Raw genomic sequence first — 72,089 nt, 5'->3', positions numbered from 1 at the left:
GTACATATATGGATGTGACTGAAGATTGGCGTTATGAAGGATGCCACAGAATTTGACACACTTTCACATTGCAACCGAAACAGTTATTTTAGCATACAAAGATACAGTATTGTATTCATATTTTTTCTATCTATGGTATAAAATACCTTTTGGAACACTCAGTTCCAACAATCTTTGTTGAATCTGCAATTCTTTAAAAATTATAATTGTTGACAATTTTAAAGAAAAACAATTAAATCTCTGTTAGGAATTTTGATTGAACATGGCTCCGAAAATTACCTTTGCTTGTAAAGTAGTCCTGTTAAAATGTAGTATTTAATGAAAAATCACATTCTATAAGATTATTTGTCCTTTAGTTTTTCTGAGATTTTTATTTTTCTCAACAATTTTCTTCCCACCTCTTCAGAAGGTATTCACTCATATGTGAGCCTTGCACCAGTGTCAGCAGGCTCCTTGGCCATGGGAGCCCCATCCTGTTCTCACCCAGTGTCCACGCACCTACACTTTCAGCAGGATCACTAGGTTTAAGACTTGCAATTTGTGCATGCTACCATAACACAATGCAATTTCAATATAGAAATAGAGTACAGGAAGCATTTGAAGCCCCCTTTTCATAGAATCATAGAATGATACATCACAGAAGCTGTTCCAGTACAGCTACAACACTGGCATCTACCCGACAATGTGGAAAATTGCCCAGGTATGTCCTGTCCACAAAAAGCAGGACAAATCCAATCCGGCCAATTACCGCTCCATCAGTCTACTCTCAATCATCAGCAAAATGATGGAAGGTGTCATCGACAGTGCTATCAAGCGACACTTACTCACCAATAACCTGCTCACCGATGCTCAGTTTGGGTTCCGCCAGGACCACTCGGCTCCAGACCTCATCACAGCCTTGGTCCAAACATGGACAAAAGAGCTGAATTCCAGAGGTGAGGTGAGAGTGACTGCCCTTAACATCAAGGCAGCATTTGACCGAGTGTGGCACCAAGGAGCCCTAGTAAAATTGAAGTCAATAGGAATCAGGGGGAAAACTCTCCAGTGGCTGGAGTCATACCGAGCACAAAGGAAGATGGTAGTGGTTGTTGGAGGCCAATTATCTCAGCCCCAGGACATTGCTGCAGGAGTTCCTCAGGGCAGTGTCCGAGGCCCAACCATCTTCAGCTGCTTCATCAATGACCTTCCCCCCATCTTAAGGTCAGAAATGGGGATGTTCGCTGATGATTGCACAGTGTTCAGTTCCGTTCACAACCCCTCAGATAATGAAGCAATCCATGCCAGAAATATCAAGACCTGGATAACATCCAGGCTTGGGCTGATAAGTGGCAAGTAACATTTGGGCCAGACAAGTGCCAGGCAATGACCATCTCCAACAAGAGAGAGTCTAACCACCTCCCCTTGACATCACCGAATCCCCCACCATCAACATCCTGGGGGTCACCAATGACCAGAAACTTACCTGGACCAGCCATATAAATACTGTGGCTACAAGAGCAGGTCAGAGGCTGGATATTCTGCGGTGAGTGACTCACCTCCTGACTCCCCAAAGCCTTTCCACCATCTACAAGGAACAAGTCAGGAGTGTGATGGAATACTCTCCACTTGCCTGGATGAGTGCAGCTCCAACAACACTCAAGAAGCTCGACACCATCCAGGACAAAGCAGCCCGCTTGATTGTCACCCCATCCACCACCCTAAACAAACATTCACTCCCTTCACCACCGGCGCACTGTGGCTGCAGTGTGTACCATCCACAGGATGTACTGCAGCAACTCGCCAAGGCTTCTTCGACAGCACCTCCCAAACCCACGACCTCTACCACCTAGAAGGACAAGGGCAGCAGGCACATGGGAATAACACCACCTGCACGTTCCCCTCCAAGTCACACACCAGTCCGACTTGGAAATATATCGCCGTTCCTTCATCGTCGCTGGGTCAAAATCCTGGAACTCCCTTCTTAACAGCACTGTGGGAGAACCTTCACCGCACGGACTGCAGCGGTTCAAAAAGGCGGCTCACCACCACCTTCTCAAGGGCAATTAGGGATGGGCAATAAATGCTGGCCTCACCAGCGATGCCCACATCCCATGAACAAATAAAAAGAAAGGAGGCCATTCAGCCCATCATGCCTGTGCCGGCTCTTTAAGAACATAAGAACATATGAACGTAAGAAATAGGATCATCCGGCCCCTCGAGCCTGCTCCGCCATTCAACAAGGTCATGGCTGATCTTCTACCTCAACGCCATTTTCCTGCACCATCCCCATATCCCTTGATGCCTTTAATATGTAGAAATTTATCGTTCTCTGTTTTCAATGTACTCAATGACTGAGCCTCCACAGCTCTCTGGGGTAGAGAATTCCAAAGATTCCTCTGAGTGAAGAAATTTCTCCCCATCTCAGTCCTAAATGGCCTACCCTTTATTCTGAGACTGTGTCCCCTGGTTCTATACTCCCCAGCCAGGGGAAACATCCTCCCTGCATCTACCCTGTCGAGCCCTGTAAGAATTTTGTATGTTTCAATGTGATCACCTCTCAATCTTCTAAACTCTACAGAATACAGGCCTCGTCTACTCAAACTCTCTTCATTCGACAATCCCGCCATCCCAGGAATCAGTCTGGTGAACCTTCGTTGCACTCCCTCTATGGCAAGTATATCCTCTCTTAGGTAAGGAGACCAAAACTGTACACAATACTCCATGTGCGGTCTAACCAAGGCCCTATATAATTGCAGTAAGACATCTTTACTCCTGTACTCAAACACTCTTGTAATAAAGGCCAACATACCATTTGCCTTCCTAATTGCTTGCTACACCTGCATGTTAGCTTTCAGTGACTCATGTACAAGGACACTCAGGTCCCTTTGAACATCAACATTTCCCAATCTCTCACCATTTAAAAAATACTCTGCATTTCTGTTTTTCCTACCAAAGTGAACAACTTCACTTTTTTCCACATTATATTCCATCTGCCCACTCACTTAGCCTGTCTATATCCCCTTGAAGCCTCTTAGCATCCTCCGTCTCAGTCTCAGGATATGGGGTAGGACAATTAGGACTGAGATGAGGAGAAATTTCTTCACTCAGAGGGTGGGAACCTGTGCAATTCTCTACCACAGAAGGCTGTGGAGGCCAAGTCACTGAATATATTTAAGAAGGAGATAAATACATTTCTAGACACAAAAGGCATCAAGGGGTATGGGGAGAGAGCGGGAATATGGTATTGAGATAGAGGATCAGCCATGATCATATTGAATGGCGGAGCAGGCTTGAAGGGCTGAATGGCCTACTCCTGCTCCTATTTTCTATGTTTCTCTGTTTCCTCACAACTCACATTCGCACCAGTTTTGTGTCATCAGCAAACTTGGAAATATTACATTTGGTCCCCTCATCCAAATCATTGATATAGATTGTGACTAGCTGGGGCCCAAGCACCGATCCCTGCGGTACCCCACTAGTCACAGTCTGCCAACCTGAAAAAGACCCGTTTATTCCTACTCTCTGTTTTCTGTCTGTGAACCAATTCTCAATCCATGCCATTGTATTACCCCCAATTCCATTGCTCTAACTTTGTTCACCAGCCTCCTGTGTTGGACCTTATCGAAAGCCTTCTGAAAATCCATTGAAAGAGTTATCCAATTAGTTCCACTCCCCTGTTCTTTCCCCATAACCTGCAAAGTGTTCCCCTTCAAGTATTTATCCAATTCCCTTTTGAAAGTTACCATTGAATTTACTTCCATCACCCTTTCAGGCAGTGCATTCCAGATCATAATAACTCGCAGCATAAATTTTTTTTTCCTCATGTTGCTTCTGGTTCTTTTGCAAATTACCTTAAATCTGTGTCCTCTGGTTACTGACTCTTCTGTCACTGGAAACAGTTTCTCCTTATTTATTCTATCAAAACCACTCATGATTTTGAACACCTCTATCAAATCTCCTCTTCACGTTCTCTTCTCTAAGGAGAACAATGCCAGAATCTCTAGTCTCTCCACATAACTGAAGTCTTTCATTCCTGGTACCATTCTATAAATGTACTCCGCACCCATCCTAAGGCTGTGACATCCTTCCTAAAGTGTGGTACTCAGAATTGGACACAATATTCCAGCTGGGGCCGTACCAGTGTTTTATAAAGGTTGAGCATAACTTCCTTGCTTTTGTACTCTATGGGCAGTATTTTAAATGGGAAAAACTGGTGGGTTGGGGGTAGGGGGACATTGAAAATTGCAACAATTTCAGACCCGCCTCTAACGCACCCATTTCCGCTTTTCACCGGGACGTGACGAGGGGTGGGCAACCGAGTGGTCCTGGCGGAACACAAACTGAGCATCGGTGAGCAGGTTATTGGTGAGTAAGTGCCGCTTGATAGCACTGTCGACGACACCTTCCATCACTTTGCTGATGATTGAGAGTAGACTGATGGGGCGGTAATTGGCCGGATTGGATTTGTCCTGCTTTTTGTGGACCGGACATACCTGGGCAATTTTCCACATTGTCGGCTAGATGCCAGTGTTGTAGCTGTACTGGAACAGCTTGGCTAGAGGCGCGGCTAGTTCTGGAGCACAAGTCTTCAGCACTACAGCTGGGATGTTGTCAGGGCCCATAGCCTTTGTTGTATCCAGTGCACTCAGCCATTTCTTGATATCACGTGGAATGAATTGAATTGGCTGATGACTGGCTTCTGTGATGGTGGGGATATCAGGAGGAGGCCGAGATGGATCATCCACTCAGCACTTCTGGCTGAAGATGGATGCAAATGCATCAGCACTCACATGCTGGACCCTGCCGTTAATAAGTTGGGGATGCTCATGGAGCCTCCTCTCTCGTTAGTTGTTTAATTGCCCACCACCATTCACGACTGGATGTGGCAGGACTTTTTTTTATTCGTTCATGGGATGTGGGCGTTGCTGGCGAGGCCGGCATTTATTGCGCATCCCTAATTGCCCTTGAGAAGGTGGTGGTGAGCTGCCTTCTTGAACCGCTGCAGTCTGTGTGGTGACGGTTCTCCCACAGTGCTGTTAGGAAGGGAGTTCCAGGATTTTGACCCAGCGACGATGAAGGAACGGCGATATATTTCCAAGTCGGGATGGTGTGTGACTTGCAGGGGAACGTGCAGGTGTTGTTGTTCCCATGTGCCTGCTGCTCTTGTCCTTCTAGGTGGTAAAGGACGCGGGTTTGGGAGGTGCTGTCGAAGAAGCCTTGGCGAGTTGCTGCAGTGCATCCTGTGGATGGTACACACTGCAGCCACAGTGCACCGGTGGTGAAGGGAGTGAATGTTTAGGATGGTGGATGGGGTGCCAATCAAGTGGGCTGCTTTGTCCTGGATGGTGTTGAGCTTCTTGAGTGTTGTTGGAGCTGCACTCATCCAGGCAAGTGGAGAGTATTCCGTCACACTCCTGACTTGTGCCTTGTAGATGGTGGAAAGGCTTTGGGGAGTCAGGAGGTGAGTCACTCGCCGCAGAATACCCAGCCTCTGACCTGCTCTTATAGCAACAGTATTTATATGGCTGGTCCAATTAAGTTTCTGGTCAATGGTGACCCCCAGGATGTTGATGGTGGGGGATTCGGCGATGGTCATGCCGTTGAATGTCAAGGGGAGGTGGTTAGACTCTCTCTTGTTGGAGATGGTCATTGCCTGGCACTTGTCTGGCCCAAATGTTACTTGCCACTTATTAGTCCAAGCCTGGATGTTGTCCAGGTCTTGCTGCATGCGGGCTCGGAATGCTTCATTATTTGAGGGGTTGCGAATGGAACTGAACACTGTGCAATCATCAGTGAACATCCCCATTTTTGACCTTATGATGGAGGGAAGGTCATTGATGAAGCAGCTGAAGAAGGTTGGGCCTAGGACACTGCCCTGAGAAACTCCTACAGCAATGCCCTGGGGCTGAGATAATTGGCCTCCAACAACCACTACCATCTTCCTTTGTGCTAGGTATGACTCCAGCCACTGGAGAGTTTTCCCCCTGATTCCCATTGACTTCAATTTTACTAGGGCTCCTTGGTGCCACACTCAGTCAAATGCTGCCTTGATGTTAAGGGCAGTCACTCTCACTTCACCTCTGGAATTCAGCTCTTTTGTCCATGTTTGGACCAGGCCTGTAATGAGGTCTGGAGCCGAGTGGACCTGGCGGAACACAAACTGAGCATCAGTGAGCAGGTTATTGGTGAGTAAGTGCCGCTTGATAGCACTGTCGACGACACCTTCCATCACTTTGCTGATGATTGAGAGTAGGCTGATGGGGCAGTAATTGGCCAGATTGGATTTGTCCTGCTTTTTGTGGACAGGACATACCTGGGCAATTTTCCACATTGTCGGGTAGATGCCAGTTTTGTAGCTGTATTGGAACAGCTTGGCTAGAGGCGCAGCTAGTTCTGGAGCACAAGTCTTCAGCACTACAGCCGGGATGTTGTCGGGGCCCATAGCTTTTGCTGTATCCAGTGCACTCAGCCGTTTCTTGATATCACGTGGAGTGAATCGAATTGGCTGAAGACTGGCTTCTGTGATGGTGGGGATATCGGGAGGAGGCCGAGATGGATCATCCATTCGGCACTTCTGGCTGAAGATGGTTGCAAACGCTTCAGCCTTGTCTTTGAACTTTGATCTGATCCGTTGGTTGTGTAATCGCTTAGCTCTGTCTATAGCATATTGCTTCCGCTGTTTAGCTTGCATGTAGTCCTGTGTTGTAGCTTCACCTGGTGCTGCTCCTGGCATGCTCTTCTACACTCCTTGTTGAACCAGGGTTGATCCCCTGGTTTGTAGGTAATGGCAGAGTGAGGAATATGCCGGGCTGTGAGGTTACAGATTGTGGTCGAATACAATCAGCTGCTACTGATGGCCCTCAGCGCCTCATGGATGCCCAGCTTTGAGCTGCTAGATCTGTTCTGAATCTATCCCATTTAGCACGGTGGTAATGTCACACAACATGTTGGATCATGTTCTCAGTGTGGCTTGCTAGGCCATTTCAGAGGGCGATTAAGAATCAACCACATGAGTCTGGAGTCACATATAGGCCAGACCGGGTCTTCACTTCCACAAGGACGGTCCAATGGTCACTCCTACCAATATTGTCATGGACAGATGCATCTGTGACAGGTAGTTTGGTGAGGACGAGGTCAAGTCGGTTTTTCCTTCGTGTTGGTTTGCTCACCACCTGCCACAGGCCAAGTCTGCCAGTTATGTCCTTCAGGACTCGGCCAGCTCGGTCGGTAGTGTTGCTACCAAGCCACTCTTGGTGATGGACATTGAAGTCGCCCACCCAGAGTAAATTCTGTGCCCTTGCTACCCTCAGTGCTTCCTCCAAGTGGTGCTCAACATGGAGGAAGACTGATTCATCAGCTGAGGGAGGGCGATAGGTAGTAATCAGCAGGAGGTTTCCTTGCCCATGTTTGACCTGATGCCATGAGATTTCATGGGGTCCTGAGTCAATGTTGTGGACTCCAGGGCCACTCCCTCCTGACTGTATATCACTGTTCCACCACCTCTGGTGGGTCTGTCCTGGTGGGACAGGACATACCCAGGGATGGTGATGGAAGAGTCTGGGACATTGGCTGAAAGGTATGATTCTGTGAGTATGGCTATGTCAGGCTGTTGCTTGACTAGTTTGTGGGACAGCTCTCCCAATTTTGGCACAAGTCCCCAGATGTTAGTGAGGAGGACTTTGCAGGATCAACTGGGCTTGGTTTGTCTTTCTTTTGACGATGCCTCGTGGTCCAATGCCGGGTGGTCCGTCCGGTTTTATTATTATTATTATGACTTTTTTTAGCGAGATTGTACAACTGAGTGGCTTGCTAGGCCATTTCAGAGGGCGATTAAGAATCAAACACATTGCTATGAGTCTGGAGTCACATATAGGCCAGACCGGGTAAGGACAGCAGGTTTCCTTCCCTAAAGGGCATTAGTGAACCAGATGGGTTTTTACAACAATCCAGTAATTTCATGGCCACCATTACTGATACCAGTTTTTTTTTATTCCACATTTTTATTTAATTAATTGAATTTAAATTCCCCAGCTTTATTTCATGTTTCAAAAACATGAAATAAATAAGGATGTGTCTCGTGATAATAACGTTGTCAATTGTGGTTTCTACCACTAACGCCTAAACCTAACCCCAGGCCAACGTTAACTACTAGCCCCAATCACTCATCCTAACCAAAACCCACTAACCCTAAATCATGCAGTGTCAATAGCGCGATGCAGGATCGTGTTATGGTGTCCATAGTTATTGCCATGTTGCCGTTGATGCAGGTCGGCTATGTTGTCAATAGCCACTGCGAACGGGAAAAAGGGTCACCCAAAGAAACCTTGAAAAAAGCCAGAAGGGAGATACTTTATTCGAACAGTAAAGGTTACAGAGTAAAGCACACAGATTAACACGGGAAGGAAGGGTTCCACTTTTCCCCTCTTCTTACAGTTTTCCTCCCCACTATGGAGGACCCGGAGTCAATGCTTACAAGGTGTGTGCAGCAGAGAGTGTTATGTGCTTGTGGATTATAATCATTATGGCAGCCAGTTGTATAACAGATTAAGAGTATAGGAAGCCAAACAAGACAGGTGTATTCCTGACCAGAAAGATAGGTGGCTCAGTCTCTGGCCCATTCTGAATTTGTGCCCTTTCTGTTCGGGCTCATCCTTTTCATATTCAACACATATCACAGGGCGATATGATAGAAATGTTTAAAATTATGAAAGATGGGATGGGGTAGATAGAAGCAGGTTACTTCCAGTGGTTGAGGGGCCAAGGCGAGGACCCATATATACAAGATTAAATGCAAGAGATTTAGAACAGTGATCGAGAGAAACTTCTTTACACAAAGAATTGTGAGGCTGTGGAATTCATTTCCTGGTTAGTGGTTGCGGCACAGAGTTTTGTAGTGACAACTGGTCCTCATGTTTTTATCCAAGACTGGCCTCAGCCCAGTCATTTGCTACAAATGTTAATGCAATGGTTCAAGCTATGAAGTGCCAGGTATCAGGGAGCAGCAGTAGCAGTAAATAAAATCTAAATGTAAATAAGTTCCAATATAGTTTACCTTCATCTATTTCTATTTTAATAACTTTTGCTGAATGTGGTCCACGCCAAGTGCCAGGACATCAAATCAAGCCCACCATCGAAAATGAGTTTGACACCCCTGTGCTTGAGGCTCTAATCCAAGGAGTGAGGGAATGGCAGGTTACCACCTATGGGACACAGGGTGACCCCGCAAGCGTGGGAAGAAATCATTGAGTTAATCAATGCTCTGTCGCAAACCCGATGGGCCTGGAATAATGTCCGGAAGATGGCTGACCTTAAGAAATACACTAAGGTAGGCGTGAAATATAAAAGAAGGATATGCATTTATATAGCACCTTATCATGTCTCAGAAACATCTTTAAGCATTTCATATACATTTTATTACTTTGAATTGCAGTGACAGCTGATCTGTAGGTGAATGCAGCAGCCATTTTTTTCCACACAAAATCCCACAGTCATTGATAAAATGAATGACCAGTTAAGCTATTTTTGGCAATGTTGATTGAGGGAGGAATATTGGCTAAGACGCAGCAAGAGTCCCTCCTCATCTTCGGATATTACTTTGGGGTCTTTAATATCCACCCCACAAACTGGAACAGGCAGACATGGCATTAGATTAACTTCTCATTTAAAGAATGGCTTCTCCAACACTGTTGCACTCCCTCAGTATGGTGGTGCAGTGGCAAGAGCTTGAGCCCACAACTCTCTGACTCAAAGACAAGAGTACTACCAAATGAGCCAGGCTACTCATAAATTAACATATATGACATGTACCTGCCAAAAAGGGATATGAAAGGAAATCAACCCTGACAAACTGCCCATCCTGAACTGCTTCTCCATGAAAGCCAAATGAGGAAATTAACCAGTGCAGGAATTAATGATTTGAATGAATGAAAACGTACAGAAAAGATGCAATTGTGAAGCAACTGAGTCGGTTATCGTGTTAATCTCCTGCAGTTTGTAAGCACAGCAAGAATTCCAAAAGCTAGTTTACATAGTGAATACTTCACTACTTCATTTCACTAAAAATATCCGTTATGTCACATAAAGTGTGCTGATCCTGGATACTCGTGGTGCTTTATGTATTTTCAATGCATTCTATTTGCAGGACAAAGTGATCTTCAACTGACATTAAGGCTCCTGTGCTTGAAATGGACCCACAGAGTATGGATTTCTTACCCTATTTGACAGGGTCAAATTGGAAATCATTTGCAGGAAAAGAATGGAGGCTGGCAAAGCTGGAGGCAATCCTAGATGATAGCTAGTACCTAATGTTTATGTCATGTAACATTATCCTACTGAAGAACAGACAACCAGACACACGTTTAAGCAATGTCATTGAGAATACCATGCAGTAATAATGGTTCTTCAGTCTGCTGAATTGGGCCCTCTACTCTTTTTGTAGAAATGGAAGATCTGCCAGAAAATGCCTGCAACCAAGTCCACACCTCATGGCACCTTATGCCATAAGTACCAGCTCATCCAAGCATCATCACAGCTATGCATTCTAGAGGATGTTGATAATGACTTAGAAGATGAAGCACGGTTGATTCACAGTTTACAGCTGAGAAAAATAAATTGGCACTGACCACACAAGGCCGTGCACCTGCTGTGGGGAGATCCAGCCTGGTTACTGTAACACCTGGAGTTTTAGACTCCAGAGAGCCTTCCTACAAGTGGAGATTCCTGTCTGAGCGGGATTGTTCCTTCAGGTAGAAATTCATAAACCTCAGGTACCCAATGTTCTGCTCTCAGACAAACCAGTGGACATGTTGAGAGTGTGTCCTCCAGTAAGGATATGCATGTAATATTGAAGCATTGGCCAGTTGGTTCTCATGATGACCCCATAACCTGGCTATCAAAACCTCTGAGGAAGTCATATTAGATGTGCCAGAAACTATTATGACCAGGCAAGCAAAACAGTACTGGACACGACTGACTCACATGCAGGGCCTTCTGGGCTCTTAGCACATGGATGGATCCCTCGTTCCACCCACAATTCAAGAAGGCCAGCAGTGAAATCATTCAGCCAGCCAGCATACCTACTCCTTCCGTTAGGGAATCACAGAGGAGCAATAGTAAGCTACGTGTCCCAGATCACATTCATAAGAGAGGCACAAGAGCAAAGCACCATTGCAAATCAAATTGCCAACATCTATTAGGCACAAAATAGTAAAACTAAAAAGACAAAACTTGAAATGTATTGCATAAAGTATTTATATTTCAGTGCTCAGGAGAAATAGACCACAGAAAAAGGTGGGAATAGAAAACATGGGAGGAACAGGGCATGAAAATGTAGGAGACGGTGGATAAACTACATAGGCATACATTCAATAATGGGCTTTTAAAGGGTATCTGGTATACTTATTCAAAGGCATCACATATTATTGCCTGCCATACGAGTCTTTCTTGCTGTGGTAGTGGTTTCTTAGCTGGTTCTTTGTCATCACTGTCACCTCATGACTCTGTCACTGCTTTGGGCTTTGCTCCTCCACATAGAAAGGCATCTTTGCAGAGCAAAGCTGTGCAGCATGCAGCAGACAACATTCATTCTTGAAACTCTGTAGGGGTTGTACTGTAACATTCCCTCGTACCCCTGCCCTATCTCTACAAACATCTTAAGTGCTGCTACAGGGCTCCAATCAAATGTTCAGTGATTATACTTGTAGTTACATGTGCATAAATATCTGTATTGTGTTTCTGTCTTTGGGTGGTACAAAAGTGTCATTCAACCATGGCTGCAGAGGGTAACCTTAATCTCCAAGTAGTCAAAAGTCTAGTCGTCCTTCTGTTTCAATAGTGGTGCTACTGAGAATTACCTTAAAATTAAGGCACTTCCCTAGGTATTTACTTGCATAATCCTGCACATACGGTTACATACCAGCTGCATGTTGATGGAGTAAAATCTCTTGCAGTTCATGTAGAGAATCATATTGAGCACCGGGACCCAAATGACACCATGCATGAAGCCAGCAGATCTATAGAAATGTATTGTACTGATGCTGTTGGTCCTTTCAGAAAAAAATGAAATTGTTGGCCTAGCAGATTACGACATCTGCTACCTCCGTGATGCAATTGTGCACAGCAAGCTGGCTAACACTGCATACATTTTCAGTGCTTACGTGACACAACCCTGAGGCATAGAAATTGAGGACCATGGTGACTTTCATTGCCACTTAGAATGCCATACTGAACCTAGATTGGGCCTGCGGGACTTCATTCAGTGTATGAACAGCTCCATCACAGCCTCCCAGCTTAGCTCAGCCCCCTGAGGAAATGGTCCTCACTCATTCCCAGGTTCCTTTGTTTTTGAACTGTACACTGAATACATCTGGTACCAGTGGGAATTGACCATCTACTAAATGTACCACCTTACCTCATGGGCTGCCCTCTACTGTTCTTCCTAGTCCTCCTCAGCAGTACAGTTGGCAACTTAATCCAATTCCCATGATCTCCAACATTGTCAAAGTAGTTGGACGCTTGTATAGCTGATCGAATTTGAATAAAAGCAAAGCTGGCATACTTCCAGTTATAAACCAGCATTCATGAGAACATTGTGAAGTTGTATGAGTTGCATTTAAATAGCAATTATGCTGGCATTAACAAGCTTAACAACACTATCGAACAGACTCAGTTTTATAATGCCAACCAGCCACTTCATGCTGGGAGTAATTCTGTAGCATAATAAAGTTTGGTAAAATATGTGCTCTAGAGTATCCATGGAATTACTCACCACTTTGTGCATAAGTAGCATGTGCAATAAGAGGAACACTAAGAATAATCTGCAGACTATGATGGCAACAACTTGCAAATGTAGATCACCTTTAACGTAGAAAAATGTCCCAAGGCGCTTTACAGAGGTGTGATCAGACAAAAAAGAAAGCCGAGACAAAGGAGGGATGATTAAAATGAAAACTGAAAATGCTGGATACACTCAAAAGGTCAGGCAGCATCTGTGAAGAGAGAACCAGAGTTAACGGCCTCAATATTAACCACCCCACATCAGGCAAGAGGGGATTTGGGGGGGTTGAAAATGAAAAAACGGGGAACGCGACTCCAACTCCAGGGGTACACAAAGTAAGTGCCCTTTATAGCACTCTTTGTGGGCCAGGAGGAGCAGGAGTGCTCCCCTTGGCTCCCTGCTCCTCTTGGCCCCTCATGGAAGCCTTCTGCTTCCCCTCTGTCGATCGTGGCCTCTCTTTCCCCCCTGTCACGATCGATGACCACCCCCCACACCTCCAGCCCTGATGCCCTTTCTCTCCATCCAGATGATCGGGGCTGACCTCCCCCCACTCCCCCCAAGCCGCGATGCCCACTTTCTCCTAGCCTCAATCACGGCCGACTCCACCCCTTCAATCCCCAATGGCTCTTTCTCCAACCCACAATTTTGGCCGACCACCCCCCAAGCCCCGAACTCCGACCACCCCCCAAGCCCCGAACTCCAACCATCCCCCCATCCGATTGTCAGGGACCGTCCCCGAGGATCCCTGACTGCGAACACATGCTGCTAGTTTATCCCCCCCAGCAGCTGGCCAGGCTGTCAATTTGACCAGTTGCTGGGCGGGAAACTGAAGAAAAAAATGTTACTGAGGTCCTGCCATTAAATTATTTCATCTTATTGAAACATATAAGAATCTGAGGGGACTCGATAGGGTAGATGCTGAGAGGATGTTACCCCTCATGGGGGAATCTACAACTAGGGGCCATAGTCTCAGAATGAGGGGTCGGCCGTTTAAGACGGAATTGAGGAGGAATTTCTTCTCCCAGAGGGTCGTGAATCTTTGGAATTGTTTACCCCAAAAAGCTGTGGAGGCTGAGTCATTGAATACATTCAAGGCCGAGTTAGACAAATTTTTGATCAGCAAGGGAGTCAAAGGATATGGGGAAAGGGCGGGAAAGTGGAGTTGAGGTAAAAATCAGATCAGCCATGATCTCATTAAATGATGTAGCAGGCTCGAGGGGCCGAATGGCCTACTCCTGCTCCTATCTCTTATGGTCTTATGGTCTCCGCATCCCCGGTCTTGCCGGGTTCTTCGGCCGCTTTCAGCCTCCCCCGCGCTCTCCCCACCTCCCTGTAAATATCGGGGCCAATGTTTCAGGTCAATGACCTTTCATCAGAACCCAATGACTAAAAACTTGGTTAAAGAGGTAGGTTTTAAGCAGGGTCTTAAAGGAGGAGAGGAGGGTGAAGAAGCGTAGGGATTTAGGGAGGGAATTCTAGAATGTGGGGCCTGTGTGGTTGAGGGCATGGTCACCAAATGGTGGGTTTCAAAGGAGTAGATGCACAAGAGGGCAGAGTTGGAGGAATGCAGAGTTCAGAGGGAGGGTTGTAAGAGGTGGTTACAGAGATAGAGAAGGGCTAGTCCATGAAGGGATTTAAAAATGAGGATGAGAAATTTAAATTGAACCATTGGCATCAGCAAGGACAGCAGTGATTTGTGATCAGGACTTAGTGCTGGATAGGATACGGCAACAGAGTTTTAGATGAGCTGTAGCTTACAGAATGTGGAGGATGGGAGGCCAGCCAGAAGACCATTAGAATAGTTGAGTCTGGAGGCTTCCACGAGGGTTTCAACAGCAGATGAGTTGAGGTCAGGGGGGGGGGCAGATGATGTTATAGAGGTAGAAGTAGGTGGTCTTTGTGCTGGAGAGGATATGGAGGTCGGTACCTCAGTTCAGTGTTGAATAGGATGCTGAGGTTGCAAACCGTCTTGTTCAGCCTGAGACAATGGATGGGGAGGGGGATAGAATCAGTGGGAAGAGAACAGAATTTATGGTGGCGGCCAAAGATAATGCTTTCAGTCTTACCAATGTTTAATTTGAGGAAATTGAGGCCCATCCAAGGCCATTTGTTGGACAAGCAGAGGGAATGGAGGCTTTGAGAGAGGTGGTGATGAGGTAGAGCTGTGTATCATCAATGTACACGTGGAAGCTGATCCCATGTCTGCAGGTAATGTTGCAAAGGGGCAGCATGCATATGAGGATAAGGAACGAATCAAGGACAGATCCTTGGGAGACTCCAGAGGTAATGGTGTTGGAGCAGGAAGAGAAGCCATTGCAGGAAATGCTCTGGCTATGACCAGATAGGTGAGTGGAATCAAGCAAGAGAAATCCCATTGAATTGGGCAATGGAGGAGAGGCTTTGGAGGAGGATGGTGTGGTTGACCAAAGGCTGTAGAGAGTTCCCGGAGGATGAGGAGGGATAATGCATCACGATTACAGTCACAGGGGATGTCATTTATGACTTTGCTTAGGCTGTTTTGGTGCCATAATGTAACTAAAAATAATTATCTGTATATTAAATAACCACTGCACCTGGAAATCTGGTTGAAGAGATTCCAACGGAGAGTTGCGGGAAAGATGGGCACAGATTTGGGAGGTTCAGCGACTTTGGAGAGGAAAGAGTGCTTGTAGACAGGACAGTAGTTTGCAAAGACAGAGGCACCAAGGGTGGGTTTTTTTTGAGGAAGGGGTGATTACGATGGTTTTGAGAGCAAGGGGGGACAGTATCTGAGGAGAGAGAACTTTTTACAATTTCAGCTAGCAAGGGAGCCAGAAAAGGAAGTTGGGTGGTCAGCAGTTTAGTGGGAATAGGGTTGAAAGAGCAGAAATGATTGCCATGGACAAAGAGAGCTCAGACAGGGCATGAAGAGATAGGAGAGAAAATAGAGAAAGATGTGGGTTCATGGTGGGGGGAGTCTGGTGGGGGGGGTGGAGGTTGGGTTTCTGGGAAATGAAAAAAAGGGGAAGCAGAGGCAGCTAAACAGATGATCTCATTCTCTCCTGCCCCTTCCACCTTCACCTTCAATAACAAATGCAAAAAGTCCATGAGTTCCTGAAGATGAGGGTGGAAAAGGGCAGGGGAGAAGGGTTGAAGGAGATAGTTGGTAATGGAGAAAAGAAGCCAGGGGTTATCTTTGCTCTCCAGAATGATCATTGGGTAGTGGACAGTTTTGGCAGAGGATAATGAGATCTCATAGAACTTGACGTTGCCCAGCCAGATTTGATGATGAACGGCTAAATCAGTTGTGCGGCTGTTAAGCTCAACTCTTGGATTTGAGGGAACTAAAATGGGGGCCATACAAGAAGGAATGACCCGGTTGGGAGAAAGTAAAGGCTTTGCTGAGAACAAGGGCATCAAAGGTGGAAATGAGGGAATGGTTGAGCAAATCAACAGCTGCTGAAGTATCCCGGTGAATGGAGGGCCACACCCTAGGCTGTTGGGCGTTTGAAAGTACAGTTGTAAGGGACTTGAGGGAGAGTTTTTCCGGGGGAGGATATGGAACAAAGTGGGGTTGGAAGGAGGTAGGAGGATGTGAACGGTGAGGGATGCAAGGAAGTGGCCGAAGATGGCTTTGTCTGTATCGAGACCATGGGAATAGAGAAGCTATGTGAGATGGCAAGGTCGATGGGGTGGCTGTGAATATGGGAGGAGAATTCAAATGAAGGATAGGAGGGCAGTGGAATCAGAGGAGAGACGGCAAGGAGATAGGAGATGGAGATCAAAATTACCGAGGATGAAGCATTGCTCAGTGCAGAAGCAGAAGGAGGAAAGAAGGGAGGATATCTCAGTGAGCAACTCAGGGTAGGACTTGATGGGGTAGGACTTGATGGGGTAGGACTTGATGGGGTGGTAGACAATGAGTATTTTAAAGGAGAGCTGAGAAGGGTGAAACAAGGTGAGGTTCTTGCAGCAGGAGAAGGTACCAGAGGAGTAGGGGGAGAGACCAAGGTGTGATTTGGACACACCACCATCTCGGCAGTTTGTGGGGGGCAGATAGCTAAAAGTATAGCCAGCTAAGGAGGCTTCAGTAAGAGATAAGGTATCGCCTACGGTGAGCCAAGTTTCAGTCAAAGCCAGGGTGTCAATGCAATTGTTGACAATAAGGTCGTATATGGGAGGGACATTGTTCATGAGTGAACAGATATTCTGGAGGGAAAAACGGAGAGGGGCAGTCAATGTCGATCTGCTGGCAGAGTTCAAAGGGGGCAGTGGTGGATGAGGTGAGTGGGACTGGAAGGAGGATGGTGGGGTTAGCTACTAGTGAGTGTGCTAGGAAGGTTGGGAAGGTCATCATGAGAAGAGGACAGAACAGTTGGGGTTGCTGTTTGTAAAAAGTCAGTGGCGGATGAGTGGATGGGCCCTTCAGAACATGGGTACAGAGGGCATCTGTGGGCTTACTCAAGGTGAATTCAAGTGAGCAGTAAGGCAGATGAATAGTGCCGAATTGAGATAGGGATTGGGGGGCAAAGTACCTGAGATGGGGAGAAATGAAATGTGGCATGACTGGGTGACAGGAAGGTGGGGGGGAGACAGGAGAGGAGATTTCAGGGAGGACTAAAAGAAATAAAATAGAAGGAGACAGAAGAAATGGGCTTAGGTCCAGAGCGGCAGACAAAATCCGCACGCAAATGGACACAGAGAGAGTTCAGGTTACATAGGCATAGAAGGAGGCCATTCGGCCCATCGTGTCTACGTCGGCTGAGAAACGAGCCAGCCTGCCTAATCCCGTTTTCACGCTTTTGGTCCGTAGCCCTGCAGGTCACGGCTCTTCAGGTGCACATCCAGGTATTTTTTAAATGAGTTGAGGGTTTCTGCCTCTACCTCCCTCTCAAGCAGTGAGTTCCAGACCACCACCACCCTCTGGGTGAAAATTTTTTTCCTCATTTCCGCTCTAATCCTTCTACCAATCACTTTAAATCTATGCCCCCTGGTTATTGACCCCTCCGCTAAGGGAAATAGGTCCTTCCTATCCATTCTATCTAGACCCCTCATAATTTTGTACACTTCAATCAAATCACCCCTCGGCTTCCTCTGTTCCAAAGAAAACAACCCCAGCCTATCCAATCTTTCCTCATAGCTAAAATTCTCCAGTCCTGGCAACATCCTCGTAAATCTCCTCTGCACCCTCTCCAGTGCAACTACATCCTTCCTGTAATGTGGTGACCAGAACTGTACGCAGTACTCAAGCTGTGGCCGAACTAATATTTTATACAGTTCCAGCATAACCTCCCTGCTTTTATATTCTATGCCTCAGCTAATAAAGGAAAGCATTCCATATGCCTTCTTAACCACCTTATCTACCTGTCCTGCTACCTTCAGGGATCTGTGGACATGCACTCCAAGGTCCCTCACTTCCTCTTCACCTCTCAGTATCCTCCCATTTATTGTGTATTCCCTTGCCTTGTTTGTTCTCCCCAAATGCATTACCTCACACTTCTCTGGATTGAACTCCATTTGCCACTTTTCTGCCCGTCTGACCAGTCCATTGATATCTTCCTGCAGTCTACAGCTTTCCTCCTCACTATCAACCACACGGCCTAACTTTGTGTCATCTGCAAATTTCTTAATCATGCCCCCTACGTTTAAGTCCAAATTGTTAGTGTATACCACAAAAAGCAAAGGACCTAGTACCGAGCCCTGCGGCACCCCACCGGAAACAGCCTTCCAGTCGCAAAAACACCCGTCGACCATTACCCTTTGCTTCCTGCCATTCAGCCAATTTTGGATCCAATTTGCCACATTCCTTTGGATCCCATGGGCCTTTACTTTTTTGACCAATCTGCCATGTGGGACCTTGTCAAAAGCCTTGCTAAAATCCATGTAGACTACATCAATTACGCTACTCTCTTTGATCCTCCTTGTCACCGCCTCGAAAAATTCAATCAAGTTAGTCAGACACGACCTCCCCATAACAAATCCGTGCTGACTGTCCTTGATTAGTCCGTGCCTTCAAAGTGACAGTTTATCCTGTCCCTCAGAATTGATTGCAATAATTTGCCCACCACCGAGGTTAGGCTGATTGGCCTGTAATTACTCGGTTCATCCTTCACTCCCTTTTTAAACAACAGTACAAAGTTAGCAGTCCTCCAATCCTCCGGCACTACGCTTGTATCCAGTGAAGTTTGGAAAATGATTGTCAAAGCTTCCGCTATTTCCTCCCTGGCTTCTTTTAACAGCCTGGGATACATTTCATCCGGCCCTGGTGATTTATCCACTTTCAAAACTGCTAATCCTCTTAATACTTCCTCTCTCACTATGTTTATCCCATCCAATATTTCACACTCCTCCTCCTTAACTTCAATCCCTGCATCATCCCTCTCCTTTGTGAAGACAGATGCAAAGTATTCATTAAGAACCATACCCACATCTTCCGCCTCCACACATAGTTTACCTTTTTGGTCTCTAATAGGCCCTACTCTTTCCTTAATTATCCTCTTGCTCTTAATGTATTTATAAAACATCATTGGGTTTTCTTTGATTTTACCTGCTAATATTTTTTCATGCCCTCTCTTTGCTTTCCTAATTTCCTTTTAACTTCACCCCTGCACTTTGTAAACTCCTCTAAGCTTTCCGTAGTATTGAGTTCCCGGTGTCTATCATAGGCTTTCTTTGCCAATGCTTCTTGACATCCAGGGGGCTCTAGATTTGGTAGCCCCTCCCTTTTTCTTTGTGGGAACATGTTTACCCTGAACCCCTTGAATCACCCCTTTGAATGTCTCCCAATGCTCTGACACTGATTTACCTTCAAGTAGCTGTTTCCAGTTTATTTCTGCTAAATCACTTCTCAGTTTAGTAAAATTGGCCTTTCCCCAATTGAAAACTTTAACTCCTGCTCTGTCTTTGTCCTTTTCCATAACTGTGCTAAAACTAACTGTATTATGATCACTACCACCAAAATGTTCTCCCACTGCTACTTCTTCCATCTGCCCCTCTTCATTTTCTAGAACCAAATCCAGAACTGCCCCCCCCTCTCGTTGGGCTTGCTATATACTGGCTAAAAAAATTCTCCTGTATACAATTGAAGAATTCTATACCATTCACACTGTTTGTATCCCAGTTAATATTAGGGTAGTTGAAATCCCCTACTATTACTGCCCTATTGTTTTTGCACTTCTCAGAAATTTGCCCACATATTTGCTCCTCTATCTCCCTCGGACTATTTGGGGGTCTGTAGTACACTCCCAGTAATGTGACTGCCCCTTTTTTGTTCTTTAGCTCAATCCATAAGGCCTCATTCGATACTCCTTCTAAAATATCATCCCTCCTCACAACTGTAATTGTTTCCTTAACCAAAATTACCACCCCCCTTCCTTTTTTATCCCCCTTCTCGTCTGAAAACCCAGTAACCAGGAACGTTGAGCTGCCATTCCTGCCCCTCTTTAAGCCATGTTTCTGTAATAACTAAGATATCGTACTGCCACATGTCTATCTGTGCCCTCAGCTCATCCGCCTTATTTCCTGTACTCCTTGCATTGAGGTATATACATTTAAGGACTGCCAAACTCCTCTGTTGTTTATTTTCTAACTTTCATTCCCTCTGCCTTCCAGACTCACTCACTAATTTTCTGCCTTCCATTTCCAGTTCCGACTTTATCCCATCTGAATCCACACTCAGGTTCCCATCCCCCTGCCAAGCTAGTTTAAACCCTCCGAACAGCAATAGCAAACCTCCCCGCAAGGAAATTGGTCCCGGCCCTGTTGAGGTACAACCCGTCCAGCTTGTACAGGTTCCACCTCCCCCAGAACCGGTCCCAATGCCCCAGGAATCTAAAGCCCTCCCCCATGCACCACCTTTGCAGCCAGGCATTCATCTGCTCTATCCTCCTATTTCTATTCTCACCAGCGCATGGCACTAGGAGTAATCCGGAGATTACTACCTTTGAGGTCCCGTTTTTAAATCTTTTTCCTAACTGCTTAAACTCTGCCTCCAGGACCTCATCCCTCTTTCTACTTATGTCGTTGGTCCTGATTTGGACCACGACCTCTGGCTGTTCACCCTTCCCACCCACCCCCAGAATGTTCTGCAGCCGCTCAGTGATATCCATGACCCTGGCACCAGGGAGGCATCATACTATCCTGGAATCACGCCTGCAGCAGCAGAAACGCCTGTCTGCTCCCCTAACTATGGAATCTTCTACGACTACTCCTCTCCCGTCCTGTCTCCTCCCCCTCTGTACAGCTGAGCCATCCATGGTGCATGGCAGAGCTTAGGAGAGATATGTTGTGGTTATAAACAGAGAACAGGGAGAAACGATATGGAAGAGTACAAAGTTAAAGTCAGAAGTCCTGTGGTGGGATGAAGTTGACTTGTAGAAAGCATGAAGTCAACTTGAAGTATCCGTGGATCAGTGTCTAGGTTCGGAGACAGTGCGGCGAGGGAGTGAATCCAGGAGCCATTCGAGGGGCTGAGTATCAGTGGGCACGGTGCTAGAGGTTGCCTGGTGGAATGAGAGGGCCGAGGAGGTGTATAGAGTCAACCGTGAGCCAGCAGAGATTGATCCAGGGGTCCAGCGGAGGTGCATAGTGGCCTCATGTGTTAGCAGTGTGCAACAGCAGATCTGGTATACCATCAGAGGAGTGAGGAATATTGAGAGTGAAGCCAAAGAACCAAGAGCAGTGAACTCTGGGGAACCGGGTTTGGGGGGGTGGGGGTAGAATGTAAATTCTAATGATCGACACAAGATAAACAGATATTCAGATGCTACATATTGTATAAGTTTGATATTAACATTCAGTTGAGATGAATTTGCAAGTGTGGGGAAGTTATTTTTGCAGAATATCATTAATAGTAAATAAACAGTAATGAATTCTGTGAATGATTCACTGGTGGTACATTAATCTCACATAGGCATTCAGATGACATTATTGGCCATAAAAGCAAGTCTCAAGAATAGATGTAGAATTCACATGGAAAGCTTCATTTAATTTTGTTCCTTTTTTCCATCAGTTGTCATGGCAGACAACGATGACAGGGATGTTCCAGAAAATTGATATGTGATGACATCCTCACTTTAGTATTACTGATTATAAAGTAATTGCTGCATATTTGTCAAGTGCTATTCTGCAGTTGATAACCAGAAAATTGCACAGTCAGAATATATTAACAATTATCATATGAAACAGCTTCAAGAAGCTGTTTAAATGACACTTTAGAATCCTTAACCTTAAGGTGACCAAATGCCCTAGTTTATAAAGGTTAAATTTCTATCAGATCCCAGTGTTTCCGTTCACAATTTATTGCTTAATGTTAAATTTTATCATGCAGACTTTTCCATCAAAAAAAACTGTTCATTTTTATTGCATTACTCTCTCTGGGTTGAAATAAAGACTCATCACACACTGTCCTACTCTAACTCATTCTTTCCCAGTATCTCAAAACTGTGGAACTCCTCACCTCCTTCTGTCTTTCCTTTCTCCTTGAAGCCCCTTAGCCACCCCCAATTTACCTGGACGCAACATGCACACTCAATACCTTCATGCCTGGCATGGCATCACTGGTCAGTTAAACCAATGGATCTCCTGTGGAATTGCTCAGGGATTATTTTATTTTTAACATAGAGTGCATAAATAAAGTGCAATGATTAATAAAGAAATATATTGATGACCCTTAGGGGCTATGGTTATAAAAATAACTAAATATATGTCCTCAATTTTCATAACAGACAGAATGACAAGCTCCAAAACTGAATCGTTGGAGCAGGTTGTTTCTGGCTGTCCCAGAAAGACTGCTTGCTTTAAAATCACCCCAAAGAGGGATGAACGCTTCTTTAAGCAGCCCCATAATTAGTACTTAGACTATAAATAGGGCCAATTAGTCGAATCAGCCCACTGTGATCTTTCAGCAAATCATTTGAATCCTTTAATTCCTTTTGTAGCCTATTTATTTGCTCTTTGCAGTTTAGATTTACCAGTTGTAATATTTTACACTTAATTTATTTAATTTCTTATTACATTATAGCATAAGAAATAGGAGCAGGAGTAGGCCATCCGGCCTCTCGAGCCTGCTCCACCATTCAACAAGATCATGGTTGATCTTCTACCTCAACGCCATTTTCCTGCACTATCCCCATATCCCTTGATGCCTTTAATATCTAGAAATCTATCGATCTCTGTTTGAATGACTGAGCCTCCACAGCCCTCTGAGGTAGAGAATTCCAAAGATTCACCACCCTCTGAGTGAAGAAGTTTCTCCTCATCTCAGTCCTAAATGGCGGACCCCTTATTCTGAGACTGTGACCCCTGGTTCTAGACTCCCCAGCCAGGGGAAACATCCTCCTTGCATCTACCCTGTCGAGCCCAGTAAGAATTTTGTATGTTTCAATGAGATCACCTCTCATTCTTCTAAACTCTACAGAATACAGGCCCAGTCTACTCAATCTCCATTATACAGTAGAATCTCCGTGAAACATATTCTAATTATTTCTTGCACCTCCTGGCTCCACTATTTTAAACTTACCTCTTCACTGTACCTGGGGAATGCAAAGAAAAACCCATTGAATCAGGTCTCTGCTCCCAGTACAATGCTCCAAGATTTCTGGGGAGGTTTTGAATGGCTAGTACTGGGCCTGCAACTGTAGAAACATTTAAAAGAAGTGCCAAGTAGGGATTCCTGGCCTTCCCACCCACTTTCCTATGTATTTGCTTACGTGGAACCAAAATGGCACCTCAAAAAGCTGGTGGTGGGGCTTACACTGGGACGTTCCATAGACTGAAAGGTCTACTGGAGTTCTGGAAACACACCAAAGACAGGTTGCAGGTCAGCTATTCCCTCTTTCACCCCAGAGCATGGCCTTTGAGCATACAGGCCTTTTGGCAGCCAGGAGTCCCAAAGCCTACACTTCAGTTTCCATCCCCCTCAGCAGGGATGTTGTAGGCCACAGGATTTTTGGTAAACGTTAAGATGGCCAATTTGTAAGAATAATGACTATTTAGACTTGTTGGCGAAATGGAAAAAGAACCTAGCCTGTAAGCTGTTGAACAAACATTTTTGTTCCAATAAGCACATTCTACAGATCTTTGCCTGCTGATAAGAAACCAGAATAGACTGCCATCAGCAGGAGAGCAAAAGGCACCTATTTTAATGGTTGTCAGAAGCCACAACGCTGAGACAAAGAAAATCTTCTTATTCAGTATCGCTTAGGTTACCTCAAAACTGTACAAAAAGGAGAACGAACTGATCTATTCTCGGGAGAGGAGAGGCAATCATCATTGAGAGACAACATGAAGAAACAACATGAAAAAGAGGCAGAAGACGAAAACAAGGAAGAATCACACCGGTAGACATTCCATGGCTCCCTCTTCCAGAACTAAACGGCTTGGTCAACCTGCGTTCTGAACTGGATTTCATTTGTGAGTATTGTATAGACCTGTTGCTTATTGTCGTTTGGTAATCGAATAAAGTGCTTATTAATCTTAGTACCAGTTTCTGTGGTTGTTGTCTCTGCTCAAGGTTAGAACTGGTAATAGGGTTATTTCTCTAAACATAGGGACATACAAAACTAATAATAATCCTACAGAATTGGCTTGCCAACATGGGAGCTCGATGTCACGAGACAACAATTCATAATTTGATTGCAATTCGATTGCCGACTAAGTAATTCGAGCAGAGTTAGACGATTCTCATACTTAGAGACATAAAAGGGATTATGTACCCAACTAAATTTATAAAGAAAAGGGTTGTAATAGTTAAGACGTTGTGTTCTGGTACGGGTGGAGTATGATGGAACAGGAAATCCAGAAATATATAGAGAGGTTTCCAAAGTGGCAGGAAAAATATGGAGAAGTAGACACAGTAATACCATTTCTCACTTGTAGTAGAGTGAGGTCGGAGTTAAAAAGAGAGGTTATAAAGATAAGCAACGGAAAGCAGTATGGTTGCTGGCCGTTACAAGGGATAGCAATGAGAAACTAAAAACAGAGAAGTCAGAAGCACAGGCAAAGATAACTGTTTTAGCAGTTGCCTTGAAAGAGGTGAGAGAAAAAAAGAGGATATATTCCAGTGTGGTAGGAGAATCTACAGTCTGGGAAGTGATGTAGTGTAAGAATGTGGTTTAAAACTAGGAATAGTCAAGTATCCCATCTCGCATAGCTCCAAGCATTTTAGCAAGAGGGCGAATGCTAAAGGGGGGCATGGTTCAGTGTTTCTGTGAGAATGAGGACAGCTTGCAAGCTGAACATTAAGTTTCTTAATTTAAGTGGATGTGATAGAAGGAAATATTGAGCATTGTTTTTGTGCTCCCTTTGCTAACTATTCCTCTTGGAGTGAGGCAATTAGATTCATTCACAAGAACAGCCACAGTGGATTTTCTGTGTTTCGTTTTAAATAGGGGACCATGGTTTTCAGTGTTGGTGTAAGAAATGATTCAGTGGTGTTAAGACTTTAAGACCTTATCTGCAGAGATCAGCAGATATCAAATGTCACAGCATGATGACATTTTGGACTAGGACTTGGATTTTGAAAATTCAAAATTACATAGAGAAGGAAAAGCAATCACCAGCCTTAAGATACTTAATTAAGAATAAACTAAGTTGCTTTTCCTCTTTTTAAAACGTTTTGATTTGTTTTGCTTTAACCCATTGATTTTCTGAGACAGAGTGCTTAAGATTTCTCCAAAAGTAACTACAAGCACTTCTGTCTCTTCTGTAAAACACGAAACCTGGACACAATTTGTTTCTGACATTGGAATTGAGAAGATAAATTGATATGAGTTGCTGTTCAAGCACTCCAGACGGGAAAATTTACCTGTAGTTTAAGGGGATAATGAAATTATATTTTAGAATGAAATGAGTCCAGTCTAAATGGTTCCTGCCCAATGTTGTGTATCAAGGAACAAAATATTTTGTGGGGGAAATAAAGTTGTACATTGACAAGTCCTGTCGGTCCAACAATACTGCTCTCAAATTGTGATAATGAAAAGTGGTCCAAGAAGAATTTAAGTAAAATAAACAAAAAAATGTATTTAAATATTGGACCAGACTGTAAATACTGTATTGGACAGTAAAGTTCCTCCAGGGCTCGTGAATTAGATGAATGGTAATATAATGGGATGTGTAAAATTGGATGAGAGGAAGTGATTGAGAATATAAGATAGAAACAGGAAAATTACACCACCAAATGGGAATTTTTCTACAGTCATCACCCTGGGTGATTATGGGTAAATAAATCACATGGGCATGATTTACCAAAAGATATCAATCTGTTATAAATGTAGAGTCAGGAAGGTGTAGTTGAAAATAGTTAATCGATAGCTTTCTCTTGGACATATTTGTGGCAATGGGTAGACGGGGAAGAGTTGGCAAAGGAGGCAGTGAACTACTATTCCCCCAGACAACACAATGACACAAGGAGCTGATGATGAGAATAAAGTCATTTGTGAAGGCTTAAATGAGGAATGTGAAATGGAAGTTGCAGAAAACAAAGACACATTTGAGCAAACCCAAAGCGAGTTACAGGATACGAGACCAGAAGGGACAAAGTCAGTCGTAGAAGTTCTGGAAGGTGAACCGGGAAAGAGACTGGAAGTCGGGCTGGTTCCCCAGTACCCCATCTTATTCGTACTTTGTCACTTTACCCCTTCTGTCCACCAACAGAGGAGGAGAAAACTTTTAAACTGGATAGCCAATGTAAGCCTGACAAAGGGTCTTTTGATTTTTGTATTAAATCAATACAAAATTCAGTTAAGTAGGAAACATCAGAGATTGAAAATTGAGTTGAGAAATAAAGGTTAAAGATTTAAAAAAGGAGAAAAAGATGAAAAGGGAAGATTCTGTCTATCTTCTATGGTTAGAGGATTCTTTTTTCTATAGTTTGAGTGTACTTTAAAAGCCTGTGTGTGTGTGCAGATAAAGTGGGAACAAGAGGTAGAGTGATAGATAACGTAACAGGGGTAGAAACTAGACCAGAGGAGGGTATCTTTAGCCAAGATGATTACAGTCGGACACTGTTGGATGGATAGGTGCGATAACGGGGATATTCGGAACAGAAATCGGGTAGATATTGAGACTGTAAGGAAGCACGTGCTTCATTATGAACATGTGCGTCATTATGAAACATTATCGATGCACCAATCCTAAACGCAATTGACGAGTTAGCACAGGAAGAACAGCACAGTGTCTATAACATGCGCGACATTGCCCACTTTTTCACTCAGACACAGGATAAAATAAATGAGATGATATAAAAGGGAAAAGAGCAAGCATAGGGAATAGGAAGGGCATCCATATGTGTGGCATACGGAGCATATATGCTTTCGTCTATTGATCAAACACTGGGATTTTTTTGATACCAGGTGAAGTCCCTGATAGTTAAGGGATTATGATCTTGTCCGTTGGTATTCTAAGGGAAATGGAGAAACAAATGTGAGGATTGAAGTTCCACCTGTATCAACAATCCACAATCTGGAGTACGCTACTATTCACCCAATGGGTCAAGTTAGGGATAAGAATAAACCTCTTTCTTTACGAGATAACTTATATGTGTCATTTACCCTATCCTTACCTGTCGCGGATGTCATGGCTCAAGTATTTACCGAATTGGCACAACCACTTTCTTTGGGTTATTTAAAGAGAGCAGTGTGTAAGCAAAGGGTAAATTTGTCCAAGTTAATGTTATATGACACGAAAACTGCATCATGGAAGGTGCCCAATTTGGATTGTTGTGTCAAGCAGGGGAACCGATACCTATGCCGATGTGATGTTTTGAGTTATCTGGTCCGATATGTGGACTACCATCTGATACCTATGATGACAATTCTACCACCTGTCCAGTAAAATTAACAACCTGGAGAGGAAGTTGGACTTAGATAACTTATAATATGGAGGGTCAGTATTGTGTGGTGGCCAATGAACTCACCCTTAAGTACCAGAACTTAACATGTCCGACTATCCTGAACTTCTGTTTTACTCATTACTACCCCACAATTGTTGGTTCTCATGTTATTAGCCACATTCCAGTATATGAGACTGAGTACGAAATAGATGCTATCAGACCCATTGATCCAACACTGTATATTCCAGACTTTATGATAACAATTGGCAACTTGACCTTAAATTTGACCCATCTAATGGAGCAGAAGGATAAACACCTCATCACCGTTACCAATAATATGGATACGGTGAAACATAACATAATCCAATTATCATCCAAAGCCGATTATGAGTTATTAATTGAAGGTACACCTTCAGAGTTCATTCTTAAGTGTTTTGTGGTAGTTTAAGGGATCATTGTTATTATTGCCTTGATTATACTATGCTGTTGCTGTTGTGTATCAAAACGTATAAATCAGAGATTTGATAGACTCGATACACATATGGAGCATCGTAATGAACAACTGGCATACTGTGATCAGTCTTGCTCTAATATTAGATGATAGTTTACAAATAAAATGCTTGTAGACGTACTGGGGGTTATATTGGAGAATCTCCAAAACCGAGCATGGGGGTCGCGGTGCGCGATTAACCCGTGCCTGGTCGTTGAGATGCAGTCAGCATGTAACATTCGTGCTCACCAGCAGGGGGCCCAGATATCCCGAGTGGCTCGCACCACTTAAAGGCAGCCTGCACCTCTTTAAAGGGGAGGTCCAGTGTGGCTGGAAGAAGTGGTGGAAGTCAATTGGGAAGTGAATCTGTGCTGAATATAGTGCAGCATGGTGATGATGGGACCTCTGGAATTTTTAATGAGCAACAACTGGGCTGCTCAACATTTGTGGGACTCTGATATTTACAAAATATAAGATACGGGTCTGCACGGAGTCTGAACAGAGATCAGACATCACACACGTAAAACACAGATGCAGGTCCCGTCCCTATGTTTACAAACCATTGAGTTATGTTAAAACATTGAATAAATCTTTAACACCACATCCCACATCCTCCAATCTGCACGCCAGGCCCCACCAATCTGCCGATCTGAGTTTGTATCGGGTCTGTGAGGGAGAGCGTTCCAAGGTTCTCTGATGATGCACTACAGGCCTGCAAGAGGTGGACAGAAGGAGGGACATCCTATATCCACATTGGGGTGGGGATGGGGGCAAGAGGCCCTCCAGACATATGCTCCCGAGGCAGTGGGAGGCAGTAGGGGATGAAGTCAATGCCAGGCGCATAGTACCACGAACGTGGATGCAGTGCAGGAGGAAGTTCAATGCTTTGACACGAGTGGTCAAGGTGAGTGAGGTTAACTGTCAAGTGTTATCTCCTACCAACTGCACCACTATCCTCATCCACTGCCTCGCACAACACCCCCATCACCCAGCTACCAACAAACTCTTTCAATCAGTACTCAACTCTTCCAATCAGATGCTTCCTCTCACCCTCACACATTACCACTGTTGCAAGCCGCACACCCACAACTCACAGGTCTCACACACACTGGCAGCTATTCAACCATAACAGCCACATCATCCAATCATCTTGTAGGACACTCACCAACACATGTCCCGTTTTCTTGCAGGAGAAGGTGGTGCATAACAGGAGGCAGCAAGTGTCAGTGGCTCCATGGAACATGAACCTGCTGTCCTCTCTCAGGATGACAGCAGGGTCCTATCCCATCTCTGCCACTCCTCCAGTGCCCTTGCTGTTGCCTGTCAGCTAGCCAGCCCACTCCTTGTAGAGTGTTGAAACTTTATTACAGGAACATAGGAAGATAGGAACAGGAGTAGGCCATTTAGCCCCTCGAGCCTGTTCCACCATTCAAAGAGATCATGGTTGATCTGTGACCTGACTCCATATACCTGCCTTAGCCCCATATCCCTTAATATCTTTGGTTAACAAAAATCTGTCAATCTCAGATTTAAAATTAACAATTGAGCTAGCATCAACTGCCATTTGTGGAAGGGAGTTCCAAACTTCCACCACCCTTTGCATGTATATGTGTTTCCAAACTTCACTCCTGCAAATCCTGACTCTAATTTTTGGGCTATATCCCCTAGTCCTAGTATTCCAGTATAGGAGACCTCCAAAAACAGGTACAAACGCAGCAACCAAAAGCAATAATCCAGCAACTAACCTGTAACTCCTGCATGCTCCCTTTAAATAGCGCTGCTGTGGGGTCCTCCATGCTGTTTAAGACCTGTTCAGCTATGTGTTGACTGGAGTGTTGAGTTCCAAAATCGCATCTATGCCTTTAAATCAGCATTGCACACTGATCTACTGTATATTCTCCCTATTTTACATGCTGCCGGTGTTCATTATTTGCGTGTGCACGAATGCCTTTACCAATATGGCATCCGGCGCACGACCGCTAGATGTGTGCATGCGCATTCTGGACGCCATTTTGAGTTCTTAGGAGTCTGCGTAGTGCCAACACAATGGGCGCTATGCGGCCCAATTTAGATCCCACTATGTTTAATTAAATATGTGAACAGGTTCCCATGCATTTGGGATGAGATCTTGTTCTGGTAGAACCAACGAGTGTCTACCATGAAGAAAGCATCATTAGCGGGATTCATGCCGGCTAGAAGAGGGACTGTAGGCTACAGGACTTTTGGTAAACATTAGCATGGCCAATTTGTAAGAATATGAACATACGAACAATGACGAACAGGAAAAGACCTTCTGGTCCATCCAGCTTGTCCCACACAATCATGATACCTTGTGTATCACAATATATACACTCCCCACCCCACACCATGTGATCTCCTGCACGAGGCGAAAAACCAGAAAAAAACTCAGGCCAATTTGGGGGAAAAAAATCAGGGAAATTCCTCTCTGAATCTAGTCCAGGAGATCACTCTGACCCTGATAATTCTATGCATTACATTACTCACCTTTTGTACGAGGTGATCTCTGCCCCAGACAGAAACAGGTCCAGCTCTTGCCTGAAGGAATTCAGCAAATCGGCGTCCACCGCACGAGCCGGCAGCCTGTTCCAGAGGTCCACTATTCTCTGGGAAAAGAACCAACTCCTAATATCTAAACTAGATCTGATCTTATACAACTTAGAATTGTGACTCCTGGTCCTCCCTAACGTATTTAATTGGAATATACTGTCAACTGGAACACAATCTATTTCTTTCATCATCTTATAAACCTCAATCAGATCACCCCTAAGTCTTCGCTTCTCTAAAGTGTAGAGTCCCAGCTCTTTTAATCTATCTTGATAACTAAGATGCTTTAAGCTGGGAATTAGTCTAGTGGCCCTGCTCAGCCCCCTTTCCAAAGCCTCAGTATCATCCACCATGAGAGGAGACCAAAACTGGACACAGTATTCTAAATGAGGCCTGACCAAGATCTTGTCCAAGGACAAAATAGAATGCTTTGTCTTATAGTCAACTGTCCTATAAATGCACACCAATACCCTATTTTCTCTAGCTATTGCTTCATGGCATTGATCTTTAGAGACCAATGCACTAGAACGCCCAGATCTCTTTCTTTCTCCACCTGCTTAAATGTTTTTCCCTGAAGGGTGTATGTATGTTGAACATACGAACATACGAATTAAGAGCAGAAGTAGGCCATTCAGCCCCTCGAGCCTGTTCTGCCATTTGATAAGATCATGGGGCTGATCTGATAGTGACCTCAACCCTACTTTCCCGTCTACCGACTATAACCTTTGACTCCCTTGTTAATCAGGGATTTATCTAACTCCGCCTTAAGAATATTCAATGACCCTGCCTCCACCGCTCTCTGGGGAAGGGAAAAGAGAAAAAATTCTCCTCATCTCCATCTTAAATGGGAGACCCCTTATTTTTAAACTGTGGCCCCTAGTTCTAGTCTCTCCCACAAGGGGAAACATCCTCTCAGCATCTACCCCTTCTAGTTCCCTCAAGATCTTATATGTTTCAATAATATTGCCTCTCATTCTTCTAAACTCCAGTGTATACAGGCCCAACTTGTCCAACCTTTCCTCATAAGATAACCCCCTCATCCCAGGAATCAGTAGATTGAACCTTCTCTGAACCACCAATGCAAAGTACTCATTTGATATTTCTGCCATACCCAGTGAGTCCTTCGTAACCTGTCCTTGAGCATCCTTCAATGGCCCAATACAGTCTTTGACAATCCTCTGACTCATCACTTAACTGAAAAAGCTTTTCCCATTACTTCCACAATTGTCTACAATCCTCTTTGCCATTATCCTTTTAACTGATCTAATAGCAGCCTTTGTTTCCTTTAGCTGTTCTTTGTACTGTTCTGTTTAGATATTTTAACTTTAGTTGAGTATTAAATGCCTTAAGATTGTCGAAACATTTTTGTTTACATCTTATTTGTTTTTGTACATGACCAGTTAGCCACATTCCCTTCTTTTGATTTTGGGTATATATTTATCGTCCACATTTTTTATCTTCTTGCTAAAAACTTTCCATTTGTATTCTACATCGGTCTCATCATCACCCAGCAGGATTAGCCAATTAATCCATGCTAAATCGTCTGCCATTTCAGCAAAGTTTGCCGTTCTGAAATCTGGTATGAGTTGCACATTTTCAGTACCTTTGGTTCTACCAGCTAATTGAAACCGTATAATGTTGTGGTCACTGTTGCCCAGGTGCTCTCCCACATCGGGACCCGATACGAGGTCAGGCTCACTACTAAATACTAGATCTAATATATTATTATCCCTGGTTACTTCACTGATATGTCGAGTCAGGAAACAGTCGTGTATATTTTCAACACATTTTTCAGCTGCACCTCCCACCACAACAGAGAGTAAGCAGGCTCATCGTGCCAATGGATTCCAGGAAAATTAAAGTCACCCATCAAACAAAGGTGACTAAACTTTTGAGGGAGTCCATGTTTCATGTCTACACAGAATGTGAGAGGTTTCAGTCCCTATTTAAAGGGACTGCTCCTCACGTTCTGGTTGCACTTCAGTCCCACGCTCCTGATCTTTAGCCACCCAGTGAGGAGGGGGGGTGGGCATGTCGGAGGACCTCCTCGTGGATCTGCGTCTGGGCCTGGCCAAGGTGACCGCCTACAAGTCCAGGCTAGACGTGGCCCGTGGGGGCGGTCGCACCGACTGTCTTCCTCTCTTCCACGGCATTCTCCGCATTCGCATGGCCCTGGAGAGGGAGCATGCGGTGTCTGCAGGTATGCTTGAGGCTTTCTGGGACTGGTGGACACTGGGACTGGATTGCATAGTTGATGAAAATAATGGGATTTTGGTTTAATTTGGATGATTGGGTGTGAATTTTTATATATATATATATATATATATATAAAAAATGGCACTTTAGTAGGTTTTTGGGGTTCATGACACTGGAGCAACCCAATGTTTTTCTACGGGTTTCACTCAAAGACACTGATGTTTGAGGCTTTAGAAATCTGTTTCCATAGTCATTCATCATGTTCAGGTGTCTGACCTGGGGGGGTCTATAACAATTACCAATAATTAGTCCCTGCCCATAAGCTTGGTCCACTTGAACCCAGATAGCCTCGGGTGTACCCAATGAGGCAAAATCAAGTCTCTCTCGAGAGGTTAGTTTCTCACTGATAAAAATAGCAACCCCACCTCCTCTTTGACCTACTCTATCCTTTCTGAATCCCTTGTAGACTTTTAGGTAAATTTTTGTCCCAACACTTTCATCTAGCCATGTCTCAGAAATGCACAAAATATCTAATTTTTCCAAGACAGAATATGATTCCAGTTCTAGCAATTTGTTTCTAACATTCCTCGCATTTACATAGAAACAATGCAACAGTCTCTCATCTGCCTTCTTAGAGTTATTTATTCTTGTATGTCCCCTACCTGGTTTAAAAGTATATTTAGAATCTATGCAAGGTCGATAAAACTATCTTTAAACATATCTGCACCATCCCCATGCTGATTTAGTTTAAATGCTTTCTAAAAGCAAGCTCAACACATTCTGTAAGCCTTTGTGCTCCCTGAAAGTTTAGATGGAGGCCGTCCCTCCCAAACAACTTACCCTGTCCAGCGAATACAACAATTAAATGGAGCTTCTTCTTTTTACAACGATCCCGAAGCCAGATGTTGAATCCTATAATTCGGCTGTTCTTCTCCAGTGATCTGGACGTACCTGGTAAGAGCCCGGAGACTACTACCCTTGCATCTTTACTCTGGAGGTCAGCAACGAGGTCCTTGTAGGAATTTTGCAAAACAAATGGATTTCTATCCATTATATCATTCGTACCAATATGTAGACCTACTGCAGTACCTCGGCACTCACCTTTCATGAGATCAGCCACCTTGACCCCCAGAAGACAAAAGACTGCTCTTGTCAGAGCTTTACCTCTACATATGGTGCTGTCAGTGTGCCCAATGATAGAGTCCCCTATGAGGATGCATGCTGCTTCTCTCAATTCCTTGGCTCTACCCCCGACGTTGTCCTCTTGATCTTTGTAACCTTTCCCTTACCTTTTCCAGATGGTTTATAGGAGCATTAAGGTTGATCAGTGCCATTGGTGCTGAACTCACTGCCTGTTGTATACTCCAAGTCAGGAAGCGGGGCAAACCTATTTGAAGCAACAAAAGAATCCAGAGTAATAAAGCATCCATAATACCTATGTCAGACGATGATGACTTACCTTTCACCAAGATAGTTGTTCAATCTCCTGCTTCAAGCAGACAATCTCCTGCTGCAGAGAACACCTTGGGCCAGAAATCGCGCAGAGCGGCAAGGCAACACTCACTGCAGCTCCTGCAAATTAAATTAATGAAAATACTTACTGCGGGCTCTGTGGCGTCGAATTGCTTGATATTGAACTTTTACAAAATTGTGCGCTATCACCCCAGCCTCTGAGCAGCGTGAGTTGATGCGCATGGAATAGTCTGTGAGAATAGAAGACACGCCCACAAAATCGGTCAGGAAGAGAAGTCACGCCCACAGATTCAGGCTGCATTGCTCAAGCAGGCAAGCAGACTTCATTCATTTAAAGTCAGTCTTCTGGATGTCATTGTAAATAAAAAATTATTTTTTTTATAAAAAGCTGAAGAAATAATTGAATTAAATTAAAGAGACAGAAGGGAAAAATAAATAAAAATTTAATTTTTTAAATTTTTAAATTTTGTTTTCTTAATGACCAAAAACTGTTAAAATAAGCAGCAATATGAGTCTCCACATTTTTAAAATTTAATTTTTAGTTGTTTGGCAGTTATTAAAACTAACCACGCTTTTCAAGCTTAGTTTAGAACTGGTAATTTTACGTGTACCTTTTGGTGGCATAATGAGCAAGTTTGTGATTTTTCAATGATTTCTCTGATGGCAGCGTGCGATGGCCCTTTAATTCGAAGCTTTCAAATTGCAGGTGAACCAGTAGGAGCAAGTTCACAATTTCCATGTTTTACTGCGCATGTGCAAACATGGGAACTTGCTCCTTCAATTCACCATTAAAAATGGAGAGCGTTGTAGAGCTCCTCCGTTAATTCAGGAGCAATTTCTGACCCATTTTAAACAAGTGAAAGTCCCATTATGTTTTACCTCAACCCCATCCCTCTCCAAGGTTACCTTAAAGGTGTACATGGAGCACACCTCACATTGTAGCCACTCTCCCTTTCTTTGGGACCCAGGGTTTGCCATCCTTATGTAGTGTATATTTGTTAAGAGAAAAAAAAAGGGACAAGCTGAACAAGTAACATTACAAAACCATCCACTGGCCCGAACTCCCTGAGTCAAAACTCCCAGATAGAGATTTCCGCACTCTGCTCAAGTCTCACTCCGTCGACTCTTTGGACTTGTTGGCTAAATGGAAAAAAAACCCAGCCTGTAAGCTGCTGAACAGACATTTTTGTTCAGGTAACCACATTCCACAGATCTTTGTCTCCTTATAAGAAATGGGAATAGACTGCCATCATCAAGAGGGCAGAAGAAACCATTTTTATGGTAATCAGAAGCCACAAGGCTGAAACAAAGGAAATCTCCTTATTCAGTATCATCTAGGTTACCTCAAAACTGTATAAAAAGGAGAACAAACTAATCTAATCTCAGGGGAGGAGAGGCAATCGTTAGGGAGAGGCAACATAAAAGGACAACATAAAGAGGCAGAAGACGAAGACATGGAAAAATCCAATCGGTAGACACTCCAGGGTTCCTTCCTCCAGAACAAAATGGTTTGGTCAACCTACATTCTGAACTGTATTTCATTTATGAGTATTGTCTAAATCTGTTGCTTATTGTTGTTTGGCAATCGAATAAAGTGCTTATTAATCTAAGTACCAGTTTCTGTGGTTGTTGTCTCTGCTCAAAGTTAGAACTGGCAATAGGGTCATTGCCCTAAGCATAGGGACAAACAAAAATAATAATATTCCTACAATGGGCCTGTGCCAGAAGGGCAACCAGCCCATACCAATGGTCCAGACCAATAAATGCTGCTGCACTTCTCCCTCAGCAGACGCAGCACACTTTCAGAATACTGCGCCTATCAGGAGCCAGCTAGGGTGGCCAACAGGAAAATTGGACCATATGTATATTGATGGTGCAAATGATGTATTAAAATGCAGTAAGGTATTAATTACTCTGATTGAAAAATTAAGTGGAATTGGAACGAATAACGTTCTGACTCTAAGGTGAGACTGCTTCCAATTGAGCCAAGCTGGCCTAGCTTGCAAGGTGTACGTGAAGGCAAACTTATGAATCCATCTATCTCAGTCAGGGATCACCTGAAGGACAGTTGGAATGGGGAGTCAGAAATGAAAAATAGGGAAAATACAAAAAAAAAGAAATAAAGGAAACATTCTGCAGGATGAAGAATGTTTTTTTATTTCTTTATTATTTTTTGCATTTTTCATAATTTTATTTGTTACTTCCTATCCCAAATGTCCCATCTGCACAATGTGTTTAATGCCCTTAGTGATGAATTGTAGGCTCATGTTGAAGTTGTTTATTGTAGACTGAAATCCTTTCTTTTTGATTGGTTTACTGTTTCTACTCTGAACAACAACCGATCACATAGTAGGAAAAATGAATTTAGCATAAGTTGGGCCGTGTACATTTTGTATCCACTCAACTTGAACACAATGGAACCTGGCTGTATTTCTGGATTTAGCTCATTTGAATGTCATGAGCGTGCATCAGGCAGGACTAGTGTCTCAGTTTCGGCGTTCAGTCAATAAGGGATAAAGTGGGAGATGGGGGTGGGGTGGTGAACTTTGTCCAAGGCAGTAGCGCAAAATGGGCGATCGAAAATCGGCAGCGCGATGGCCCAACTTGTGCTATCACTCAGGACAAATTTCACTCCTAGGAACTGTTGTACTGCAGCAATTTCAAGGGGAAGCCAGCTTTTAGAATAATGGCTTTGTCAGCAGCTGGACACAATGTACAGGAGTAGTCATGGCAACAGCAGGATGCCCTGCTTTGAGGAGGAAGTAAGTGCGGCTCAGGGAGGACTTCATATTTCCATGCAATGGCAGTTGAGTGAACTTAAGGGTGAGTCAGAAAGCCTGGTAGGATGTGGCTGATTATAGTGAGTGCCAGAAGCACTGTGCAGAGGCCCTAATTTCAATGCTGGAAAAAGTTCAGTGACCAGGAGTGACAAAGTAGGGGGCCGTACTGTCACCACATGGTTATCAACTGTAGCAACTATTAGCGTCATGACTGTTCTGTCCTACCCATGCATTCTTTCACTATTTCTCCAGTTTCCCATTAGTCTGCACTGAACACTTCTCATCACCTCCCTTGCTAAACTCCACCTCCTTCTGTAGCTGACTGCATGTAACAGCTCCTTCCGTGTACAGCACCTGCACATTTCAGATTTCAATATCTAAGGACAACAGCCTGACATATGGGTTTTGGGAAGTGTCATTCCACCAGTGTCAACTACTCGATCCATGTCTCAGCCTTCATAGTATAAGGCAGTGGGTAACCAGCAGGAGAGAATGACGATGGAGAACCAGCCAAGCTACAGCCTCTCTCCTCTTTTGAGGAGCAGAGCCTCAAAATGTAGGTTTGGGACTTGGAAAGGGAAACACGAGGTACGGCTCAACTCAGAGCTTGTAACACTTATACTTACTTCATTCTTTATCCATTTCAGTCACACACTCTCTGATACCAAAGTTTCATTCCACAGAAGGTCCATGCTAATACTTTAGTGAAAGCCACATGGCACCAATTTGTAATGAGGACCTCTTTGTTACACTTTTTTTCCTTCCATGTCTAGCTTTGGCAAAAGAAACTGGGTCAGGCGCCAGTAACCAGGAACAACCATGGAACTCACACTCACCTATCACTCAAGCAGCAGCTTGGTACATCCAACCCAGGGGATTCAGCAAGTGAATTTGAGGACAACGCAAATTGTAAAACACAGAATTCAAGTAAGAAGCAGGTGAAGGTCATACATGAGAAGTTATACTGAAGTAGCTGGCTGGAGAGTCATCCCACATTCATATACAGCTGATGAGCACAGGAATCCTGATTTCTGGGGCTCAACTTTTAGAAGAAGGATGTGTTCTGAGCATGACAGAATGCTGGAAAAAGAAACTGGGTCAGGAGCCAGTAACCAGGAACAACCATGGAACTCACACTCACCCATCATGGTGTAATTTCTCTGTTTCTATCTTTAATTCTCAATCACTTCCTCTAATCCAATTTTACACATCCCATTATATTACCATTCCACCTCATTCATGAGCCCTGGAGGAATTTTACCGTCCAATACAATATTTACCATCTGGTCCAATATCAATACATTTTTTTGTTTATTTTACTTAAATTCTTCTTGAATTGCTTTTCATTTCCCAAAATATCTCGTTACATTGCACCTGAGTTCATTCCATCATTTCAAAATTATCCTAATTCCAGAGAGCAGTACTGTTGGACTGACAGGACTCGTCAAGGTACAATTTTATTCCCTCCTCAAAATACTTTCTTCCTTTACACACAACATTGGGCAGGAACCATTTAGACTGGACTCATTTCATTTTAAAATATAATTTGATTATCCCCTTAAACTACAGGTAAATGTTCCCTTCTCGAGTGCCTGAACAGCAACTCATACCAATTTATCTTCTCAATTCCAATTTCAGAAACCAATTATGTCCAGGTTTGTGGTTTTACAGTAGAGACAGAAGTGCTTGTAATAATTTTTGGCAAAACTTTTTCAAAAGAGGAAAAGCAACTTGGTCAAGGCTGAAGATTGCTTTTCCTTCTCTATGTAATTTTGAATTTTCAAAATCCAAGTCTTAAGTCTTAGTCCAAAACATCTCCATGCTGTGACATTTAGTATCTGACTATGTCTGCAGATAAGATCTTAAATTCTTCACACCACTGGCCATTTCCTGCACCAACACTTCTCCAGCATTACTTTGTGAAGCTACCTGTATGTCAAAGAACTACTCTTGGTAATCCTGCACCATCAACACTCATGCATTCCCAAAAAACATAGTCCCCTGTTTAAAAAGAAACACAGAAAATCCATTGTGGCTCTTCTTGAGCCCAAGGGGCTAATTTATCAATTCATGATTTTATGATTTCATTCTGTCACGGTGGGGAAATATCCAATTAAATTATGCCAATTACTTTAAATAAATGCAAAGGTTGTTGCTTGATGAATTTTAAAAATGTCGGTGTTTTTGGAAGGGGTTTTGCAGAAACAAAATGACGGAGCCAGATATCATCAGACGCACGTAGCGTTCTCGACGTACTGCAACGTAGCTTTCACGCAATTTTTAAAAAAACCTTTTGTGTCAGGAGACAGCATTTCCCTTCGTCCACCTCAGTTTTTTTTAAAAAAAGAATACTTGTGCCTAGCCTTTTTATCTACAAATGTTGCAGATTAAATTCCAATTGGTCGTTAAAGCATTTAGCATTTATTTAAGATAATTCTTATTCAAGCAGTCGTTGGATCAAGTTCTCTACGTCCAGCAGACAATCACTTTACTGAGTTCTGTGGAGATGATCGTTCAGTTCTGATAACATACCAATTTATCAGCGTCTAGAGTGATGTCCTCCCCATTTTTAGGACATCCTCCCCATTTTTAGGCCGTGGGCTTGTGCCCTGTACTGCATCCTGCAGCTGCTGGTTCAAGGGATCCTAGGTTTACAAATCTGTCAAATTTAACTGTTCTCAAGGCACTCGTTCAGGAGCCATCCGAGGTCGCTCGCTAATGTGTGGATCCCACCATTTACCACTGTGCTGGAAAGCTTTAGCCAATAAATCAGCTTTTCCTTCTCTGCCGCCCGTGGCGTATTTTTAGAATGTGCCTTTACTTTTACAATAGCTATCAAATTTGTTCAATTTCGGGACAGTTCCAAAGTTTTTGTAAGAGGTCAGTGGTGGGTAATAGCTTTCCATCTGCTGAGGTGAACCCTTGTTTCTCCCAGATAGGCAAATAATCAGTCAATGACAAACAAGTAAAATGGCTATCGGAGAAAGTGGTCAGTGCTTGATCCCCTACATCCATCTGGAGGACATAGGCCACTAGCTTGCTGTGCTGATCGGCCTCCAGTTAAATCTTTTAATGCACCTAACAATAATAACTCGGTGGGGATGTGGGCGGACATGAGTACGATTTTATCTAATCCGGTGATATAGGCAAATTTGTTAACACATTTTATCCTGACCTTTCTGTCATTGTAGTTCGGCATTACATGTTACTAGTTTTCTGGCTCTATTTGCTCCTTTAGTTTGAAGGTAATCTACTGACATAGCCAAAGGTCACGTTGTAAGCAGTTGTATGATCTAATTAATTTTCCAACTCTAATTTTTGTCCCATCAAATTTTTGTTGAGGTCACCCTTGGTTTCTAATTGTTTCTTAAGTTTTATAATTTGCTCTCCTTGCCATAATACAACTATAGTTTTCCAATTTTTCTTTTTCACATGCTTTTCGTGGGCATGATTTTAACCAACTCTCCTAGCTGTTCTGGGTTTTCTGCTTTTCCTATCAAGGAGATATGAGATATCCTTTATTTAATCTTTTCTGTTTATCGGTCACTTTTTTTCCCTGACCACAGCCAGTCACAAGACAAAAAAGGTGCTGTTAGTTTTGCTAACAGCTATCACATTTTAATACAACCAAGATGATTATCACAAAATTATCAAAATTGAGGCCAATACAACTTAAAAACTTCAAATCACTCAACATTTACTTCAAATCATTAAGCATTTAAGAAATTCAAAATGCCAATTTTTATGTGATAATCTCACATTGTTTTATGTGAACCAGAATTTTACTTGGCCACAATAAAAGTCTGGTTTTCACAATTTAATAGGTTAGTTAACCTCAATAACTCCAATTTTAATTCAGCAATATCAGAATTAAACAGAAGACAAAACAGATAACGTTATGAATATAGCACGTACATGCTAAAACTCAGTAAATTACATCATCTTTTGTTTCATTCTTTCTTCAAGCATGCCTTTCCAGAAACTGTAAAAATACAGGAAATACCTGCTTTCACAACTAAATAAAACCTTTGTTACATTACACAAAAAAGAGAAAAACACATAACAAGGCCGAAGACATTATGCTCTGTAAGTATAGGCGTGTGTAGATTATTAAATAAATAAGCTAGTTGGCATTAATGATATAAAATGGAGCTAAAAATGTTGTTAGGTTAAAATACATGGGAGGAAAATTGGATAAGGGCCGTTTTCGGGCGGGGGTAGCGTGATGTGCTAGTACCACCGCCCAATGGCCCCTACGCAGGCAGCACATGAACTTCGTGCTGCCTGCTAATTATCATTAGGAGAATGAGGAAGTTGGAAATGGGGCGTGCTCAGCGCATGTCATCAGCAGCCTGCACCTCTTAAAAGGTGCAGGTACACATTTCAAATGGCAGGTACACAGTTCACTAGGAGGAGGGAAAGATAGCCACGAGGATAGCAGGACTGGCGCGAGAGAGGGCTCCACGCTTCTCCAATGATGTAATGGAGGCCCTGTGGAAGAGGTGGTTGAAAGGAGGGCCAACATGTACCCGCAGGGTGGCAGGAGACCGTCCAGACTCCAGCTCCGCAGGCATTGGCAAGATGTGGCGCAGGAAGTCAACGCCAGGAGCATTGCACCACGCACGTGGGTGCAGTGCTGAAAGAAGTTCAATGATTTGACACGAGTGGTCAAGGTGAGTGAATGCAAGTGTCAAGTGGCACATCCTACCAACTGCACCACTGCTCCATGCATCACAGCCCGTCACCCACCCACCAACAAACATTGCCCATCCATACGCAATGCTGCACTCGGCAGGCTGCATCTCACCCGCACATAGTACCACACTTGCAGGCCACACAACCACCACTCACAGGTCACACAAACTGGCAGCTATTCAGCCATGACAGACGCATCACCCAGACACCTTGCAGGACACTCACTGACACACTGTCCTCTGTCTTGCAGGAGAAGGTGGCGCATAACAGCCGGCAGCAGGAGAGACCTGAGGGTGGATGGGGCCGCTTACATGTCCTCACCTCCCTAGAGGAGACAGTGCTTCGGATCATTGGGCGGGCCATCGCTGCAGCCGTCACAACATGCCACGCTGGAGGTCCCGATGAACGGGGGTCTCTGCATATCTAATGCTGCTTCTCATTTTCCACATCTCCCTCCTCCCATAATCTTTTCTGACTCACGTGCTGCAGATGCTGTCAGCACGCACGTCTTACTTGCTCCTCTCCCCACTCCACAACTCAACCTGTTTCCCTTTATCATTGCAGATACCCAAGAACATGTGGCAGCACTGTCCGAGGAGGAGGAGGACACAGAATCCACACTGTCACTCCATCTGACACTCGCATCCACCAGCTCAAAGACTGACACTGCACATCCTTTAGAGGCTAGGTTAGAGGAGGGATCCGGGGTGGGGGGAACGGATACCACAGGTGCCAGCTCGCCGGAGGGCGAGGTCACTCACTAGTTCTGCTGCAGAGGAGTCAGATGAGGACTTCGATGGGCCAGGCTACAGAAGATGGCTGATGGGCCATCAAATGTACACCACCAAATGCCTGGGGCACTGGAAAGCCTGCCAGAAAGCCTGCGCGTAATGAGAAAGGGCATGGAGGAGTCCAGCTCCAGCTCCAACTTGACATAGGGCTTTGCGCAGAGCTTGGAGCCCATCCTTTCCAAAATGGAACAGTTGGTCACCTCCATCAGCACACCTGTGGAACCTACCATGATGCAGCATCTGATGACCGATGTCACAGCTTCCATTGCAGCACAAACATCTGCCATCAAAGGTCTGACTGCAGCTTCGGAAGTTCAGATTACTGCTATCATGGGTCTGGGGACCACTGTAGAACAGGGTTTCCAGAGCATCACAGCATTCCCCAATCTGTTCTCCAGCTGATCACCAGAATTGCTGGGGCGCCGTCCTGAGAGAGTGGCAGCGGCGCCATGGCAGTCGGACCTGCTGTCCGCCCTCAGGAGGAGAGCGTTCCTGCTCCCACCCCTGCCACTCTGCCAGTGCCCCTATTGTTGCTTATCGGCCAACCAGGCCAGACTGCTGCAGCCCAGGCCGAGATGGTGCAGTCTGAAGCCGGGCCCTCCGGGCCCAGAGCTGCTCGAGGTTATCCTCCAAGGCGATCTGCACGCTCCTCAATTGAAGGTCAGCAGTCTTCCACCACCCATGCTCCAGCCACTGGGGAAGCACCTTGTAGGAGCACTAGGATAGGTAAAGGCACACGAACAAAAGGCACTAAGGGAATCACAAGGGTGAATAGTTCTGTTCTGTTTCCATAATTTCATTTATCCATTGACTTTGAATTTGCATTTGGTGGTGGTTTCTTTTTATGCAATGAGCTAAGGGGGAAACCAATGTGCAATCAGATGGAGGACGATTTGATTGTCTTGTGGGAGCGGAAAGGTGGGGAGTGTAGGACTGTTGGTGAGTTGAGGGATGTATTTGACAATACGGATAGCGGGCACGGATCAGGCGAACACACAGAGCCTTTGCAGACAAGGCGTATGGTTTCTCCACTTCCTCTTCCAGCTCCTCCTCCTCCCCCTCCTCCTCCTCCTCCTCACCCTCCCCCTCCTCTTCTTCCTCCTGCGTCTCCTCAACCTCTGGCTTGGGGTCTTCTCCGATCATTGGTGGCAAAGACTGATCCCTCATGATGGCGAGGTTGTGCAGCATGCAGCAGACCACCACAAATCTGCCCACCCACTCAGGGGAGTACTGCAGGGCTCCTCCAGACCGGTCCAGGCAGTGAAAGTGTTATTTGAGGAGGCCTATGGTGTGCTCCACAATATTGAGTGTGGCAGCATGAATCTCATTATAGGCCTGCTGTGCTCATGTGCGTGGGTTCCTGACCGGAGTCATGAGCCATGGTGTGAGGGGATAGCCCTTGTTGCCCAATTGTCAGCCTTTGACTTGCTGAGTCGGATGAAAGATAGCTGGCACGTTGGACTGCGACATGACGAAGGCGTCGTGACTGCTCCCAGGGTAATGGGCATCGACCTCCATGATTCGATGCGTGGGGACATACACCAGCTGCACGTTGAGGGAGTGGAAGCCCTTTCGGTTCACGAGACGGATGAGTTGGTATGAGGGGCACGCAGGGCAATGTGTGTGCAGTCAATGGCACCCTGCACCATGGGGAAACCAGCAATGCGAGCAAACCCCTGTGCTCACTTGTTCTGCTGTCTCTGTGGAGAGGGAAGGTGATGAACCTGTTCTTCATGTGGTAAAGTGCGTTTGTGACCTCCCTTATGCAGCAGTTCCCTGCATACTGCGAGATGTTGCACATGTCACCAGCACAGACCTGAAATGCTCCTGAGCCGTAGAAATTCAGCGCCACAGTGACCTTCACAGCCACAGGCAATGCTGTCCTCGCCCTGCTCTGAGGCTGCAGTTGTGGCCGCACCAGTTGACAGATCTCGGTCACGGCTTCCTTGGTGAACCTCAGGCATCGGACGCAATCCTCCTCGGTCATGTTGAGGTAAGAGAATTGGTCCCGGAAGGCCCTCATTGGATAGGGTCTCCTGCTCGGTGCCCTGTACCTCCTTGTCCTCCCTCTCCTCGCAGCTTGACCTGCTGGGTGTGACCTCTCTGCATGCTCCCAGTCATGCTCAATGCCCAGCGGGAGCCCTAGAGAACCAGCCATGATTGCCAGGAATGTTGTTCAACCACGGCTGTAACTTCCCGAACTGCAAGGCAGTGCCTGCCAAACCACTCTCAAATGTACTCTAGTAACTCTCAGTAAGTATAGGGAGCTTCAAAAAACACTTCCTATTCCACCAGCAGCCAGAAGCAATAATCCAGCAACTAACCTGCAACACCTGCATGGCCCCTTTAAATAGCGCTGCTGGGGGGGTCCTCCAGGAACTAAGACACGTTCAGATGATTGAGATTAAGACTGTGCATTGAGTTGAGCATTAAGGTCCAAAATGGTGTCTATCACTTTAAATCAGCGTTACACACTGATTGCACGCACTTTCTCCCTATTTTACATGCCTCCAGCGTTTGGTATTTGCGCATGCACTAACTCCTAAACCAAGATGGCATCCGGCGCACTTCACGCTGGAAACGTGCGTTTGCAGCTAAGACGCCATCTTGGATGTCGGAGAGGTGGTGTAGCGCCGAAACAACGGGCACTACACGGCCTAATTTAGCGCCCAGAGGCTTTCAAAAGATAGGCTTTTTAGCACAGCAGGAGGGAGTGTAAAAGAAGAATAATGCTGCAGTATTAATAAAGGAATAGGTTCCTTTTACTATAGAGATTACAAGAGATAAAACGTCAAAGACTTGAATATCAAAGGCTATAATTCGGGAAGAGCAAAGATATGGAACAAAGGTACAATGTAATAGGGCATAAGGCCCCCGATTATTGTCCAGCAATCTGTTCAATGATCTAAGGGTCATAAAACATCCAATAAAGTTGAATCCAGCAAGAACTATAAGACAGATACAAATCAAAACTCTTTAGGAACTTTGACTACCTTAAAGGCGAGGTAGCGTGTATAGGCTTGGATAAGCAACATCCACGATTCCTGCAAAGTTCTTTACATGTAAGATTTAGATGTAGGCTGCGTGTGCTGTTCTGTATGAAGTCTTAAGATGAATGTTTTGAAACAATAAATGAAGTTAATTGTCAGACATATTACTGACTTTAGCTTTTTGAATCTGTTATTAAAAAGGATAACAAAGGAATTCTCCAACACCTAGCAACTCAGACTCAGATTGCTGCACACCCAGGGTTATACAGGAAAATAACACGGAAGGTGTTATTATATTACTTTCACATCATTTCTATTTCATTTATATGCCCCCATCTCTTTTAAGTAGGACTTTACTACGCCCACTTATTTGGCCACTTAAAATACGTGTCAATGCGCAAAAGGGCCAGAGCTCCAATATAACAGGTCTGCATTCCATGTTTCTGCTCATAACACCCTGTCAATTGGTGCATGTAGGGTGCAACAGGCAGGAAAATTGGCTCCAAGCTTCAAAACTGGTGTTCCATGCAGACAGAATGCTGACATGCAGCTGTACCAGTTTTGGTTTCCTGGTATTCACAAGACAGTCTGGCTTAAGTGTAGCAACTATTCATGTGTCCCTCCAGTAAAGAGGACAAGCAGCTTAGTCAGACACCTTCAATGTTGTAGAAAAGGAACTTTGGCATGGAATAGGCCAACCTCACCCAACCCCTGATTGTCCAGAATGTCACCCGAGCACAACGCAACGCCATCAACGCTCTCAAGACCAACCGCAACATCGTCATCAAACCAGCGGACAAAGGAGGAGCCATAGTCATACAGAACAGAACAGACTATTGCAAAGAAGCATACCGACAACTGGACAACCAGGAACACTACAGACGGTTACCCGCAGATCCGACCAAAGAACACACCCACCAGCTCAACAAACTGATCAAGACCTTCGATCCAGACCTTCAAAGCATCCTACGCACTCTCATCCCACGTACTCCCCGCGTGGGAGACTTCTACTGCCTCCCAAAGATACACAAAGCCAACACACCCGGACGTCCCATCGTATCAGGCAATGGAACCCTGTGTGAGAACCTCTCTGGATACATCGAGGGCATCCTGAAACCCATCGTGCAGGGAACCCCCAGCTTCTGTCGCGACACTACAGACTTCCTACAAAAACTCAGTACCCACGGACCAGTTGAACCAGGAACACTTCTCACCACGATGGACGTCTCGGCACTCTACACCAGTATCCCCCACGATGACGGCATCGCTGCGACAGCATCAATACTCAACACCAACAACAGCCAATCTCCGGAAGCCATCCTACAACTCATCCGCTTCATCCTGGATCACAATGTCTTCACCTTCGATAACCAGTTCTTTACCCAAACACACGGAACAGCCATGGGGACCAAATTCGCACCCCAATACGCCAACATTTTCATGCACAAGTTCGAGCAGGACTTCTTCACTGCACAAGACCTCCAACCAACACTATATACCAGATACATCGACGACATTTTCTTTCTATGGACCCACGGCAAGGAATCACTAAAGAGACTACACGATAACATCAACAAGTTCCATCCCACCATCAAGCTCACCATGGACTACTCCTCAGAATCAGTTTCTTTCTTGGACACACGAATCTCCATCAAAGACGGGCACCTCAGCACCTCACTCTACCGCAAGCCCACGGACAACCTCACGATGCTCCACTTTTCCAGCTTCCACCCTAACCACGTCAAAGAGGCCATCCCCTATGGACAGGCCCTGCGAATACACAGGGTCTGCTCAGACGAGGAGGAACGCGATGGACACCTACAGACGCTGAAAGACGCCCTAGTAAGAACGGGATATGACGCTCGACTCATCGATCGACAGTTCCGACGGGCCACAGCAAAAAATCGCATAGACCTCCTCAGGAGACTAACACGGGACGCAACCAACGGAGTACCCTTTGTCGTCCAGTACTTCCCCGGAGCGGAGAAACTACGCCATGTTCTCCGCAGCCTTCAACATGTCATCAATGAGGACAAACACCTCGCTATGGCCATCCCCACACCTCCACTACTCGCCTTTAAACAGCCACCCAACCTCAAACAGACCATCGTTCGCAGCAAATTACCTAGCTTTCAAGAGAACAGCGTCCACGACACCACACAACCCTGCCACGGTAACCTCTGCAAGACATGCCAGATCATCGACACAGATACCACCATCACACGAGAGGACACCACCCACCAGGTGCATGGTTCATACTCCTGTGACTCGGCCAACGTTGTCTACCTCATACGTTGCAGGAAAGGATGCCCCAGAGCATGGTACATTGGCGAGACCATGCAGACGCTACGACAACGGATGAACGGACACCGCGCAACAATCGCCAAACAGGAGGGTTCCCTCCCAGTCGGGGAACACTTCAGCAGTCATGGACATTCATCCACCGACCTTCGGGTAAGCGTACTCCAAGGCGGCCTTCGAGACACACGACAACGCAAAATCGTCGAGCAGAAATTGATAGCCAAGTTCCGCACCCATGAGGACGGCCTCAACCGGGATCTTGGGTTCATGTCACGCTACACGTTACCCCACCAGCGAACAAATGTTATCTGTTTTTAATATAATGGGTCATTTGCTGGCTTTCTCTGCCTTCCGGATGTTTCTGCCTCTCTCTGTTTTGTTTTCCTGTTTGTTTTTTTGTTGAATGTGTATTCGGGGGTTCTGCAGGTGACACCTCTCTGTCTGAACACGGTGATTGCCTTGGCAACGGGCAGTTGCAGGGGCAGTCTGTAAACACCATGTATTGTTCTATATGTATAAATGCGTAGGCTTCGAGGAGCTCCTGAACATTTACCTGAGGAAGGAGGAAGCCTCCGAAAGCTTGTGAATTTAAAATAAAATTGCTGGACTATAACTTGGTGTTGTAAAATTGTTTACAAATTTCTTGGATTGAACTCTATTGAGCCCAGGAACTAAAGTTGCTTTTTTTCTTAGCCTGTCAAACAATGTTGTAATGTTCTATCACTGGGTGGATATCCTCTTTGTAAAGCTTTTCAGAATTGGGGAATCTGTTTACAGCAATCTAGTCCAATATTGCAATAATGTTTATAACCACCACCATCACTTTATAAATTGTATTTTGTTTTTAAAGCTTTTTTCTAAATAGAGCTATGGGTTGAAATCATACTGTACAATATCGGTAATGTATTTATATGAAACTCCTTTGTCCTCTATTTAAATGGGCTAATGCCTTGGTACTAATGATACACACAATTTGAGCCCTAGATTATTACATAACACTTGTAGTGAATGAAGGACAGAGAGTATACTTCTGTTTAAATAACTCTGATATAGCGTGCATACTGTTCATTACACCATCTTCCTCAGCCATATGCTTGTAGTTCACACATCCTAATCTATATTCCTTCCTTTCTCATTTACTTATTCAACTGCACCTGTCACATAACATGGGATGTGTATACACCAGATTCAAACAAAGATCCAAAATAATTGAATGATTGTAGTAAAAATGTGGTTCAGAATGCTAACATGCAGCTGTAGCAATTTCGGTTTCCTGGTGTTCACAAGGCAGTCTGGCTTAAGTGGAGCAACTCTTCTCATGTCCCTCCAGTTCAGAGGACTAGCAGCCTAGCCAGACAACTTCAGTGTAGTAGAAAAAGGACTTTGGCATGCAATAGGCCAACCTCACCCAGCCCCTGACTTCCTTGGATGGGACTCTAACAAGCCCAGGAGGCATTTTTAACTTATAAATGTGGCACTGATGTTTTCATGTCACATTTAAATGAAAAGAAACATGACTGATGGAGTAAATATAGTTGTATGCATTGGGAATACTATCTGGATGGGTTTGAAACATACCAATGACTTTTATCTATAGTGATCAGTCAATTTCTTTGGTTAAAGTTGAAAATTAGAAAGGCATAAGCTGAGAATTATATTTTGGTTTTAGTGTATGAACGCTTAATGAGTTCATATGACATTACTTTGTCCACTTTTATAATTTGTTAAATAAATTAGCACCTTCATTAAAATAGTGAGCAACATTATTTTGTATGATTCAGTTTAGCAGTCATATGTTACTCTCACACCATAATGTCTAGGTCATGGCTGTGCAAGGGGACTAAAGAAGTGAAATAGTTGAGATACTTACTGTTAAGCTGCCACAGTTTATAACTTCTTACTCAGAAATCAGCTGTATGATTTCTGCAATATATGAAACTTCTCAGTTATAGAACTATTGGAGGAATGAGTCATTCAGTAAACACTGTGGATGGAATCATTTTGTCCATGATTGTGTTTTTGCATAATTAGTGCTCAATCTAATATTGTTTCAGGATATAAAATCTACTTTGGGTGTTGTTATCTCTGCTACATTTTTGTACTGTGAATTAATCACAGCTACTAATAGTATGACCGAGCTAGGAAATGAGCAGTTAAACTAATAATTAAACAACTGAATGGACTAAAACAAACTCACTAAAGAATCTGGATCAATTTTGATTGCTAAATATTTGTGGTATTAAATCAACATTTGAAGTAAGGTTTCATTCCTCTTTTCTATAAAAGAAAAACTTATAAATCTGCAAAATATTGTCTGATGTGCATACATCTTTTAATACATGGGCATGAAGTTATCAAATCTTCTTCTGCACAGTTCAGGGATGTTACCAGTCAGAACATAAGAACATAAGAACTAGGAGCAGGAGTAGGCCATACGGCACCTCGAGCATGCTCCGCTATTTGTTAAGATCATGGCTGATCTTTGACCTCAACTCCACTTTCCTGCCCGCTCGCCATATCCCTTGATTCCCCTAGAGTCCAAAAATCTATCGATCTCAGCCCTGAATATACTCAACAACTCAGCATCCACAGCCCTCTGGGGTGGAGAATTCCAAAGAGTCACAACCCTCTGAGTGAAGAAATTCCTCCCCATCTCAGTCTTAAACAGCCGACCCCTTATCCTGAGAGGCTTCCTTGAAGACAGCAACCTGGAAATAACTATTGTATGTGTGCTCTACACATTTATATTAAATTTCTCTCTGCATGGCATGAACCCATTTAAAATAAATGGGATAATACTGCCAATAAAATGGTAGAGAGGGGATTTTGATACAAGTGTGTTAATCGTTCATATAATAACCGTGCCAATACTACTTTCCAGTTTTATAATTCAATATGATTATTGGGACAGATTCGAGTCCCACTGTGGTTAATGTGTCATTCCACTCTGGAGTTAACCCTTGTAGTGATGCCTTTGCCTTACAAAGTTCTCCTTTATACTATGTTTAGATATTTTCTACAGGGAAAATCAGTAGCTGGTTTATCTACCAACCTTTTTATCAATTATGTAACCATATCGATATAGGTTATTTCCTTTCTCTATAGTGAAGGGTTGCTAAATAAAAAAGTAATTTTTCATCAAAAATCCATTTTCCTTTACGGTGTATAACACATTACATTTTTAGAACACAACTCTGGACTACTTTTCACAGTATGGTCCTGTGTCCTACATTCTTCTTATCTTACTGTATGCGTATAGAACATAACTTGCTTTGTATAAGGCAATCTATTAAAATAATTGAATATAATGCAGCTTCCTTCTGTCTATATTTGTTGCATTCACAATGTCACTGGAGTAGAACTTTATAATGCCACATCAAGAAGAATTCTACACAAAATGTCTGCTCCCAGGCTGCTCTAGCCAGCAATTTATTAAGAAAACAAGCATCAACTGAGTGACACCAGTATTTGTACAGATATTCCCTCCATACTGATTAGTGGTTATGGGTCAGTTTGCTACAATATATTCTTTTAAATGCACTTCAAATTACAGTGACAATCCCCTTTAAGAAACCAAAATTATGTCTTAAAGCTTATATATTATTTTAAATAAAAGAATGCATCGTTTGCATGGCGTAGCATTTTGCCAGTGTTGGTTTATTATGTAAAAATCTTGTTTGCAAGTTTAAATACTGTGTGCATCTCCTGCCACCTTGTGGTGATTGTGACATTTATAAACTGCATTACCTCTTCAGCAATGTACTGTAGGTTACAAACAGCATACATAGAGCATATATACAGCATTTGGCCTCTTGGCATATGTCTCTGCATTGGCACATATTCAAAACTGATTCTTTTTTTGCATTGCAGACCCACGGGTAGATTATAGTAAGTTTATTGGAACAATTTATTTTCTATAAATGGACCAAACACCCTTTAAAGGTTTATGGATTCTCATTTTGAATGTTTACAAAAAATACAATGCTTTATCATTATAGAAACTCAATCCCAATCAATAAACATTTTGTAACTCTTTGTAAATTACAGATTCAAGTTTACAATGATATTTTTGATTGCATTAAGCCAAGAAAGGTTCATTAAGTATTCCATGGTATTTTTGATCAAGGGTAAGCTCTGAATCAGAAATTCTTCTACTGACATGATAATGTTTCAGTTTTAACTGAGCCTTCTAAGCCCATTAAAAAAAAATCCTCTTCAATATTCTCTGCTTTCCTGAAGGGATATGGTTCCAGCAGCGCCAGTACTGTCCCCAAGTGACCATCCTAAATGTGTCAGTCGAGCCAGGAGGCTTTTTCACCATATGGACATTACAGCTAAGCCTAATCCTGCCCTTAGCCAACATCCACACACATGCATTTTCCAGCAGGAGTCACTGCATAATAATCAGCAGCAGAAACCCTAGCTGATTTTATTTTCTTCACTTCCCTAGCCAAGCCGAGATCAAGAAACCCATTATTGAAACTATGGGCTCTATTTTCGCACCCGCGATCGGGTGCGTTGGTGGCGGGGAGGCTGCGAAAATCCGGGATTCCAGGGGCGGGTCTGGAGCCCGGCTCCAACCCGCCCCATTTCCAGGTTCCCCACTGACGCACTCACGCGCGCGCTCAGCCCCCACATGTGGGACTCCCGCCGGCAATTAAAGCCGGCGGGGGTGCCACTTAAAGTACTTGAACAGGTACTTCAGATTGTTTACACACCTGATTGACCTGATATTTTAGGAGGGATCGGATTTTGCAATGAACTGAGACTGTTTCCCGTACTGGGGGAAACACTCCCAGTTCAAATGGACGTGTTGCAGCCATCAGCCTGTCGCAGCTGCAAAGGTGGTAGGGGGGTGGGGGGGAGACCCTCACTCATTGCAGGAGGCCACTCTGTCACTTTGGACAAAGTTTGGCCTCCACCACCCTCCTCCTAACGATCAAATGCATAAATTTGCACACTTACCCTGGTGTCCAGACACATGTGCCTACCTTGCGGATCCCCTCAAACTTCCGGATGGGGGCCGCCGTAGCTGCAGTCATCACCTCCTCGGAGGGCGGACAGCATCACCAGCCTCACCGGCCACGTCGTCCACCTCTGACATGTGGAGCCCCACAACACAGTGCTGTGACACATCCACCTGCACAGCAGGAGGGAGGGCGTGGCCGGTGAGGCTGGTGATGCTGTCCGCCCTCTGAGGAGGGCACTACCCTCGCAATAGGGTCTACAGACCGAGGCTCAGCTTCCTAGACCTCCCTGAGCAGCAGTGCACATGGAGGCTCAGAGTTACTCGACATGTAGTCGTGGACATCTGCAGCCTCCTTCATGCTGAGCTGCTCCCGGCTGGCCTGAGCACCATCTTCTTACCTGTCACTATCAAAGTCACCACTGCCCTCAACAACTTCTCCTCCGCATCCTTCCAGGGTGCCACTGGGGACATCGCTGGCGTCTCTCAGTCGTCTGCACAAAAGAGCCCTGCAAATAAACCTACACCCACTCTGCAGTGACACAATGGGTGGCATCAAGTGTGCGTGTTCATGGTGAACCCCATGAAAGGGACCTATTCCACAAGCCAGTCAAGAATGGGCAAGACGTGGCAGTAGTGGTGATAATAATAAGATTTATTGTGCATGTGAAACAAAACAAATGAAAAACATGACAAATCGTCGGACACCCTTGTGCATTCCCTATGTGCTCACAAAACTTTCGCCGTGCGTTTCTGGGAACCCCGACGTGGTGCTACCCCTGTGGCTTCAGCAGAGGTAGTGGCAGGTTGCTCTTGTCGATGCCCTGACCGATGAGATGCTTTGGGCCGACGCCCTCTGGGTTTGGGTGCCCGTGAGGGCCCCTCCAAAGACTGCTCAAAGAATGGACTCATTGTTGAGCCGTGCTTGACGCTCGATGGAGGCTAGCCTTTCCTCCATCGCAGACATTCCCGCACCTACCCGCGACACTATCTCAGAAAAGCCTTCACGTCCCTGCGACACTATCTCGGAGATACCCTCCTGTACCTGTGCCACCATTCCCCTCATGCAGGAGTTGGACTCCTCCATCCTCTGCGCGATTGTGGAGAGTGCGTGTGGCACCTGTTCCAGCACCTCGGCAATGTGCTGCTGCCCCTCGACGACTCTCCTTTTCATGGCTGGCCCCCAGGGTTCAGCATCTGGGTCCAGCTGAGCAGAGCCTGGAGAAGAGTACTCCCACCGATGCGGACTCTCCACAGCTGCCCCTGCCACCAGGGTCTGCTCGTGCTCATGTGCGTGGTGACTCACCATGTGCAAGCCCAACTAAGTGAGGACGGGGACCCACCGAGGTGTGTGTATCTGGGCTGATGGATGCATGGCTCAGATGTGACAATGGACCCTCAGAGAACGGCAGGTCCTCTGAGGATTCGCCCTCCACAGTGACGGCGCTCGCGGATGGCCCTGCAAGAGAACAGAAAGCAATATTAGGCATGTGGACAGATGTTGATGTGCTGCAGATGCCAAGTGATGCTAAGATCATTCGCTATCATGAGTGCGGAGTGTTAGCTTTCTGTCACCGGCCGTTTGTGCAATCCCAGCCTCGACATCCGCCACGGACAGGCACTCCAATGTGCGGCTGATATCCAACGCCTGATGCTCCGCGTCCGTTAGGACCACCTGGTGTGGCGGGCCCCCCCAGTCTGTGCCCTCTCCCGGGCGTTCTGGCATCTCTTCTCCTATCAAGGCAAAACATAGAGGTGTGATTGAGTGATTGTTGCATGGTGAGCCGCTGCATGCACTGGTGTGGGTGGGGTTGAGCGTGAGGGAGCTGCATGGGAGGGTGCGTCATAGCCATGATATTGTATGAGGATTGGGTTGCGTGGTAGTGTTCGAATGGGGACAGGGGCGGTGAGTACATGCAGGCAAGGTGAGGATGATAGTTGAGTGGATGTGAGAAGTGATGCAAGAGCGTTGTGGTGGCAGTGCAGAAGGAGTTGTGTGGTAGTGGAGGTGATGTGGAAGACGGAATGTGGGAGAATGCGTAAGTATACTCACTTTGCCTAACCTGGTTAGCTCATTAAATCTCTTCCGGCACTGGACCCAGGTTCGTGCCACATTGCCACTGCTGCTGACCTCCTCGGCCACCTCCAGCCATGCCGCCTTCGTGGTGGAGGGAGGGCACTTCCTCCCATCAGACAGGAAAAATATTTCCCTCCTCCTCCTCACCCCATCCAGCAGCAGCTGGAGTGAGGAGTCTCAAAATCTTGGGGCAGCCTTCCCTCTGGCGTGCTCCATGGTGTAGCAGTGGTTGTTTGCTGCAGGAGGAGCATTGGTGGACTGCCCCTTTAAATAGGGCTCCTCCAGCTGACAGACCTTACTGTGCAAGCGCAGTCCGCCCGCCGCGCAGCTTACCATCGGGAAACCCGGAAGCAAAGGTAAGTGGCTCCAATTATCCTGTAATTGCGTGTGGAGCACACTGATTTCACTGGGTGCGTTACCCACACGCCCAGTCGACCCCCCGCTGCCCTGCTAATATCGAGCCCAATGCCTTGTTACATATGATTCAACAAAGGTTGATCTCCTATATCTTAACAAAAATAAACATGAAATATTTTTAGTTTGTTTCCATTAAACAATGAAGGGAAGATATATTAGATGTTAGAGTTGCTCCCGATTGACTTTTACCCCCCTTCCCCAGCCTCAGGAATGAGTGCACCCCAGTTGTTGCTCTGGTTTTTTTATATATTCGTTCATGGGATGTGGGTGTCGCTGACAAGGCCAGTATTTATTGCCCATCCCTAATTGCCCTCGAGAAGGTGGTGATGAGCCGCCGCCTTGAACAGCTCCAGTCCGTGTGATGAAGGTTCTCCCACAATGCTGTTAGGAAGGGAGTTCCAGGATTTTGACCCAGCGACAATGAAGGAACGGCGATATATTTCCAAGTCGGGATGGTGTGTGACTTGGAGGGGAATGAGCAGGTGGTGTTGTTCCCATGCGCCTGCTGCCCTTGCCCTTCTAGGTGGTAGAGGTCACGGGTTTGGGAGGTGCTGTCGAAGAAGCCTTGGCGAGTTGCTGCAGTGCATCTTGTGGATGGTACACACGGTGTGCCGGTGGTGAAGGGAGTGAATGTTTAGGGTGGTGGATGGGGTGCCAATCAAGTGGGCTGCTTTGTCCTGGATGGTGTCGAGCTTCTTCAGTGTTGTTGGAGCTGCACTCATCCAGGCAAGTGGAGAGTATTCCGTCACACTCCTGACTTGTGCCTTGTAGATGGTGGAAAGTCTTTGGGGAGTCAGGAGGTGAGTCACTCGCTGCAGAATACCCAGCCTCTGACCTGCTCTTGTAGCCACAGTATTTATGTGGTTGGTCCAGTTAAGTTTCTGGTCAATGGTGACCCCCAGGATGTTGATGGTGGGGGATTCGGCGATGGTAATGCCGTTGAATGTCAAGGGGAGGTGGTTAGACTCTCTCTTGTTGGAGATGGTCATTGCCTGGCACTTGTCTGGCACGAATGTTATTTGTCACTTATCAGCCCAAGCCTGGATGTTGTCCAGGTCTTGCTGCATGCGGGCTCGGACTGCTTCATTATCTGAGGGGTTGAGATCAGCTAATCTCAGCACAGACCAGAAATTGAACCTGTTCTCTAGGCTCTGTCACACTGGGCAATACAGCTTCTCACAAAGCTAATGGGGATTCAAATGGAGTTTTTTTTCATTTTAATTATATTTCATGATATTCGTTTAATATTTTTGGCATTTTAGTGTTGGTGAGGTTGGTTTGCTACTTTCTTTTGCAAAATGTAATCAAAATTGACAGCACCTGGTCATGTGATTGACTTTGGGATGATTGAATGTAATCCTGCAAAAAAGTCTATCTCATAGGTGGTACTGTGTCACAAATGTGTTGAAGTTACACAGATTGTATAAATATAGATTTTGTTCAAAATACAATAGAGTTTTTTTAAACCTCTTCTCCAGGAGTTTGACTTTAAGAGCCACACAAAAGTATCGTATAAGAGGCATGTTGTGGAAAGGGTTGTTTTTAGCATGGGAGCTCTTTTAGTGACAGAGCCACGGTCAATATTACCTGAGGTCATGGTATGTCAGAGAACGCTGTCCTAACAAGGCTGCTTTGCTTAGAACTTTAAACAAAAATAAGTATTACATCATTATATTTATTATTTATTAGATTTGGAACACAGAGTGCACATTTCATTGAAAATTCAGTATAAGCACCTTCAATAGGTGGCATTGTGAAAGGTATTTTCAATGTTAATGGTGTCATTCTGTGTGACACACAATAGCTACTATTTTATAATTAAAATATATCACCCTATGATTGGCCACTGCGTTTCATAAAATAACTTGAAATGATTTCTGAATTTTATTTTCCATTTTTTCCACAGTAACTGAAATTTCTAATGTTTAAATTTAAATAAAATAAAAAATTCTATGTATCGCATAACATGATTAAATTTATCCATTGTTTCTTTTAATCCCTTTATTCAAGGTTTCACTTAAAGGCCTCAGACTCTCCCAAAAGCTTGGACTTGATATTTTTGCCCATTGCTGTGATTCTGTAAACTGAATTTGAATTATGCAGTCAGAGCATGTGCAGTATGACTAATTTCCCAGATTTCCCAGCAGCAACAGTCAGCTTTACTGATGGAATATTTTTCTTTAGGTTTTAGCACTTCCTACTTGGTACAGTTTTTTCTAATAATTTTGTAGAAACACGTGGACAAATTTCAAAGCTTTGAGGTGAAATTTATATTTTCCCTGAATTTCCTCGGCCATTCTGCCACTGCACCACCATAACTTTTGTGTTCTATGAACTTCATAAAATGTACTAAGCAGGGGGGGAGAGAGTCCTAATGTTCGTTTAATATTCAAAATAAACACCAGTTGAACTTAGAAGCTAACTAATTATCTCACCTGTGTTTTGTGGAAAATTAAAGGAGGTCAATATATATTATTGCTTACACCTTGCCAGAGAGATATTGAAAGAGCAGGACTAGGATTAAAGAGAGTGAGAGAAAGAGAGAGGAATGAGAGAGTGAGAGAATGATAGACAGACTAACTAGGATTGGAGAGAAAGACTGGGATCAGAGACAGAAGGGATTTGAGAGATATAGAGCATCTTCCTTTATTTAATGTTAAGTTTTCAGGGAAAAAAAAATCAGTTGAGTTTTGAATTGTTTTTGTGAATAGTTGAAAAAGTCAATGCGAATGACTTATGCCTGTGATACAGAGATTCTAAAACTATGGGCCCAATGTTACCAGAGCTGTGGGTTCTCGGCGGGGGGGCTATCGGGTGCGTGGGTAACGCACCCGGCGAAATCAGTCAGCCACCCGCGCGATCGTAGCCCAATTAGATCCACTTACCTGGTCCTCCGGGTTCCCCACTGCTGATCTGCGCGTCGGGCGGGCTGCGCATGCGCAGTAAGATCTGTCAGCTGGAGGAGCTCTATTTAAAGGGGCAGTCCTCCACTGACAGATGCTGCAACAAATAGAAAAAATTACAGCATGGAGCAGCCCAGGGGGAAGGCTGCTCTCAGTTTAATGATGCCTCACGCCAGGTATCAATACATGGGGTGAGGAGGAGGGGGAGGACAGAGGTCTTCCCCCCGGCGGGCGGGAGGAAGCGGCCTGCCTCTGCCACCAGGAAGGCCTGGCTCGAGGTGGCAGAGGAGGTCACCTGCACCACCAACATATCGCCCACCTACATACAGTGCAGGAGGCGCTCCAATGACCTCAGTAGGTCAGCCGAAGTGAGTACACTTACTCTTTCCCCTACACTCCGTCTGCCACATCACCGCCCCCACCCCACATCTCCTTCTGCACTGCCAACACGACTCTGTCACATCACCCCTCATACCCACTCAAACCTCATCCTCATCTTACCTGCACCTACGCACCTCGCCAGTACTCATCCCGCCACTACCACTCAACCCAATCCTCATACAATCTCATGGCTCTATCTCATACTCACCCTCTCGTGCATCTTTTTCACGGTCAGCCTCACTCAACCTGCCACTACCTGTGCTGCAGCCACAGGGCATGCATCACATATGTGCAGTAGGAAGCGTAAGGCAAACATGTGAACATGAAGGGGATGCACAAGGGTGTTTGAGGGTTTGTCATGGTTGTTACTTATATTTAATTTCTGAGCAACTCACATTACATATTATATTGGCACCACTACTGCCACGTCTTTGCGAATCTTGTCTGGTTTGTGCAATAATGCCCTTTCCTGAGGATCACAATGAAGACCCACAACTGATGCCACCCATTGTGTCACTGCAGAGTGGGTGTAGGTGTATTTGCAGGGCTCTTTTGTGCAGACGACTGAGAGACGTCGGCGATGTCCCCGGTGGCACCCTGGAAGGATGCGGAGGAGAAGTTGTTGAGGGCAGTGGTGACTTTGACAGCGACAGGTAAGAAGATGGTGCTCGGGCCAGCCGGGAGCAGCTCGGCATGAAGGAGGCTGCAGATGTCCACAACTACATGTCGAGTGACTCTGAGCCTCCATGTGCACTGCTGCTCAGAGAGGTCCAGGAAGCTGAGCCTCGGTCTGTGGACCCTGTGGTGAGGGTAGTGCCCTCTGCGACGCATCTCTCTCTGCGGTAGCCCTCCCTCCTGCTGTACAGGTGGATGTGTCACAGCACTGTGTTGTGGAGCTCCACGTGTCAGAGGTGGATGGCGTGGATGGCGAGGCTGGTGAGGCTGGTGATGCTGTTCGCCCTCCCAGGAGGTCATGACTGCAGTTACGGCGACCCCCATCCGGAAGATGTACATCTGAGGGGGTCCGCAAGGTAGGTACATGTCTCTGGACCCCGGGGTAAGTGTGCAAGTTGGTGACTTTGATTGTCAGGAGGAGGGTGGCGGAGGCCAAACTTTGTCCCAAGTGACAGAGTGGCCTCCTGCAATGAGTGAGGGTCTCCCCCCCCCACCCCCACCTGTCAAATGGACCTTTGCAGCTGCCACAGGCTGACAGCTGCAACAGGTCCATTTGAACTGGGAGTGTTTCCCCCAGTGTGGGAAACAGTCCCAGTTTGCTTTAAAATCCCACCCCTCCTCACATAATCCCTTAATCAGGTCAGTTAATGACCTGAACAAGCAAAGTAAATAGCGTCAAGTGGCATCCCGCTGGCTTTAATTGCCTGCGGGATTCCCACCAGCGGGGGCTGTGCGCGCACGCCGGCGCATCAGTGGGGAACCCAGAAGTGCGCGGGTTCGAGGCGGGCTCCGGTCCCGCTCCGGGATTTCCCGATTTTCGGGGCTCCCCCGCCAGCGGGTGCTAAATTGATGCCCTATGGGTCAGAGAGACAGAAAGATACAAACAGAGAGAAAGGCAGACAATTTCTCTCCTCATTCTAATTTGACTTTTATTTTTTTTTTAAGTTGAACTTTGAAAGCAAACAAAACCTCTGAGGGAAAAAGATCCAAAAAGGAGGTTAGGAGGAGGAGGGGGAAACTGGTTGAGGGTGAGGGGGGGCATTTGGTTTCTCGCCACTCACCCTTGGGGGAATTGTGGGAATGGGGAGAAATGGATGGAGCATTAAAGATGAAGTTAAATAAAGTGGAGCAATGGGTTGGGGGGGGGGGGGAGATGGGGGTTGATGGATACATGGCTTGACTGGGTAGTTCAAAGGGGTAGGGGTAGTGGGAAATTGAAAGAAAAGGAGACACAATGGGAGTGAGGGAATGGGGGAGGGGAGCAGAAGAGATTGGCGGATGGTATGGGAAAGGAATTGCTGAGGGCTATATTTTCCCCACAACCTCTGCCCCAAATGCAGCCCGCAATTGTTGGTGGCACCTTTACTCACCACTTCCCACCCAAAAGTAAAGAAGGAAAGACAAAGACAGAAAGGGAGCAGAAGACAAGACAGAGAAGTAAAAGAAGTTCAGGAGAGGGCAGCAGAAAAGAGAGAGAGAAATCGCAACAAAGACAGCAGAAAAGGCAAGAGAGAGACTATATTCTGACTTATGTGCAGTTGTATCCTTCTATCAGGATTGTGTATATACAGACTTTGCTTATTGTATTATTCGGCAGAGTCAGTAAAATGTTACATCAAAATAGAATGAATACATTTGAGCAAAAAATAGAAGGACTTGTGAGGCACTTTACTTTTTTCACCCTCTTTTCTTCTGAGTCACTTTAACAGCATCTTAAACTGTACCAATACACTAAAAATTGCTCTACTGCATTTCATCCAAAACCTTGCCAGTAAACAAGTGTAACAAAAATCTGGAAAATCAAGAAGTGTGAGAAGAGAATGAGGGTAATTTTAACTGTTGGCGTGAAGAGTAAAATGGGCAATATTGGATCTCCCACCCATTATACATTCTGCCCAATTTTCCTTTCAGTTGCAGTCAGTGTAAAGGAAAATTGGAGGTGTATAACAAGCAGCTGATCCAATATTGCCCCTTTTACACTATGTCCAAAAGTTAAAATTACCCCCAATAATTCTCTCTCTCAGGTTGCCCAAATAGTTGTTTGTCCAAGAGGGAATGTAGATAATGTACATAACGGATAACAGTTGGCTTCTAGTGACGTACAAGGCACTAATTCAGTAGAGTGGATCCAAGGATGTTAACAAAACTGTGAAATTGAATTATTGCTTTAAACTCATTGCCAGATATTTCTTATTCTTTTTTTAAAGCATACAAGGCTGAATTCTGTTCTTCTGGTGAGTATGAGTAACTATGCCAACGCATTAGGGCTTTAATCTGGGACATTACCTATTTGATTTGGTGAATGAATATTCATCAGATCATTCATTTCTGGCTCACTTTTGCACTGATGTGCTGGCATTTTGCGGAGGCTTTCAGGAGGGAATAGTGGGCGCTAAATTGGGCCGTGTAGCGCCCGTTGTTTTGGCGCTACACGACCTCTCCAACATCCAAGATGGCGTCTTGGATGCGCAAGCCTGTGCTAATTCCTATACCAGATGCCATCCTATACCAGATGCCATCTTGGTATAGGAATTAGCACAGGCAGAGATAATGAACGCTGGAATCATGTAAAGTAGGGAGAAAATGGCTTCAATCAGTGTGCAATGGTAATTTAAAGTGATAGACACCATTTTGGGACTTAACGCTCAACTCAACGCACAGTCTTAACCCCGACCATCTGAACATGTCTTAGAGTGCCTGGAGGACCCCCCACCAGCGCTATTTAAAGGGACCATGCAGGATTCACAAGTTAGTGGCTGAATTATTGCTTCTGGCTGCCGAGGCATTTGTAACTGTTTTTGGAGGTCTCCTAGACTTGAATTCTAGGACACGGGGACATAGCCTAACATTTAGAGCCAGGACATGCAGGAGTGAAGTTAGGAAATGCTTCTACACGAAAAGGGTGGGAGATGTTTGGAACGCTCTTCTGCAGACTGCAGTTGATGCTAGCTCTCTTGTAAATGTTAAATCTGAGATTGATAGATTTCTGTGAACCAAGGGTATTAAGGGCTATGGGGGTAAGGAGGGTATATGGAGTTAGGTCACAGGTCCACCACAATCTCAGTGAATGGTGGAAAAGGCTCGACTAGCTAAATGCCACTGCCACTTGCTGCCTCTTGATATGCACCACTTTCTCCTGCAAGAAAGTGGGATGTGTGTCTGGGTGATGTGCCTATCATAGTTGAATAGCTGCCAGTGTGTGTGGCCTGTGAGTTGTGGGTGGGCAGCTTGAAACCGTGGTAATGTGTAAGGGTGAGAGGAAGCATCTGGTTGGAAGAGTTGAGTACTGATGGAAAGAGTTTATTGTTATGTGGGTGATGGGGGGTGTAGTGCGTGGTGCAGTCAGTAGGAGACGCCACTTGACAGTTGACCTCACTCACCTTGACCACTTATGTCAAAGCATTGAACTTCTTCCTGCACTGCATCCATGTTCATGATGCTGTGCGCATGGCATTGACTTCGTCCCCCGCTGCCTCCCACTGCCTTTTGGATATAAGTCTGGAGGGCCTCTTGCACCACTCCCCCACCCCTCCTCCTCCTGCGGATATAGGATGTCCCTCCTTCTGTCTACCTCTTGCACAAAGGTCTTCAGTGCATCAGGAGAGAACCTTGGTGCATGCACTCTCGCAGGCCTGGTACCAACTCAGATCGGCAGATTGGTGAGGCCTGGTGTGCAGATTGGAAGATGTGGGATTTAGTAGTGCGCAACCTTTATCCAATGTTTTAACATAACTCATCAGTGTGTAAACATAGGGATGGGACCTGCATCTGTGTTCTACGTGTGCGATGTCTGATCTCCGTTCAGACTCTGTGCAGACAGTAGACTGTTATTTTCAGCAAATAACAGATACCAGCTACCTTTAAGAGATTTCTAAGAAACATCCTCCCTTTAAGAGATTGAGCTCCCTCTAGTGATGGAAAGTGCGAGTTGCATTGATTCCATGTGCAAGGCCTGGAATGGAACGCTGATTGCAGGTGAGTCCTCGGGTGGGCCGAAACTTGTGTCCTGCCTGCACAGGCCATTGGGCACGGGGTAATAGCACATCACGCTACTGCACCCAAAAACGGCCCCTATCGAATATTTCCCCCAGTTTCTCATACCCCATCAGAAATAAGGATGCTATGTCTTCCTTTGAGTAGAAAAGCACTAAACAACATTTTTTTTTAAATTACAAGGAGTAACTTTTGGATACGTTATCCATAAGGCTGGGACGTGAATAAGTTACTTTAATTTTTTTAATTATTGTGAAGCACAATAGTTACTCTTCTCTATCCTGGAGTATAGTGCAGTACCATTGACCTGCAACTCAAGTGTCCCATTAATCCTACTTCTGCTTTTCTTCTGCAGTGAATCAATCAAAATTTGTCATGCCAAATGTTGAAGAGGACAGAATAACAGATACATTTGTGTTGAAAACTGTGTTATTTTTGTTATAATCCACATTTAATAGAAGAGCTGATGTTCATGCCATCGCAGATCTAGTACTCTGGTCAGCATCCCATTTCAGTAGAGCAAAATGTACTATACACTATCGCGGTAATTTTCAAATTTAGCAGGGGCGGAAAATTGGCGACAAAGCGACTGCCTGTTATACACCCTGCCTGATTTTCAGAAAAATTGAGCAGGGTTTTTAACGGGTGATCAATCCACTACCGCCAGTTTTCCGACCCCACTGGAGTTGAAAATGACCCCCTACATATTATATATCTCTATATTCAGGTATTTCCACCCTTCATTTGTTTTATTCCTTAAAAGCAGCTCTTAGCCACACCATTTCGTGCAAGTGAATCCATATTGTACAGTCATTTCAACTACCCTAAGGTGCATAGACAAGAATTAATTTCTTTTTAACCTGTGCACCGAATGCTGCTGAGTACAGGTAAAAGTTCTCCATAAACCTTATATAGAAATCTCACATACAAGGAGCGCATGAAATATTTGGATTTATATAAAATTATTTTAAACACAATCACATGTAACTGAGCGACCTTGGCACGGGCAGTAAAAATACAATTTCGATGAAAAAAGAATAATGATCCTATATAACACATGTCTGCTTCTCAAGCCAATATTTCAATATTAAATCCTTCTTAACTTTTTTTCTGAACCCTTAACTTTCCTTGTTTTTGCATTTAGATTTACTATTCCGTGTGTGCGAGCATCAAAATGTATCAACTATAATTCAGCTTTTGACTGTTTTAAAACCTGCTTTATTTTTACCCCAATCCTGCTCTGTCGTTACTCGAAATTGCTTATGACAGTGTTGACTGTATGGTCTGGTGATTGTGGGATGAAAATTGGTCGGGTTCTACAACAGGCAAGTGATTTGCTTCACCAGGCAGTGAAGGTGAAAATTACCCCCCACCACCCGGTGTATAGTAGCAATTTTACTCATCCATCTTTCTATTCATGAAATTACTGTATAAGACAAATCATATACTTTAAGAGTATTGCTTGCAGCTCTCTTCCAGTGGAAGGGTGCATGAAGTAGGTCCTGTTAGGTCCCAATTAACTCCTGCACAGAGACAGAGGAGGGTCGTTTTCAACTTGGCTGTCTGGGCAGTAACCTGGTGGAGCGGATCGCCCACCATTTATAGAACCCGTCCGATTTTCGTTCCATTGAGTTTTAAATTGCATCTTAGTTATACTCAGGTTTCTCACATAAGGCCGAGCTGCAAGTTGTCAATCAAACAAACTTCACTAGAACAGTCCCTAAAATGGTTTCATTCCCTATGTTACTTTTGCCAAGACTTATCACTATAATAATGGAGAGGGGAGGAGGGAAGGGAGAAAGAGGCTGGTGCAAAGCAGTACTCAGTCACCATGGGATCCCCAGAAGTGTTTTTTTACTTGAGATCCAAGCACCCATTGTAGAATGGAGGACTTCTGTTTTGTCTGTGCACCCTGCTTAATGGCCCACTTCCTGGCCATAATTGCCTCGTTCCCTGGCATTGGTAGATGAGATACTGAACATTTCATGCTATATTCCTCATAATCGTAATATTTGTTTTGTTATTTTCCATTATATTCTTGTACTCGTAACATTTACAATCTGTTCACACTGTGCATACGGAACGATCGGCAGTAGGGACAATAGTTAAATACATAAAAAGATCCAACATATCAGATGGATAAATGGGTGGAACAGATGAAAGAAAGATATAAAATATATAGATTGAAAGATAGATACAAGTTAGAGCTTAAATATATCATTATGATAAAACAGAAAATGGAATATAGGGAAGATAATTACCACAGATAAGATACTTACATAGAGGTGATATATGGTGGAAGGGATGAAAGAAATTGATAAAATAGGGATGGGTAGAAAGAAGCAGTGAATAACAGGTGCATCAGGAATAAAGGAGGAGATGAGAAATGTACTGTGGTGGCACTCTCTTGCCGATCCCCCACCACTAGTTAATGCTGACCCTCTCCTCCCCCCCAGTTAATGCTGACCCTCCCCTCCCCCCCAGTTAATGCTGACCCTCCCCTCTCCCCCCCAGTTAATGCTGACACTCCCCTCTCCCCCCCAGTTAATGCTGACACTCCCCTCTCCCCCCCAGTTAATGCTGACCCTCCCCTCTCCCCCCCCGTTAATGCTGACCCTCTCCTCCCCCCCCCCCGTTAATGCTGACCCTCTCCCGCCCCCACCCACCCCAGTTAATGCTGACCCTCCCCCCACCCCAGTTAATGCTGACCCTCCCCCCCCCAGTTAATGCTGACCCTCCCCTCCCCCAGTTAATGCTGACCCTCCCCTCCCCCAGTTAATGCTGACCCTCCCCTCCCCCAGTTAATGCAGCGGCATATTTTGCTGTGATGCACAGGACATTTCTGGTTGTTGAAGCAACATTGATCATGACAAACAATGGTTATTTCTGGACCAATTACTTTGATGTCAGGAAAAGTAACTATTACCTACTTCTGTTCCCTAATGAGTAATCCTATTACTTGAAAACCATAGTTTCTTGCCTGAAACCGTCCTCATTTGTTAAACTCCAAACCCGACAATGGAGTTAGTGTAACTGACAAGTAACACTGATCTACAAATCCCAGAACTATGGGGTGCCTGGGGGCTGTTCATGTGTCATTTGGTGTGATCAGCACTAGGACTAGTGCGCTATGTCGAGAGAGAATAAAAGAGAGCTTCAGAGAAATATAGCAAATGCATTCAGACAGACAGGGGGAAATTTTAACCCCCAAGAACGGGTGGGTTGGCGTTGGGCGGGAGGAAATACTAGTTTTTGCAATTGCGACCGCAACCCGGCTCAAACGTGTCCACTTCTAGGTTTAACGTGGGTGAGTCTGGATGCGCGTACGGAGCTGAATCACAGAGGCCGCATCACCAATTAGTGCCAGCAGGCGGGTATTTAGCAGGGCAATTAATGTCGTTGAGCAATGTTAAGTAGCGTTATTTTACTTGAAAGTAATTAAGCTTTAAATTTAACACCTCCAGGACAGCTTTCCCAGGGCTCGTGAATCTCGCCAGGTAAAAGGAGGCGAGAAGGGACGGGTCTTCAGGTGAGTGCCTTTATTGCACTGCTTGTGGGCCAGGAGAAGCAGGAGTGTTTCCTCCAAACCCAACAAGCTTACCCGCCACGATGGGACCCCAGCGATCGGCTGCCCCTCGATAGCTGAGACACACCCACCACCCCCCCGCGATGTCTCCAGCCCCTAGTGTCTCCAGCCCTCCTCTGTTAATTGTATGATTTATATCAACGAGTGTGAATTGTATTCAGGTGGTGGGTATCATTGGGGACTCTCCTGTAACCTTTTTATAGGAGAGCTTATCTCGGGTGTGGTGTGTGTGTTAGGGGAATCTCTGTGAATAAAAGCTTGGAAGTAACTGGAGACCAGGCTCTAGTATTCTATCCTGCGCATCATGGCTATCCAATTTTAACATCCTCCGATATCTCCAGCCTTCCTGCGGTGTCCCCAGCATCCCCCCACGATGACCGACCCCCCGCCCCCCCGCGATGTCAGACTTACTTGGAATTTGCACCCCGGCTGCTTTCCCGCCTGACAGGCAGCCAGCCTGTCAATCTGGCTGACGCGCGGGAAACCCGGAAGTAAAATTGTAATCATTCAATTAGGTTGCGATGGCACATTCCGACCCGCTAACTCTCTTCCCCGCTCCAGGTAAAATTCATGCTCACAGACTCAATAAGTGGTGTTGTAACAGCAGAATAAGGATACAAATAAATGAGCTAGAAGCAAACTCTTGAGGAAACAGAATGAGAAGACTGGGAAATGTTGATTTTGGTTTTTGTAGCTGTTTATTTTTTTCCGAAACAGCAGCTACGGTTCTGCTCGTGCTGCGTCCAGGTTCACATTGCCACACCCAATCATCCATGATCTGGTGGATGTCTTTATCTTTCAATAGTAAAAACTCAAATCAGATGATGTTATGCTGTAGCACTGTTATTTGGTGGTTTAAAAAAGAATGCAGGGGAATTATACGCAGGGCAAAATGGATCATGGTCATCAGCTGGGAAGCCCAAAGTGGTGAGAAAATGAAGAATAAAACTAAACTATCTAGTTCATCCAGGGAAAAATGTTCTTTCATAGTTGTATTATGGATTTCTGCCAGATACAGAGATGGATTTTTCGAATGGTACGGAATGGGAGTGCATGTTAGAAATTCGGGCAAAAGAGTCAGCACGCCATGAATAAATTTTACATCCATTAATTTCATAGGTTGAAAAATCATGCGTGTGCACTGACCTCTGAGCCTGAGTTCTCGATATGTGATCCTGTCACATGATGCTCTGTGCTACGAGCACTAATTCATTAAATCTACCCCACAGTGTTTGTCCTGTGCAACTATAGGGAATATTTTCAGATGCACCTCAACAGGTGAGCAGATTGTTGGGGACCATCTGAAAATTGGCCTTGTAAACCTTTGGGCTACTATGAGCCTGATGTGCAAAGCCCTGTATTTTCCAGCCAGGCTACGCTGTTGTAATAATCCAAAGCACCACGAGGATTGCAGTGCAAAACACCTCCTCAGACAGTACAATCTCCAAGTGCCCTTCAACACAGAATAAGAGCAGCTATTAAAAGGAATAAACCATTATATCACAACAAACAACCAAAAGGAGACAAGCTGAAGAGTGACATGAATAAACATTTTTTAAAAAAACTGTCTCTTCCTCAAGGTGCTGATTCACAGTGGAGAAGGGTCCCATAACACTGCCAGACCTCAGTACTTCACCCAAATGGCCACTCTTCAAATGTGAGCCTAGACAGTGAAAGTCAGCAAGGTATTGTACCATGAGGGGCATCATACCGTTGAGCTGGCATTCAAGTATAGGCACTTCTCAGCAGGACTCACTGGATAGAGATCATGAGCCGCCACTCTGGCTAAGATTTCCCTCTGTTATGTACTTTCTCTCAATCTGTTATGATAGTAGGACATTACTTAACTAATATTAACCCAGTAAAGACCAGCTATCTGTAAAGGTTTAGAAAGAGAGATTCCAAGAAGAGGAGGCAGGAACATGATGCCCGAAACTGAATGCAGTACTCCAGATGGGGTGTGACCAAGGCTGCATACAATTGAAGTATAACTTCCTGCCCTTTGTATTCCAGCCCCCTTAAGATAAAGGCCAACATCCCATTCGACTTTTTGGATACTTTTTGTATCTGTGCACCAGCTTTTAGAGATTTATGTACATTGATACCTAAATCCCTTTGCTCCACTACAGTTCCTATTTTTTCACTATTAAGAAAATATTCTGTTTTGTCTTTCTTGGATTCAAAGTGGATGACCTCACACTTCCTCATATTGCCACAGTTTTGTCCACTTACTTAATTTGTCTATGTCCCATTGTAACTTCCTGCTTCCATCTACACAACTTACTGTGCTTCCTAACTTAGTCATCTGTAAACTTGGATATACAACTCTATATACCTTCATCCAAGTCATTGATGTATGGTGAAAAGCTGAGGCCTCAGTACAGATCCCTGGGGAACATCACTTGTCAAATCCCATCAATCAGAATTCCCTTTATTCCTACTTTCTATCGTCTACCTCTCAACCAGTTACCGACCCACGTCACAAGGTAACCTCAAATTCCGTGTGTTCTTATTTCTGTCGATAATTTCTTCTGTGGAACCTTTTCAAATGCGTTGTGGAAGCCCATATAGACGACATCAATAGACACTCCCCTATCCATCTGCTAGTGACCTCTTCAAAACATTCAACTAGATTAGTCAGACATGACCTACCCTTCACAAATCCATGCTGACTCTGATCAGTTCATACTTGTCCAAGTGCTCAGTCACTCTGTCCCTGATGATAGATTCCAGTAACTTCCCCACAACTGATATTAAACTTATGGGCCTGTAGTTTCTGGTTTCTCCCTCCCTTCTGAAATAATGGAGTGACATTCACAATTTTCCAATTCCAATCCTTTTGGACTCTCGGTCGCTACTGTACAGGAAACCCTCTATCCCCCTGATTATTAAATCCCCTATAACTACAACGTTTCTATTCCTCCCCCTCCCTGATCTGCCTCCTGCTCCATGGTGTCTTGGTCTGCATTCTGGCCATCTACCCCGCATCCTTCTTTCTTATTCCCACAGGTAGCAAGTACATCGTACCCGTTGGACAGGACCATTTTCTGCAGTTCCTCCTTCCCTGCCTCCATTAGGATCCCCCTACCCTGTTGACTGTCAGTCACACACTCCTCTTCCTGTACGTGTATCACAATGTGGTGTAACTGTGTGTAACTATCCAGATATTCCTCCCCCTCCCTTATATGTTGGAGTCTCTCTAACTCACGCTCCAACTTAATGACTGAGCCTGAATGACTCAAGACAAAAATTTCCCACAGGTGTGGTCATCCGGGACTGTCTCTCCACAAATTCCCAAATTCTGTAGTCCCGACACACTGCCTGTACTGCATTATCTACACTATATTTTTTGTACACCAGTTATTTATTTATGACCAGTATTGATTCACCTATAATACTAAATTATTATCAAATGGATTTAGTTTGATTTCTATTAGTTACTTCTATTGCTCAGTTTGGTTTATATTATATCTATTTACTTATTTAAAGCTGATAGTTAGCTTTTGCCCTTGCCTCGTATGTATTAATTCTTTTTCTTAATTCTTAATCTATTAAATAGTTAACTAATAAAGCGTCAATAAATAATTGAACACTTAGCTTTCATTCCTCGGGCTTTGCAGCTCCCTTTTTCTGCGTTAGAAATGACACCACTTTTTAAAAATCTTCACTCCATTTGTTTCAGTGCACTCACCACTCAGATCCCTCCGCTTTGTCGTTAAATGCTCTCTTCAGGTCTTCCCCATGATACTCTGCTATAGAAGGATGAGGCAGGTGTGTCAAAAACACTCCTTTGTCTGTATTTCAAGTGCACGCACCAGATTTACATTGTGTTTGTGTTGCTTCTAATTTGAATGCAATTAAGTTTCCAATTTAATTTGTCTTCAAGGATGACCCAATTCATCTGGACATTGGTATCTGCTGTTAACCTGGCCTATGTTCACTGCTGCCCTCTGGTGACCAATGATGACAGCAGTTTGATTCACATTATTCTTAGTTGCACTATAGTGCTGTCAGGAAGAATCAATTTTTCCAAACAATATTGCATATCCTAACCAAATTCCAAGGGAAATCTGAACATTAATGACCTGCCTCCAGCATTAATAGAACACCTTTATTTCATGGATGAGGCTATGGTGACTGGTGTGGGAAATAGAAGGGTCATTCACATGTGTTTGCCAAGATGCCGGTTTCATGCCACTGGTCCCCACATTCTGGAAACTATGCTGCGATGCACAGTGATCAGAGATTCCTAATCACGTTCCACTCCTGGTTTGCATTGGTAGAATGGGTGTCCAGCAGTTAAAAATCCAGACTTCAGTGTCAGCATCCCAGTACTTTCAGTTCAGGTATAATCAGAATAATCTTTCCTCTACGTTGCTCCATCAAGGTGTTTCAGCCCCAGCCTCAGAAAAGCACACCCTAATGCCACACCAGTGTGAGAAAATCACACTCCTCCATTGTCCAGCTGAGTGGGATTGCCCTCGCCTGGTTCCACTCTTACCTACCTAGTCGTAGCCAGAGGATCACCTGCATTGGCTTCCTTTCCTCCTGTACCCATACCATTACCTCTGGATTCCCCCAAGGATCTATCCCTGGCCTTCTCCTTGTTCTCATCTGCATACTGCCCCTCTGCAACATTAGCTGAAGACATGACATCAGGTTCCACATGGAGGCTGATAACACCCAGCTCTATCGCATCACCACCTCTCTCGACCCTTCAATTGCGTCTGTGTTGTCAGACTGATTCTCAGCCATTCAGTCCTCGATAGGCTGAAATTTCCTCCAATTAAACATTGGGAAGTCTGACGCCATTGTCTTCGGCCCCCACCATTCCATTCCCTAGCTACCAACCCATTCCCATCCTACTAAGATCCACATTCAACTGTATCCCTGCCCCAAAAATTGCTAAATTCATACTGTAATTATCTAAATGTCAACATAAAACATCCCAAAAAGCAGAAAAGTGCACTGAAATTGTGCTGTGTGATATTAATAATAATCATGTTTATATGAAGTTTCTATGTCACTATTTTAACAGTGTTAGCCCATTTGAAATACATGTGTACTAATATCACACAGTACAATTTCAGCACCAAAGGTCAGTGTGAAAAGAACATCTTATGTCTCACAGCCCCCCATTATCAGTTTCTACCAAACATTTTCTGGTTGAGATTCCCCAATTAGCAGAAATAAAAATCACAAGAGTCATAACATGTCCCGACTGCAATGGATGAGCTTCGCTCCAAC

The sequence above is a fragment of the Heptranchias perlo genome, chromosome 4, assembly GCF_035084215.1.
Source record: "Heptranchias perlo isolate sHepPer1 chromosome 4, sHepPer1.hap1, whole genome shotgun sequence".
Classification (NCBI taxonomy): domain Eukaryota; kingdom Metazoa; phylum Chordata; class Chondrichthyes; order Hexanchiformes; family Hexanchidae; genus Heptranchias; species Heptranchias perlo.
This window is presented reverse-complemented; position numbering follows the sequence as displayed.